The sequence below is a fragment of the Populus alba genome, chromosome 16, assembly GCF_005239225.2.
Source record: "Populus alba chromosome 16, ASM523922v2, whole genome shotgun sequence".
In the NCBI taxonomy this organism is placed as follows: domain Eukaryota; kingdom Viridiplantae; phylum Streptophyta; class Magnoliopsida; order Malpighiales; family Salicaceae; genus Populus; species Populus alba.
Genome location: NC_133299.1, coordinates 13676841 through 13735157, shown reverse-complemented (window position 1 = coordinate 13735157; position 58317 = coordinate 13676841). Strand labels below are relative to the sequence as shown.

The following is a 58317-nucleotide window of genomic DNA, read 5'->3' as shown; positions in this document are numbered from 1 at the left end:
TCGGATTTTTTTTATATATATACATGCATAATATAATATAATAATAAAATATAATAATATATATAAATATATAAATATATATATTAAGTGGGCTGGGCCGACCCAACTAAACTGGGCCGGACCCAACCCTAAAAGGCGTTGGGACCGAACTTGGCCCAACAGGTACTGGGCCGATCTCGGCCCAACCGGTACTGGGCCGATCTCGGCCCAAAAAACTAAATAACCTCGGTCTGGGCCGGACACGGCCGAAGACCGCCGGATCGGGCCAGGTCCCTCTGGCCCGTACCACATAGTTCTGGGCCAGACACCATCTGGCCCAGAGAACTAAAAAAAAAACAAAACGGGGGGGATTATTTCCCCCCCGCCTCCTGCATGCAGCATGATTCTGCATGCAGGAGGCAAAACTGATGCAGGTTTTTTAAAAAAAATGCAGGGGGGGAAAGGAAGCGTACCTGGTGCGGTGGAGACGGTGGCTTGCTGGCGGTGCTGCGGTGGAGGCGGTGGCAGCGTCGTGGCTTACGGACGGCGAGTCAGGCGGCGCTACAGCTTTTTCCCACGGTTCGTCGTCGTTCACCCGGTTTGTTGCTTCTGCTTCGGTTTCCTGAGATTCCTATCGGCTTCAAATTTTCCCAAGCTTCTCAGTTTTGGGTTTTCGGTGGCTGTTTCTTAAGTTCTGTGGTTTCTCTCTCCTTCTCTCTCTCTTCGTTTTTTTCTTGTTCTCTTCGGGTTCCTCTTCTGTTTTTTTTTTTCGTCCCCTCTCTCGGGTTCCTTCGGTTCTCTATTTATAGAACTAAAACAGGCGTGGCTTCACCGTGGAGCCAAGGAGCGGGTCGAGGAGCGGCTGTCGGGGAGCGGCTATCCAGGCGGGCCTCCTTCGGCTTCGGCAGCGCGGCGGGTGGTCGGCCAGCGTCTTCTGTCGGTGGGCCACCGGCGTGGGGCCTCGGTCGGTTGGTGGTAAGAGGGACCTGCAAAACATAAAGAAAAACAAACTTTTCCTTCTTCCCCGCTGTAATGTTCGGGGGAAGAAGAAAGTGAACAGTGCCGTTCAAAACGGCACCGTTCGGTCTCTTTGTTTTTTTTTTTTTTTTTTTTTTTTTTTTAATTATTATGCATGAAACGGCGTCGTTTTGGATAAAACGCGCCGTTTCATTTTAAAAGAAAAGGCGCCAGAACATTTTTTGAATCAGTCCTTAATCATCTTTGTTTAACTCAATTTCGTCCCTGCCAATTTTCGGTCCGTCCCCATAGTTGGCCGCGTTTTCCACTTTGATCCTTGGACTCTGATTTATGCAATTAAACCCCTAATTGACCAATAAACTTCCAAATTCTTCAATTAAGCCCCTGAATCAATTCCAAACAGCCCCCTCTATCTTTGCGCCTTCTCCAAATTGGTCCCTGGTTTCGGATTTTCACAATTAAGCCCCTAATTGGCCATTAAACTTCAATATTTATGCAATTAAGCCCCTGATTTGACCCAATAAATTCCTAAAAAATATATTTTGGCCCCAGAACTTAAATTTCTTCTAATTAAAGCCCAAATTGACTTAAAAATCAATTTTTCTTGCAATCAAATCTTCTATAAATTCAAAAACAAAATCCAATTAAATCCATAAACATCCAAATTTGGGCTTTTCTCCTCAAAATTCAAATTTTCCTTCTCAATAGGGCTTTCATCCTTCAAGAATATACTGTCAAAAATTCAATCCTTGTATTTTTAAATTCCTTGACCAATTTTCTGACTGTTTTCCGAGCGCTTCTACCTCCTGTTATTTTTCTAACCTCTTTTGGCTATTTATTTTATTTTTCAGGGGGACCCAAAAATGGGTTACAACAGAAAGAAAGAAACATAGATGAACAAGATAAGAACATAAATGAGAAAGAAGTTATCTAAGTAAAGGAAAGGAAATGAAGTGCATAAACTTGATATTAATGAAAGCAAAACATAAGCAATACAAAGAGAGAAAGCAAGAGCATGATCTTGATCTGGAAACCAAGATGCCTCAATACATGGTAAGTGCCTCCTTTTATAGGCCAAAATTTGGAACTATTGATTTGTTGACTAATTGATGAGTGGGTGGCCACATCTTGACTAGATAACAATCCTTATCTTCTTGTCTGAACAAGACGTCATTGCTAACATCATAATTTGCCCAGAATCCTCAAGAATGTTTCTAGGAAATTGTCTCAGCTTTCCAAACAAAAAAAAGATGAGGTCATTTGGACTTCTAGAACTCAAGATATGGGTTGAAACACTAAATAGTGTTTGGGCTGCAGGACAGCTTCGACTTCTTCGTTGTTCCTTCAATTTGGACTTCAAAACGACCTTTTCAAATCTTGGGCTCCTCATGAAAGTTGTAGGCTTTTGTCTTACCTTTCCATCCATATAAAGTGGACCTAAATCCGAAATCTAGAGCTCCAGATATGATCCAATTACCGAGCAATGTTCCGGTTTGGACTGCACCGACATCTCTTTTCTAAGTTTGGCCATCTCTTTGTCCTTTAACTTTCAATGCTTAAACTCATCAATCAATCCTTTTATTTATGTGATAGTCCTGCATTTAAAATGATCATTTACCATAAATTAAGGTATCTTATAATATCAAACTTGTTATTATAAAACATGCTTTAGTTAAGGAGTTATTGATACTTCAAGTGCAAAATGATGATATAAAACCTTGATAAACATGCACTTTTAAGTACTAATCATAAGGCCTGGATAACACTTATCTGTTTATATGCAGGCAAATCAAGAATGCGTGTGATGCAACTTAAGGAAGACTTAACCTTGAACACTCATGGATCTCGTCCAGTTACTGAATTTCTTCAAGGAATTAAAGTAATTGATGATGAACTAGTTGTCATCAATCATCCTGTTTCAGATGTTAACCTAACTCTATACATACTCAATGGATTGGGTATTGAATTCAGAGAAATTACAGCACCCATTCGTGCCCGTGAAACGTCTCTGAAATTTAAAGAAATTCATGACCTTCTTGTTAGTCATGAGAATTATCTTCGGCGACTAGAGCAACAATCTGCAAATTCATTTGTTCCCACCGCTAATTATTATAATTGTTGGAGCCCTCAGTTTTCTTTCAATTCTAGACAGTCCAAAAGGCGTCCCCCGGTTTCTTCTACTACTCCACGTGGATATAATAGGGCTCACCGAAACGGGTCTTTCAATTCGGGTCATAGGAGGTTTAAACCAAAATGTCAATGGTGTGATCAACTGGGTCATATAGCAAAACAATGCCCAAAAATGTCTGCTTCTAATTTCTCTGCAAATTGTGCAGGTTCTTCTCAACCAAAAATCACAAGTGGCTAGTTGACTCAGCAGCATCTCATAATATGACCATTGATCTCTCCAATTTGATGATTAATTCTGAATATGATGGTACTGATGAATTGGTAATTGGGGATGGATCAGGTTTGCCTGTGTCTCATATTGGGTCGTTGTCTCTAAAATCGTCCAATCATGTCTTTCATTTACGTGACACTCTTTGCGTTCCAACTATTCATAAAAATCTTATATATGTTGATCATTTTACCAAGCATAACAATGTTTACATTGAATTTCATCCTGTTTATTTTTTGGTGAAGAATCAGATCACGGGGGCGCTCCTACTCAAGGACGAATGTGAAGATGGAGTGTACCCATTTCCAGAGCATCTACCATCCATCAAGACAAATATTATTGCCTATGTTCATGAACGTACAACATCTGATGGATGGCACAAACATCTTGATCATCCATCACCCAAATTGGTTAATCATCTCATTCATGCTTTTTCGTTACCCACCAATAAAACTGGCAGTTCTTCTTTGTGTACTTCATGCTCTCAAAACAAAGCTCATCGTCAAACATTTAGTATTCATGGTCTTACTAGCACTACTCCAATTGAACTGATTTACACGGATGTTTGGGGCCCCTCTCATGATCTTGGAATTAATGGATTTAAATATTATGTTATTTTTATTGATCATTATGCCGCACCCAACATCGCGGTGACCCTAAAAATAATGATCGAATTATGGAAAAAGAACAGATATCTGACATCTTGTTCTTTTAGAAAAAAAATGTCTTATTTAAGGAGTCGCCACTTAGTATTATCATCACTAAGAACCCTAACTGGTCAACAGAGATTTTATGGTATGAGACTGGTTACGTAAAAGGAAGATATTATCACCCTTTAAACGTTCTGCATGAGGCAGACTGCATTGCTTATTTTATCTTAAATTGCTAAACATTTATTCGCTTATGTTATAATTCACTGCTACTGTAGCAGTGAATTAAATTGCAAAGGAAGCGGGGCTTACCTCAGTGCAGGAAATGAAAGGGACGAAGACGGTGGTGATGGCGAAAGCACGCTGCCTGGATAATAACCTTCTGTTTCCTTTTTCGTTTTCTTTCTTTCTGATCGTTCTTTGTTTCTCTATTCTTCACGTTCGTCTTTTGTTCCTTTTGTTCTCTCAGTTCATTATCCGGTTTCCCTCCCTTGGTCTTCCCCTCGATCCTTCTCTCTCCCCTGTTTGCGTCCTCTGATTTTCCTTGTTTCTCGTCGCTCACTCTCTCTGTTTTCTTGCTCTCGTTCTCTTTGTCTCCTGCGTTCGTTTTTTTCTCTGCATCTTCTGGTTTTTTCGCTGGGTTTTTGCTCCAATTCCTCCCTGTTTCTCTCGGTTCTACCCTCAGTTTTGCCCCAGTTTTTCCTCCTCGTGTTCGTGGCTTTTCTTCCCCCCTATTTCTCTACTCAGTCTTCTCCGTTCAAGATGAAGATGATGGTGGTAAAAGCACGAGGTGCTGCTGGTTGATGGACCAAAATCTTCCCTGGTTCTGTTTCCTTCCCCTCAGCCCCTTGGTTCTTTTTTCTTTTCTTTTTTTCCCGTTCTCTCATCTTCTCTGGCATTATAGCCAGAGAATACCAACCATTTAAAACGGCTTCAAAGCCATTACTGCCAGAAACAACTCCTGAGGAAGAAGGCGAAGAAGGCGATGAACAGCTTCTAAAAACGGTGCCGTTTGTGTGATGGGAATGGCCAATTTCAATCTAGTCACTGAAGTTCTGAAATCGTGCAATCAAGCCCTTGTGTAAATTATAATTGGACCCCTTTATTTTGGTCTTTTTTTACAAGCTAATCCTTGGATTTTAATTTTGCAATCTTGACCCCAAACTTTAATTTTTCTTCAATTAAGTCCTTGAATAAGTTAATTCCAAGCTCAATTAAGTCTAAAACTTGTCAATTCTCCAATTAAACCCTAGATTGGAATAATTAAATTAATTCCAAGCTTAATTAAGTCTCAAAACTTATCAATTCTTCAATTAAACTCTTGATTGGATTAATTACATTAATTCCAAGCTCAATTAAGTCTCAAAACTTATCAATTCTTCAATTAAGCCATTGATTGGATTAATTAGATTAATTTCAAAGTTTAATTAGACCAAAAAAACTTCCAATCATGTTGCCCTTAACCCATATCAATTCTTCAATTAAGCCATTGATTGGATTAATTAGATTAATTTCAAAGTTTAATTAGACCCAAAAAAACTTTCAATCATATTGCCCTTAACCCATATCAATTCTTCAATTAAGTCATTGATTGGATTAATTAGATTAATTTCAAAGTATAATTAGACCCAAAAAACTTCCAATCATGTTGCCCTTAACCCAAATTTTAATTCATTCTTCATTTATTTTATTTTACTTGTTTTCATCATTATTATCATTTTTTATCCTTTTCAGTAAATAAAATAATAATAATAATAATAATTAAAATAAAAATGGTCAAAATTTGGGTTATGACAGTTGCCCTCTCTTTATAACATTCACTATGCAATGATATTGGAAAATTTCATTTTCTTTTAGCTTTGTGTAGTAAATTTATAAAGAAAAGTAGATACATAAAGAACCTTTTTTTTTTTGTTTTTTTTTAGTCTTGAAAACTTCAAAAACAGTAGATTGACACACGACCTTTACAGAGAGGTAGAAATCAAGAAACAAGTTATTTGGAAGATGATCCACCTTTTTTTTGTTTTTTTTTTTTTTGAAATGGATCAAACTGTTTTGTGCATCCTGCCCAATGATAAAAGACCGCAAAGAATTTCGTAAGTGGTCTAATTGTTCTAGGCGACCTGCGCGATGTTTAAAAAATACATGGATTTCCAAAAAATGGTCACATTGTAATGGGTTACCTGTCTAGTAGAAAAATACAAGGATTTTATTTTTCAAAAATGGTTACATTGTAATGGGTTACCAGCCCAATGGAAAAAATACGAGGATTTTTCAAAAGTAGTCACATTGTAATGGGTTACCTGCCCAGTGGAAAAATACGAGGATTTTTCAAAAAAGATCACATTGTAATGGGTTACCTACGCAGGGGGAAAAATACGAGGATTTTCTGCCCAAGGGGAAAAATACGGGGATTTTTAAAAAATGATCACATTGTAATGGATTACCTGCCCAGTAAAAAAAGAAAAGAAAATGAGGGCTCAAAGGCGTACTCGAAGGAGGTGAGAGCTCAAAGGCACACTCAAAAGGAGGTAAGGTAGGAAACGCACTACCTTTGATGGTCGAGGGCTCGAAGGCGCACTCGAAAAGAAATGAGGTGAAGGCTTGAAGGCGCACTTAAAAGGAGGTAGGGTTGGAAACGCACTACCTTTGATGGTTAAGGGCTCGAAGGCACACTCGAAAAGAAATGAGGTGAGGGCTTGAAGGCGCACTCAAAAGGAGGTAGGGTAGGAAACGCACTACCTTAGATGGTCAAGGGCTCAAAGGCGCATTCGAAGGAAATGGAAAAACACATAGATTTTTCAGGTGGCCTAATTCTCATGGGTGGCCTACCCAGGTTGAAAAATTCTCAAAAATAAAAATTTTCAAATGCAATTTCAATCTTTGGCCATTTCAAGTTGGCCTTCCATTTGATGGATTCCGCCAGAATTTTCTCTTATGAAATTTGAAAACTCATTGTCCAATGTCTCAAAGTTTAAATGATATGCATGCTTCTTTACCTGATTTGAAATATAGGCCCCCATTTCTTCCTAGTCTTCTTGTTGCTTGACTGAAGAGGACTTACTACCTCTGATTTGAGTCATCCTTGTCATTTAGCTTCTAGCCCACTCGAGTTAGCCCATGTAAGTCTATTTCTAGATTTATTTGCACAACTCAGCCTTTGTGGTGCCCATCGTGACCCACTTGCTTGCTAAAGATTTTCTGACTCGTCAAGTAATTTGAGAAGATCATTTATTACTCCTCGTATCACTACTAAAAAAATTCAGTGTCACTAGCTGAAAGGATCAAATTGTCTTTTGTAAACCAAAATACTCCCTTGTTTGGTTGAAGGAAATTACCATCTCATTTTCTAGAATTTTTCCTTCTAAGCACAATGTTGCCCCTTTATATTGGTTATTGCCCCTAAATGTTCTCTGTCAGCAACTTAGACAAATAATGGTTTTAAGAGGTCATTCTTTCATTTCTCTCATTTTCAGTTTGGTGAAGGAATATAGTTCTAGAATGAATCTTGAAATATTAATCTTGCATTTTGAAAACAAAAATTATTTTGATGTGAGTCTAAAACAATTTGCTTTTGAAATCTTGCAACTACTTAGTTATTTTTTTCTTGGAAAAGAGATTATTTGCTCTTGTGTTTAGCAATGAGGTCTTCGGTGAAAATACTTCATAAGATGACCTTTTGTTTCGAAATGAAGGGCTCGAAAAAAAGCTCGAGGTTTTGTATGAGAAAAATTTGTCTCTTTTTAAACATTCATTTTTATCAACATAAATAATAATAAGTAGTTTGTTCTTGATGTCATGAATTTTATGAAAAAGTATTCTTTGCATTTTGAGATCCTTGTTTATTGTCCTAGGATGCTTGCTTGCTTGATTAGAAAGGACTTTTACAGGCATGAATGTAGGTTGTGGTTCTTGGCTATGAAAGAAAATGATTCATAAGGCTCAAAGAGTGTTTCAGGGTTTCAAAGACTAAGGATCACTATCAACAGTTTGACTATTGACATTATTCATATTTTCTTTTGTCGCTCTTCTTTGATTTGTTGCTTCTTCTTTTTTATTACTTTGCTAGGGCATACTCACTTTATCTTGGATGTCACTTTTTCTAGTGATTCGGGCATGCCCCTAGCATTTGAGTTTTTTGAGCTCTTATGCCTTTTGGCTTTCTCACAGCTTTTCCTCTTTTCTCATTGAAATTTTCTCTTGCCTCTCAGTGTGGGGTGTGATCCTAGTCAGGATTTTTTTCATGAAAGAAAAAATATTGAGGCTCAAAAAGGGATTGCAAGGGATGTACTTATTTCAGAATGTGAAATGAATAACAAAGATGGCCTTTCCTCATTTCAAACGCAAGCAATTAAGATCAATAAACTTTGACCTCATCCAATGTGATGGTTTGGTCTTTGCAAAGATGCATTTCATGGGTCATGAGTAACAAGTTCACTACATACCATTATTCATACATTTAAAAACACATGATTCAAGAGTCATAAAGTAAGAGTGTTTATTCATTTCTTCTTCTTTTTTGGTTTATAATTTAGTCACCTCAATGATGGAGTTGTTTGATTCATTTGTCATTCTACAAGTAGAATGTCAAAAATATAGTTTTTGAATAAACATCAAATTATTTTCGGAATCAAAATGCAAGATCAATTTTTTCAAAACTCTGATAGGGAAACTAATTTTGGTAAAAGAGATGAATTGTGTCTATGAGATCGCGTAAGGCTTTAAAGATGTGTTTGTAAGTCCTTAGAAGAAAACTCTCTTAAAAAATGAATAATGCTTGGTCGTAAACACAATTGAATGACAAACTCATTATTTTCATTGAAACTTTGAAAAAGAAGTTCAAAAACAAAGAACTTATGACAACATCTTGGGCTATGAATACTAGCGTGATAACATATAAAGGGGCTAAACATTTAGCAATCATTGATTGGAATTTCTGGAATCTTTCATTCTCCTCGACAAGGGCATCTTTTCAATAGTTAGTTAAAGTCATATGCAGACCATTCTCGACCAACTATCACCATAGCTTTATCTTCAAAATAATTGATTTCTCGGAGTCGGTGTGAAGCAATCAGCTATAGGAACGATAAGTACCTTGGCAACCACCTTCAGTGAAACCGTTCTTCTCAGTCGAGTTAGCAATCTTACCTAACCCAATGGCTTGTTCAATCCTTTCAGCTATAACAACTAGGTCAATGAAATGTTGTGCAGAGCTTCTAACCAAGTATTCAAAGTACAGAGCTTTAAAGGTGTTGGAAAATAAACTAATCATCTCTTTTTCCAACATGGGAGGGTTAACTTGTGTAGCTACCTTACTCCATCTTCGGGCATATTCCCTTATGGACTCCTTGTTGTCCTTCTCCATAGCTTGCAAGCTTAACCGGTCAGGGCCCACGTCTATATTGAACTTATATTGCCTCATGAAGGCATCAACTAAATCCTTCCATTTTTTAACCTTGGTATTGTCCAACCGCATATACCAAGTGAGGGCAGCGTCACTCAAGCTGTCTTGGAAGAAATGAATCAACAGTTTCTCATCATCAACCACCTCGACTATTTTGTTGCAGTATGCTTTGAGATGAATTATAGGACATTGAGTTCCTGTATATTTGACAAATTCTGGCACTCTAAACTTTTTGGGAATGACAATGTTGGGCACCAAACACATCTCAACAGCCTTTATAGGATCATATAGCCGAATTCCCTCCGATGCTCTCAACCTTTACTCTAAGGCAACTAATTTGTTCATACCATCTTCTTTTACCCTCTTGCCCTTTTGAGATTCCTTCTCCGTAGATTCAATGGTAAATGACATTCTTGTGGGGTATGTTGGTTGAAAACGCATGGCTTGTTGAAAATCAGATGACAACCCATTTGCCCCTAGATTCTGTGGATTGAAGGGATTCACGAGCATAGGTTCAGGCTGAGCTGTCAGTGTTGCTTTTCCAGATTTATCTCTCAAGGCCTGCTCAAGTAGACTAGTAAGCCTTGCAACTTCTTCTTTAAGATTGTCCATCTCTTTTTGATGTTGGGCTTCTAACTGGGCTCTTTCTTCGTTTTCTATTTGTCTTTTTTCTCGAACGAGTGTTATAGATGGGTTTTAATGGGGAACCTATATTTCAACCTACTAAATCATGCAATTTATGCAGAAATGTTGATTAATAAAAAAATACGTATGAAATGCAAACTTGCCCTTCACAGGGTGGCAACCTAGTAGGAAGATCCTAATTGTTGAGTGCATCAAGGGGTTGGTCATTATCTAGTTTCAAAGGGTCTCTCGCATGCTTAGTGATCGTCCTCGAAAGTTCGATATGAGGCTTACAAGTAGTGTGAAGATAAAGACCCTAAGTAATATCAATTTGGCATATCAACCACTTACAAGTAAACAATCAAGCGAAAGTTTAATGGTTTCACGAGTCTTGCCCAGGCTAAAGCCATTGGGGTACCGTTACTCCCCCACTTATCCTAGGATGTAAAGTTTGTGCTTTCAAAGTGATGCATGACAACATAAACAAGGATGCATGCTAAAGCAATAAATACAAGAAAAATAAACAAATAAACACAATAAAGAAAATAGCAATAATAAGACAAAAGACAAAGCTTAATCCTAAGGTCCCCAGTGAAGTCGTCATTCTGTCGTACTCGACATTGCGGTGACCTTAAAAATAATTTTGACGTGGCAAAAAGAACAAGTTTCTAGCATCTTGTTGTTTTAGGAAAAATTTTTTATTTAAGGAGTCACCACGTAGTATTATGATTACTAAGAACCCTAATTGGTTAACAGAGATTCTATAGTACGGGACTGGTTATATAAAAGGGAAGATATTATCACCCCTTAAACGTTCTGCTTGAGGCAGACTGCATTGCTAATTTTGTCTTAAATTGCTAAACATTTATTCGCTTATGCTATGATGATTTGTTTATAATATTCCTGACTCTGGCGCCAGTGAATATTCGATCTCGGATAATTTCAAAAAACTTATAAATTCTTCAATTAAGCCATTGATTGGATTAATTAGATTAATTTCAAAGTTTAATTAGACCCAAAAAACTTTCAATCATGTTACCCTTAACACAAATTTTAATTCATTCATCATTTATTTTATTTTACTTGTTTTTCATCATTATTATCATTTTTTATCCTTTTCAGTAAATAAAATAATAATAATAATTAAAATAAAAAAGGTCAAATTTTGGGTTATGACACATTATACCAAATATATTTGGCTTTATCCATGACTTGTCATAACCCAAATTTTGACCATTTTATTTTAATTATTATTATTATTATTTTATTTACTGAAAAGGATAAAAAAATGATGAAAAAAAATAATAAATGATGAAAAAACAAGTAAAATGAAATAAATGAAGAATGAATTAAAAATTTAGGTTAAGGGCAACATGATTGGAAATTTTGGGGTTTAATTAAACTTTGAAATTAATCTAATTAAGCTTGAAATTAATTTAATTAATCCAATTAAGGGTTTAATTAGAGAATTGATAAATTTTAAGACTTATTTGAGCTTGGAATTAATTTATTCAGGGACTTAATTGAAAACAACATCAAAGTATAGGGCTGATTCTGGTCAAATTTGCAAAAAAACTAAAACCCAAGGACCAATGTGTAAACGACGCTGAGATGCAGGGGTTCGATTACAATTTACCTAAGGACTAGACTGCAAAAATTCAAAATGTCAAGGATCAAAACGCAAATGGCCATTAACATTAGCACTATTCATCTTCTTCACCCGAAAACAAGAAGAAAACGCATGCCTTTATTGCATTAAAATCCATGCAACCGCATGGCATTCTCTGGTTATAAAAACCAGATAAGGAGAACCGGTGTGAGGCTAGAGAGTGGGGAGATGAGAAAATAAACAGACTTTCGTTCCTCTGTTTCTTCTCAAGGAAACAGAGGAGGTTAAAGAAAAAAAGCAACGAACCAGGGGAAAAGAGCAGAACCGGAGGAGAGGAAGAAGAAGACAGGAGAGGAAGAGAAACCGGGGAGAAAAGGGGAGAAGACGCAAGAGACTAAAAAACAGGGCAGAACCGAGGGACCAATGGAGAGCATGAACGACACATAGACGAGGATCAGCCCCACCATCGTCTTTAACCCTTCATCTCAAAACTAAAGGTGACAGAATCTAAAACCAAGAGCAAAGGAGACGCAAACTCAGCCCATCGGATGAAAGCGCAGAGACGAGAACTAACGTTGACCATCGTCTTCACAGTCTTCAGCAACCAGCCTCAAGAACCAGAGGCAGTAGAACAAAGAATTGCAAAAGAAAAGGGACGACACTGAGAATGTGGTAGAACCAGAGACAGAGGATGGAAGACGAAGAAGAAAAAGTAGAGGACAGAGAGAGAAGTGATATAGAGAGGGACAGAAGGAGAAGGAAACCAGAAATTTTTTTAAAAAAAAGGCAGGGAGAAAGAAGACAAGAAAAAGGAACAAAACAAATGCAGGAGGAGAAAGTAGCATTAATCGGCCGGCCCTCCATTACTGTCATCACATCTTCAAGTGCAGTGCCAGGTAAGTTGCTCTTTCCCTCCGTTCATTTTAATTACATGCTCCTGTAGAAAAAATAAAAATCAATGGCCAGCCGGGTCACAGGCACAGGCTAGGCCTGCTGGGTCCAGCCCAGCCATGTGGGCTAAGCTGGGCCTAGCCCAAAAAAAAATAAAAAAAATAAAAATAAAAAATGTGTATGCATGAATAAAAATAATTTAAATTTATTGGTTTATTCACTGACGCCAAAGTCAGGAATAAAAATATCGGTTTAAAGTTATATTATTTTTAGATGACAAAATAAATAGACTTTCGTTCCTCTGTTTCTTCTCAAGGAAACAGAGGAGGTTAAAGAAAAAAAGCAACGAACCAGGGGAAAAGAGTAGAACCGGAGGAGAGGAAGAGAAACCAGGGAGAAAAGGGGAGAAGACACAAGAGACTAAAAAACAGGGCAGAACTGAGGGACCAATGGAGAGCATGAACGACACATAGACAAGGATCAGCCCCACCATCGTCTTTAACCCTTCATCTCAAAACTAAAGGTGACAGAATCTAAAACCAGGAGCAAAGGAGACGCAAACTCAGCCCATCGGATGAAAGCGCAGAGACGAGAACCGACGTTGACCATCGTCCTCACAGTCTTCAGCAACCAGCCTCCAGAACCAGAGGCAGTAGAACAAAGAATCGCAAAAGAAAGGGGACGACACTAAGAACGTGGTAGAACCAGAGACAGAGGATGGAAGACGAAGAAGAAGAAGAAGTGGAGGACAAAGAGAGAAGTGATATAGAGAGGGATAGAAGGAGAAGGAAACCATAAATTAAAAAAAAAAAAAAAAAAAAAAGCAGGGAGAAAGAAGACCAGAAAAAAGAACAAAACAAACGCAAGAGGAGAAAGTAGCATTAATCGGCCGACCCTCCATTACTATCATCACATCTTCAAGTGCAGTGCCAGGTAAGTTGCTCTTTCCCTCCATTCATTTTAATTACATGCTCATGTAGAAAAAATAAAAATCAATGGCCAGCAGGGTCAAGCCTGTGACCCGGTTAGGCCTGCTAGGTCCAGCCCAGCCATGTGGGCTACGCTGGGCCTAGCCCGAAAAAAAAATAAAAAAAATAAAAAAATAAAAAAAGTAGAAAAAATAAAAAAAATAAAAAATGTGTGTGCAGGAATAAAAATAATTTAAATTTATTGGTTTATTCACTGACGCCAAAGTCAGGAATAAAAATACCGGTTTAAATTTATATTATTTTTATTCGTTGTATTTTTTTTTATTTAGCTAGAAAAATAAAAAAATATATGTGCATGCGTAAAAAATAATTTATTTTTATTTATTTATTCACTGGCGCTAGAGTATGGAATAAAAAATATTGATCTAATTTATTTTATAGCTACGTAATATTTACCAACGCCAGAGTTGAGGATATTTGTAGTTGAATATTCACTGACGCCAGAGTCAGGAATATTATAAACAAATTATCATAGCATAAGCGAATAAATGTTTAGCAATCGAAGACAAAACCAACAATGCAGTTTGCCTTACACAGAACATTTAAGGGGTGATAATATCTTTCCTTTTACGTAACCAGTCCCGAACTATAGAATCTTTGTTGACCAGTTAGGGTTTCTAGTGACCATAATACTAGGTGACAACTCCTCAAACAAGATCTTTTCCCCTAAAAGAACAAGATGCCAAAAATCTGTTCTTTTTCCATAACCAAGAATTATTTTTAGAGCCGCTGCGATGTCGAATGCGACATGACTCGTAAATCTAATGTTCAAACTATTTTTCCCCAATTTCGCAATCTTGTGGAAAATCATTTCAGCAAAAAAATAAAAAGTCTCTATTCTAATAATAGTGGGGAATATGTTGGTCTCAAAAATTATCTTTCAATTCATGGCATTAGTCACTACACTACTGCTCCTTACACTTCTCAACAAAATGGTTTGTCTAAAAGGCGACATCGCCATCTAGTTGAAATTGGTCTTACCTTGCTCACCGATGCTCACATGCCTCTAAATTATTGGCCCTACGCATTTCAAACTGCTGCCTATCTTATCAATCGCATGCCCATTGCTACCTTGAATAATCAGTCTCCATTTGAAAAATTATTCAATCAAAGACCCAACTATCTCAAACTCAAACAATTTGGTTATCTCTGTTATCCATTAACCCGACCATACAATAAATACAAACTTGAGCCGAAATCAAAATCATGCATATTCATGGGTTACAGCTTATCCCAAAATGCTTATTTGTGCTTTGAGCAATCTACCAAAAAAATCTTCACATCCTACCACGTCATTTTTCATGAAAGCACTTTTCCCTTTCAACAACCCAGTCACAACAATACTCTTTCTTCTCCATCAGTTGAGCAATGCTCTTCTGTGCCAATCTCATTATCAAAGCTACTGTTTGATTCACCTAGTCCCAGCATTTCTCTGGATATAGGTACTGAAGTCTTGCAATCGTTTGAGCGTGGGTCGTCCTCTGCACCATCTCCTCTCCAGGCAAGTACTTCCACTTCACCTCTGCTTTTAAATCCAAGTCCTTCCCTAGAATTATCTACTTCTATTCTCCCTGGAAATGCTACTGTGAGAATGCATCGTATGATTACTAGGTCCATGAATGACATTTAACTAAAAAAAATAAAAAACTTTCCTGAAAATTAAACTAAATTTTTTATTTACTAGAAAGTGTTTTTTGTTAACCAACTTTTCTAATAATAAACAAACATAGAAAAGTTTGGAAAATATTTTTTAGAAAAAATAAACAGGCCTTAATTACTTACTAAAATCCTAAACTCGTCAAATTAAGAAAATAAATAAATCTTTAACCATGGAAATGCTCATTGAAATTATCTATAGTTAATTGTGAAATATTAGACAATCAAAGGGTGTGCATTTAATATATGCAAAATGCAACAGGACACAGATGGCACTGGTTTACATCCACCTCAAAATATCCCCGCAAATGTTCAATATTGTAGTGTATATTAAATTATTATTTTTGTCTGCTCTCCCCTTAATTTATTGAAGCAGAGGACAAGATGCTAGCTAGCACTTCTAAAATCATTTACACACAAAAAACAAAAATAATAATTACTACGTACATTATTACTTGTATATATTGTATTCAAAATATTGCCACTAAAATCATGTTTTCTAAGGAGCATTTCCTCTTCCTGATCAACTAGCATATCGGCACCATGTTTTTTAAGGTTAACAATATGCCTTGATATATATATATATATATATATATGCGCTCTCATCCATCACATAATTATAACCGAGAAAATATTTTTTTTTTTTTTTTTGTATAATTTATGAGGTATTAATTACAACAGAGTGTTTTAATTAGCTGAAAAAGCTCGAGTCGAATCGGTATAGGACAGGGGGAAGCACCCTCAATATTTGATGCAAAAATCATATAATTATTCTTGTCCCGATACGATTCATTCACGTTCCTACATGGTAGGGTAGAAGTCCATATAATATGCCAAATACAGTTTATGGCTACAGAGAAAAGGATGCCGTACGTATGGCGTCTACTACTTTTTCTCGAGGAGGAAAAAATATATTGCACACATATTTCTCATGAATAACATAACTTATTAAAAACTACATTACATAAACTTAGGTACTTGATGTGGATCAAATCACATGAATCCATCACAACACTAAGAAATATATATTTCAAAAGAAAAAGTTGATGATAATAATCAAGGGGCTCATGCTCTTGATATCTTAAGATTGTGATAAGAAGAAGCAAGCGCGCTCGCGCATATATATATATATATATATATATATATATATATATATATATATATATATATATGGAAATCATTGCAGTAACCTCTGGATGAATTAATTATGAACCTTGATATGGAATCAGGTTGATAGCTCCAAGGCTCCGATCAATGGCAGCAATTCAGGCCAGGCATATTTTAGGAACAGTGCAGATGCTGCAGTGAGCCTATATTTCTATACCGGTTGCTGGGCAGTCTTGTGCTCCAAGGATTGATGCATCAGATACCCGTCTCTAATCTGACGTTTGAAGTCAGGACTAACGGAAACATTGCTCAGCGAGACAAGCTCCGGCTGCCTGACTTTTGAGGCATCCCTCAGTCGCTTTGCACACACAAAGTAGAGAATAAACAGAAGACATAAAGGGAAAAGCAAGAGCAGCACTAGCATCGTAATCTGACCGTGGATAGCAAAGTTCCGGTCACTTGACACTGGAAGCTCATCCTTCTGAGTGTGGACATCAGGGCCCAATGTAAGTACTGATGGTAATGAGCTAGCATTAGCCATGGAAATTATCAGTAGTGACCTTACTTGCTCGCCGACTGTGAGCTGTAGTGGGCTAGCTAGAGAGAAGGTTAAGGGTCTCAATTTGCTGGGATGTTGCCAAGAAAAAAGAGGAATGACTTGTTATGGGTGGGACGGTGACAAGGAAATAGAGGAGGCTGAGCTGCCAATGATTTTTGTAATATTGAAATATGGCCCTTTTTAGACTGTTCATGAGTTGTAGATAAGCATCTTTGCTCTCTATCACATGTAAGAAATCAGTTTGTGATTAATTGATAATTATGGGAAAAAGAAAAGACATTGATCGTGCTATCTATATCGAAGTCTTACGTGTCAAATTGCTGTTCCCTTATTGATAATATTGAGGTCACGATCAATTAGGTTTGCCTAACATTCTTTTTTTATATAAGGATTAATTGATTTATTAATGAAATAGTCCATCAGATAATAAATTAAAAATAAAAAAATTAACCCCAAATCCAATTATAATATATCAGTAACATCAGAATTTAAATTTTATTATTTCTTGCACGCTTCCTATATGTGTTTGTTCGAATGTCTAAATAAGTTTTATATATATATATAAACCAGGGTCTATGGCGGATGCACAGCAACATTTAGCTATTGTGATTTTTCTTTCTAGTACTAGCGGGTCACATCGATCCGGAAAGAAAAAATTCCACTTCTTAATAATTCACCGTATACTTAATGTACATTCAAAGTTTATATCCACTACTTATCATGCATGCTTTCCTGTATTACTTGAAAATGGATAGCACAGCTCATCTTGTGAACACTGCAGAAACTACGAAGCAGTCTCTCTCTCTCTCTCTTTTTTAATTCCCTTTGTATATTCAATGATACCATTCTGCATTTTCCCTTTGTATATTCAATGATACCATTCTGCATTTTGTAGTTTAGTATTGTTTCTGTTTCCAAGACTAATAACAAATTGGCTTTTTAAACAATTGTAGATGTAGTAGAACCTCCAAGACTGAAGAAAGCCATGGATTAGTTTTCTGTTGTCTTTCGCAGATAAATATACTCGTCAGAAATCAAGAAAATGGACGAAGCTGGCAGCTTATCACAAAAATAATAAGTATATTTGTCAGAAAGCAAGAAAATGAATGCAGCTGGCAGCATATCACAAAGATAGTAGTGCTTTAATATATATGGGCATGGATGTGAATTCTTACCTGAATGTAATGTAATGTATCGTCAACTATTTTGTATTGTATTTCTTTCTTAACATTTGAGAATTCAATTTTTATGAAGTTATGTATATTTCAGGGACTAAAATCCTTGTAAGTGTGGATGTCATTTGTTATCTGGGCTTTGCCCTTTCCTAAATCAATGATTTTCGTTACTGTTAAAAAAAAAATAAAAATTAATGGTAGCTTGACATACTTATGGAATCGACTGAACCATATTCACCTAATCCTCAGAAAAAAATGTGTCGAATTGTCAAGAACAGAAGAATGTTCTGCCTTTTGTGATTTGTTTGAAATGACTTTTACATACTTTTGTGATGGTTTAGCATATGTATTAGCTAATATTGTCCATGCTTCCTTTGATGTTTGTGGTTGAGCAATGAACGACATGATTGTGGGTGAAAGAGAACCACGGATGGCATTGAGAAGTAATTGATCCTGTCGGATCCACAGTGTGTGTGCTGGGTTAGGTGTAGCTGTTCCTGGTATAGTTGTTGCTGGACAAGGATGTGATCCATTGAGATCATATCCTATGAAGAGAGTCTGGAATTGAAGTTTCCAGGCTAGATAGTTGTTGGAGGTAAGTTTTACTGGTGTTTGGGCTCTACATTGATGGTGATCAATGTGCTGTGAGATTCATTTTTGTTAAGGATGGTGGTGTTGACAGGCATTGGAAGCTTGGAGGAAAAGAGAAGAAAGAAAGAAAAAAAAAACGGTGAGATGAGAGAAGAATAAGATTGGAGCTCTGATACCATAACGAGTAAGATTGAGAAAAGCTTAATGTTCAACGTATCTCATCATATTCCAAAACACACTTCATTTCGTCTTTAAAATATTTCACAACTAATTTTGTAAAAGTTTAAATAGTAAAAAAAACAGTAGAAGAGAAGAGTTATAGAAGAAAGAAGAGTTAATCTTAGTGCTTCTTTAGACACAGTTTATTTTAAAACCAAATACCATGCCGACAGAGGCTTCTGTGGAATTTTCTTAGCCTTGGCATGACAAATTGACAGTAGTGGTTCGTGGAAGATGCAGCCAGCTACCGTCGATCAACTAGTGTTTGGATAGCTGGAAAAGAATTCACACTTGCTAGGGTGCGCTTTCTATCTCCAAGTTAGCTATGGCTTCCTGTGTATCTTCTACAAATGGTTGTGTAACAATGTTATGCATGCAGGAATAATATTATTTGGTTTGTAATGGTTTTATCTCTTAAATAAATCAAAGAATTGAAGTTAATCTCTTTTCTTTTTAATTTATAAAAAATCGATTGGACAATATCCGTACCAGAGTATTTGAGCAACCAAAACAGAAGTACTGGAACTTTGAATACTGGGAAATCTGGCATTTCTTCCATTCCAAGCAAGCTAATGACCAAAGGAAAGCATCTCTCTGCAATTTATTTTTAGCAAAATTAATTTCAGTGGACCAGATTGATCGAACTTGTATCCATGCTCTCCTGACTACTTGGAACACCTTGCTTTAATACATCGCGAGATCCAGATATTTATCACAAGCTGATGAGTCCACTTCTTTGCCAAAAGCAGAGAGTAAAAGCATAGTCAGGGTCTGTTAAACCAACTAGCTAGAATTCATGTGGTGAAATACAAAAAACTACAAGGAAAACGAGAGATCACACAGAGACTACATCTTCCAGTATCAATTGATTTCCTAATTTCCCTCACCAAACTTCTTAAACCTATAGCATGTCTTTAAACGGATCATACTGTTCTGATTCCACAAACTCGCGGATAGAACCTGAGGAGGCCAGCCGTCTTCTGAGAGTTGTTCAGTAAAATCTAATTAGTAAATGTCGTTTCATATATAGAACCATGAAAAAATATTGTTCATCTGAAGCAACTAAATTCAATGAATACAGGAACAAGCAACCAGGGGCCTGATCGCCTCCATGTACTTCCAGCATTCTTACACGAGGTTGAGAATCTAGCAGATTCAATATCCCAATTCTTGCATCTCCGGTTACAACATATACTTTATCCTTGAAAACAGCTGCGTGTTCAATCCAGGTGCACAATTTCCACTCAATAGCATAGTCAATGAAAATCCAATCGCCCTCATGATCTCCTCCATGTCTATAGAATTGTAAATAAGGGAATATAGTGGAAAAAGCTATGATAAATTGTTGATCGCCTGAAGAAACTGCTAGAATGAACGTACAATGACGATTGCATGGACTATGAATATAAAACTGATGTCCTGTATAAGGAACATTTGCAATGTCTTCCTGGATCTTTCAGGAACAAATATCACAAGACCATCCAATGCAGGTCTTGCTAACAACGAAACAGTAGCAACTGAGCATTAGTCCTGCCCTCTTATAAAAGGCCTGCTTTATAGCATATCAACTAGTATAGTCTAGTTGATTCTTGGAAGGAACATAAATTTATTTGACTTGATTTGCCCATCCAACAATTCTGATTTGCCAAAGTTTTGAATTATATAAATACCTCCCTGTTTTCAAAGTTTCATCAACAATGTGTTCCAAACGTTAACATTATTGAGATCAAGTATCAAATCTGATTTTATATTTGCCATTTTCTTGTATTATAACAATAACTAAAAGAAATCAGTGTTTTACTGTGGACTGCACTAGTTTTACTGCAGTCCACAGTAAAACATTGACTCCTTTAACACTAATTCTTTAGGTGGTTTGGTTTTTTTTTTTTTAAGTTGTATTATTTTTTTTAGCTATTTTTTTATGTCTTTGGGATTTTTTTTGCTTCTTTCTTTCTTTTTTTTTTCTTTTAACAAAATTTTTTTGTTTAATTTAGTTTATTAATGTTAAATTTTTTTATTTAGTTATCAGACTTTCATAATATGTTTTCCGGATTTAACAGGTTAACCTGGTTTGACAAGTTAACCGAGAATTTTTTTTTTTTTGCTTTTTATTCTTTTTTAATTAATTTTGTTTGTTTAGTTTAGTTTTTTAATGCTAAATTTTTTTCTATTTAGTTATTAGACTTTCATGATACGTATCTCGAGTTTCACGGGTTAACCTGGTTTCACGGGTGAACTCAGTTAATTCTGGGTTGACCAGTCAATTTTTTTTATTTTTATTTTCATAAATTTTTTTGTTTAATTTAGTTTGTTAATGTTAAATTTTTTTTTATTTAATTATCAGACTTTCATGACACAGATCTTGGGTTTAACGGGTTAACATGGTTTGACGAGTTAGCCCGGAATTTTATTTTTTTTTTCTTTTTAATTAATTTTTTTTTGTTTAGTTCAATTTGTTAATGTTCACTTTTTTTTTATTTAGTTATCAGAAATTCATGACACAGATCCCGGGTTTAAGGGGTTAACTTGGTTTGACGAGTTAACCTGAAATTTTTTTTTGTTTGCTTTTTTTTCTTTTTAATTATTTTTTTCGTTTAGTTTGGTTTGTTAATGTAAAATTTCTTTCTATTTAGTTTTTTTATTTTATTTTTTATTTTTAATTAATTTTATTTAATTAATTTAGTTTATTAATATGATTTTTTTTTCTAAATAGTTCTCTGCTGATACCTTTAGTTTTTCCTTTTGTTTTTATGTCTTTGACTGTGGACTGCATAGTGCAGTCCACATTGAAAAGGCTGATGGCTTTTGTTTTTTTTTTTTAATTAATTTTTTTATTTAATTTAAATTATTAATGTTAAATTTTTTTCTATTTAGTTATTAAACTTTCATGACATGGATTTCGGGTTTGACAGGTTAACCTGGTTTGACGAGTTAGCCCAGTTAATTCTGGGTTAACCAATTAATTTGTTTTTTTCTTTTTAATTATCAAACTTTCACGATGTGAATTCAAGGTATGTCAGGTTAATTTGGTTTGAAGGGTTAACCCAATTAAGTCATATTTTTTTTCTTTTTCTTCATTAGTTTTTTTTTTTCTTTTTAACTAATTTATTTAATTATCACACTTTATGATACGACCTTGCAGCCAGACCCACGTCCAATGCTATTGGGTCTGGTATTGCAGTCCAGATATTTTTATGCTAAGGGTTAACCAAGTTTAATGTTATTATTAATATTATAAATATTACTCTTGGGTCAGGTGTTGCAATCAAACATAAGATTCTTGGGTATAATTTTGTAAAAAAACCTAGTACTTTTAGATCTTGATTTTTTTTTTAAATGTAAAAAATAATTGACCCGCGGCATTATGCATCTTGTGTACGTAACTAGTAAACACTCTAAATTTAATTTGAAGTTAGGAGTTGTCAACTTTTTGGGCCAGTGGGGCTTTCAGGGAGCTCACCTTCCATAATCTAGTGGAGTGATGGGTCACATAATACATCTGAATCCACGATCTTGGTTTAAGCTCCAAATTCCAGAGTGAGCTTCATTGTTCATCATGGAATAACTTATGTTAGGATATTTTGTGACATGAATTCTGTGATCAAGGGTGTATAGACTCCCGAACCCATCAACATTGATTTTGAACTAATCATGAATTTTATCAATTGTAACTATTTCTTTAATAAAATTAGATTGATAATTTGGAAATTAATTTGAAATTTATTTAAAAAAATATTAGAGATTCTTTTATTAAAAAAAAAACAAAGAGTTACAACAAGTTCGTTTGCTTTAAAAATTTTTTTTTAAACAATCTCAAGCATGTGGGTCTAAGTTCGAAGACTCACCCACACACCTAGGCTTTCCTTGTAGTGGCCAGGGCATTAGGCATAGGCCCTTGGGTTTTTATTTTTCTTGATTATATATATATATATATATATAAAAGAGAAAAAGTTTATTTAATAAGGCTGAGTTTATTATTCAAATTATATGTTTAATAAGTTAAGCCACGACACTTATACTATTTTTTTTTAAATTGATATATTTTTTTAAATTTATGTTTTAATTAATATACTTGTGAATAATTTTTTTTATTTTGTTTTATTAATCTTTTTTTAATATAAACTTTTTTTAATTAATTTGTGTGTATTTAATTTTTGAAGAATTTTTTTTTATTAATTTGTGTGTGTTTTTTTTATCTTTTGCATGGATGAATTTTATTTTTGAAAACAAAAAATGTTTTATTTTTTAAATGTTATTTTTAACATGTGAAACTTTACTTAATATCTTTTTTATATTTTATTAAATTAATTTAATATGCGTGTTTATTTTTATTATTATTTGATCGAATAAAAAATTATTTTAATAAATAAAATTTAGCAAACACGATTAGGTAATTTTATTTTTTTTGTAATATTAAATATCTAGATCTATACTTGTTTCTTTATTTTTTAATTTTTATTTTTAGTTGTCGTTAATAAATATTTTTTTTTATTTATTAATACACATGATTTTTCTATTTATTTTATTATATGCATGGATAAACATTTTGATTTGTACTTAGAAAATTTTAACTACAAAAATGCATTAAGAAAAGCATGCATTTACAATTTCTTTATAATGTATAAAAATGTTTGACTTGTGACAGAGCGTGGATCACAATTATGAAATGCAATCACAAGTTTGGTTAGAAAAATTAAAAGAAAAATGATTGGAATTAACAAGAAAAAAAACCATATTTTTGTTTGAATCGTTGAAGTGATATTTCTTTATACATTTTGGTCCTTATTTGTTAAAAAAAAGTTAACATTTCAATCACAAAATATCCTTTTTTTACATTCAAGTCCTTGTAAACTGAGAAAGAAGAGAGAACCATTGAGAAATGAAGAGGGGGGGGAACCAATTAAAACTATATATTTTTTATTTGATGTTGAGTTTTCAAGCTAATTAAAACATGTGTTGTTGTTGGGAATAAGACTTTAGAAATTATTAAGATTATTATTATTATTATTATTATTATTTTGCTTTTTTTTTTTATATAGTAAAAACATGTTGAAGCTAAGGTTTACGAGGCTGTAAAGCTTGGATCCTGATTTCTTGGACACTAAAGGTGCTCAAAAACTATTGCAGCAGGCGAGATGCAATTTATTTTATTAGTGCATAATTAAGTAAACAACATTATATTTATTTTTATACTTGATATTAGTGTTTTTTATTATTATAAAATTAAATCAAAATATTTTAAAAAAAACAAAGTTCTTAATACCAACAAAGTTCATTATTCAGATCATGAATTTGATATGTTATGTCGTTTAAACCAAGTCGATTCAATATTTTAACATTTCAATGTTAAAAAAAAACCACCTTGAATTATTTTTTTAAAAGTCAATCCATTTTTTTTTAGCAGTTGTTTAAACTATTTTTAAACTTGTTAAATCAATTGAATCATGTCGTGATAATCATATATAATTTAATTTTAAATTCAAATTGAATATATAATTGGGTTGAAAATTTTTAATAGTTATTTTCAGGTAAAATTTAATAACAATTTCAAATAATATTCACTTGATAATTTTTTTACTTTTTTATAATCGATTATTAGAGACTAAGAGCAACCTTGTAAACTAATGCATAACTATTTAATTTGATAATGTCAACATCACAAGCATTAATGGAGTATAATCTGAGATTCCGAGACCAATGGCTTCCTGGATTTGGTTCCTAATCCTTGATCTGGCAAAGGAACACAGTCTCCACACAAATGGTAAAGCACTGCAACAAAATCCATAAAAAAGGCAGTCACATGCTTGGACTGAAAGCATGCTATAACTAGAGAATTACTTTCACTGACGCCATGTGAGCGAGGCATGTGAGGTGTTTCTTGCGACAAAAAGAACAAAGGAGGGCGGTGGCGGGGGGGGGGGGGGGCTCAGGCTAGCCTTCTGATACAAGAAATTGGACCACGTGATAGGTCATCCACTGCTCCCTGTGGTATTTTTTCAGGCAGGACAGATCGATGTTTCGAAGGCAGCTGCTAAAAACGGACCACCTGATGCTTCTAATTGTCTGTTGAGATATTTTTCCTTGACTTCTAACTGGCTGCTGTTTTTAGACCGTGTGTGCCGCTCGACGGTGATCTGCAATGTGCCCTCATGGTGTTTAATACACAGGCACTGCTTGGTTAGTCCCCGGCAAAATCTGAAGGAACAAGAAAAGAAGGAAGATTAATGTTCAAGACAGCAAGGCCTAGCTATGAATCTTGAAAGACAGATAGATTCCACGTGAAAATCATTTCTTTCCTGCTGAATTGTCAGCAATTCATGTAGCCATGTAACTTGGATCAAGAAGTGACAGGGAATCATACCCACACAGCTTGCATTAAAAAAGCAGAAGCTCCACCTGATTTTTATCCTCTAATGTCAAATGTAACAGGAGAGGCAAAGCATGTCTGCAGCCAAGTGGAATCCTGTCACATGATCAAAATAGCTTTCGCTTGATTATATTGGCTACTGGCGTAATCAACCTCTCCTTCCACACCAAAATACGACAGCGATGAGGCTACGATCTTAGTTTGTTCCGGAGGTTTTTTTTTTAACTGTTCGAGAAGATGAAATGAACTCCGTGTTCGAGTTGAGCATGCGTCGCAAAAGAGTTTATGTATAAAAATAAACATTTTTTCCGACCCCAGAGCATAGATTATTGGATATTATAACGGGTAGATTTTATGTATAAACACCTATTCTTGAAATAAATGGTGTTCTTGAAATAATTCATACGGTAATCAAGATTAAGTTTTACCTTGAACATTTTTAAAATATCAACATGATGTGTTCAAGTGAACTTAATAATTTTTTAAAAATATTAATCTTATATTTTAAATAAAAAAAAATAAGCACAGTTCTTTAACCATAAAATTAACTCAACATAGTTTATCTAGATACATATATTTAACCATGAAGCGACTGTAATATTATTGAATTAGGACAACGAGATGCGATGGGCGTGATTGACATGTCACATGGCCACATCGCCAACTCATGTGCCCTTGCCAGCAAAGCTCCTTCTAACTTTTTTCCAGGCTGTCCTTTTCCCCCCAATCCGAGGCCAATGCACCAAACAAATCTCCCGTTTCTTTGCTAAAACATAGTTTTTTTTAAAAAAAAAGTAAATTTCAGAAAAATAAATTCTGAAAAAAATATTTTTAATATTTTGTAGTATAATAAAAAATAAGTTAGAAAACACTTTCCAACATTTGGTTATATCATGGAAAATGAGCTGAAAAATAACTTATTAATATTTTATTTTTCTCAAGTTTATTAAAATAATGAGAAACAAATCTTACAAATTAATAAGTTGAATGAGAATGAAATTGAAAAAAAATAATATAATTTCATAAATTATCTCAAATAAAATAAATAATAATCAAAATAATAGAGATCAAATCTAAAAAATTAAAAAAAAAATAAAAGAAGAAGAAATTAAAATAATAATAATCAACATTTCATAAATTATTTCAAATAAAATAAGTAACAATCAAAAAAATGAGAATCAAATCTGATAGATAAAAAAATTTAATAAAAAAATGATAAGGAAAAAACAAATAGCAACTATAAAAATAAGAACCAAAGTTAATATAAAAATAAAATTTTAAGAGATGAAATTGAAAAATAAATATTCAAAACAAAATATATATAACAATAAAAAATTTAAGGATCAAATTTGATATAATCAGCAAATAATAACATTTCTAAATTTTTCACAACTTCCGGAAAGTGTTTTCTCCTCAAAATTTTCAGGAAAATATTTTCCTGAAAACCAAACCAAATTTTCCTTTTACTGGAAAATGTTTTCCATTGACCAACTTTTCTAATGGCAAACAAACACAAGAAAGTTTGGAAAGTGATTTCCCGAAAACCAATTTCCGGAAAACAAACACAACTAAAGGAAAAACACTTTCCTGAAAACCAAGCTAAATTTTTTTTGACTGAAATTGACCGGAAAGTATTTTTCGTTAACCGGAAAGTATTTTTCGTTGACAGGAAAGTATTTTTTGTTGATCAATTTTTTTAATGACAAACAAATACAGAAAAGTTTGAAAAATAATTTTTCAAAAACTACTTTTCAAAAAAGAAAATTATCTTAGTCACTTTTTCAATACTTTTTAATCAGAGAGGTTAGTCAATAACCATGATGCTTAATAATTAAGTTGACAATTATACTTGCATCTGTTAACAGAAATAGATCCAACTGATATCAACATACTCTGTTAACTGACGGCTGATGATCTTGTAGGCGAGAAGGCCATCATGCACCCATGTGGGCCATGCCCCGTGGGTTGAAAAATGGACAGAGTCACCAATACCGAGTCAACGTGCATTTGAATCGTTGAGATCCAAATCTTGCAATTCATGATCTGTGGCTTTTTCAAGATCCACGACACGCAGTAATGTTACTATTACGCATGGATTCGTAATCATAATATTTCTCTATGAAATATATCATATTTTTCTTGTCGGGTAATTTTTTATTGTTACTGTGACAAAATTAGTCAAGTTATGAAATGGCAAATAATCTTTTATTGTGTGATGAGTAAATATATTTAAATTATTGCAATGTCAGGACTTGAATATTACATGTTTTTTTCAACATCACAGTACACATGAAATTATAAGAGTATGTATTACTTTATTTTTTATTTAAAAATATATTAAAATAATATATTTTTTATTTTTTAAAAATTATATTTGATATCAGCATATTAAAATATCTAAAAACATTAAAAAAAACATTACTTTAAAATAAAAAAATTAAATTTTTTAAAATATTTTTAAAACTAAAAAACAATTATAGTGTTCACTTAAGTAATTAATTAACTCATGAAGTGATGAAATAATCTTTTACAGCATAATAAGTGAAAGCGAGCCTCGTAACATTATTAAGACAAATTCGAAAGTGAATGGAATGACTATATTGACCCCTTTAATGGATAAGAATTGCATTCAATGTGAATGACTTGAGAAATTCAAAAGTGAAAGCAAACGGCAGCACTTGCATATAATTAAAGGTTAAAAGCAACCTGCTATATCTTATAATATAATATTTGGTAGGAAAGCTGCTGCTTCCTTCTTATTAAAAGATACAATAATTAATTATTATTGAGCTGGCCATACTACTATCATGGTAGCCAGCTACTGCAAAAATGACATTGTCTTCTGCTTGATCTCTCTCAGTATACCATTGACTTCCTAATTTCCCTCACCAAATTTCTTAAACCATTCTCATGATCTGTGCTTCCTTTTTCTGATTGAATCGAATCATCTCATATTGTGTTCTTGATCTGTATCTTTCTTGCTTGCAAGGTAAATCCTACTTTCTTTTCTTGTTTTTGTACCACTAACTTTGTTTCAAATAAGATTTGCCCATTTGGTTGTAGAAATAATAAGTAGGATTGTCGATTGATCAATCTGGTAGAACTTAAATATTATATATGTGTTGCTTAATCTATTTTAGAACTCAAAACTCATATTATAGCTTTGTTCTTACATGTTCATTTTGCCATCAAACTCAACTATTTATCTTCAAAACAAGCAGAATTTCTTCCAAAGTTTTATTTTAGATTGCTTTTCTGACAATTATTTAAATTATTCAATATTTGTTATAATTTTTTATCTGCTTAAAGTACATCTCTATAGGAAAATATACAGTTAAGTGCCTGCCTATTTAATTTCAGAATTTGTAATGATTGATTTGATTTTACATGCTTTGTTTTACAGCTTCAGTTTATTTATATATATGGGATGTTTGCTGGTTGTTGACAAACTGTAGCATTTGTACTCGCTGCCTTTGCTTCTGGGCTTCTTTCTTTGAAGGGCACTGCTTTGTAAGATTGAGGTATGCACTCTTTTCCTTTGCTTTCTTATTTTAAAAAAATAATGATTTCCTCTAAATTTTCATTTTAAGATTGAGTTCTTATTTTCCAATTAATTCAACATCCATTTTTATGCGTTACTTTTGACAATTTTTCATTTGATGTTTGAAGGGCCAAAGAAGTTCGCGGTGAAAATGGCTAAACGGAAGGATCGATTTTGGGATCATGTTGAGAAGCTGGATGATGGTCGTTTCATCTGTACATTTTGTGGCTTTAAATTTGCTGCTGCTACTTCCATTTCAAGGATCAAATGGCATTTGTCAGGAGAGGAAGGGCATGGTGTTGCAGTTTGTGGACAAGTTCCTCAACAAGTTCAAGAAGCAGCTTTTCTAGATATGCGTCATTGCAACAAAAGACATAAAGGCATAGCAAGTTCAAGCAATTTTAATGATAATGCCATTCCAACCACTCCACAAGAACAAAACAATGAAGTCGACAATGTGGCAGGAGATGCAGGAACGACACAAGCAGCGGATAGAATGGGTCACCCACTTGGAAGAAGTGTGGAAGAGTTCAGTAGATGGTTAATGGAGGATGATACAGAGAATGGGACTGGAGGAGTAGTGCAGCCTGGTGCAGGAGGTAGCTCTTCTGGAGGGCTTACAGGCAACACAAATGAGACTCCAGGAGATACATTACCTACTAGCTTACATGTTGAAGTCGACAATGTGGCACCACAAGGGCAACATCTGGTGAGAGTAACTGGGCAGCCTGTTGTAAGAGGTAGTTCTCGTGGGAGGCCACTTGTTAATCATGATGAGCCTCAAGAAGATTATCATGATCAACTCTGTCCTCCACTAGTGAACATGGTTGGAGACCCTGGGCAGCCTGTTGTGAGAGATAGCTCTCATGAAGTTCTTCAACGTAATGGCGATGAGAGCGGACGAGATGTGTTTCTAACTGAAGAACTAATAGGTGGAGAGTTTGAAAATAATAAGAATGCTATCTGGTCGTGGATAATGAATGATGAAGCCTCATCAAGTATTGGCATTTACGGGATGGGGGGTGTGGGCAAAACAACATTGCTCACACATATCTACAATCAGCTTCTACAAGAACCTGGCACTTTTCCTCATGTTCACTGGATCACGGTATCGCAGGATTTTAGTGTTTGTAAATTGCAGAATCTTATTGCAAACGACATTCATTTAGATCTTTCAAATGAAGACAACGAGAGGAAAAGGGCTGCAAAACTGTCAAAAGCATTAATTGAGAAACAGCGGTGGGTTCTCATCTTAGATGATTTGTGGGACTGTTTTGATTATAATAAGGTGGGAATTCCTATCAAAGTGAAGGGATGCAAACTAATTCTTACAACTCGATCATTTGGAGTTTGTCAGCGGATGTTCTGCCAGAAGACAATCAAAGTGGAGCCTCTTTCAATGGAAGAAGCTTGGGCTCTGTTCATGAAGGTACTTGGATGTATTCCTCCAGAAGTGGAAGAAATTGCAAGATCTATTGCAAGTGAATGTGCTGGTTTGCCTCTTGGAATTATAACAATGGCCGGAACCATGAGGGGAGTGGATGACAGATGTGAGTGGAGGAATGCTTCAGAGGACCTGAAACAATCAAGAATTAGGAAATATGATATGGAGCCTGAGGTATTCCACATACTGAGATTTAGTTTTATGCACTTAAAGGAGTCAGAACTGCAACAATGCTTCTTGTGCTGTGCATTATTCCCGGAAGACTTAAAGATCCGTAGAGAGGATTTGATAGCTTATTTGATTGACGAGGGAGTGATAAAAGGGCTGAAGAGTAGGGAGGCAGAATTTAACAAAGGCCACACGATGCTTAATAGACTTGAAAGTGTCTGCCTATTGGAAGGTGCTATGACAACGTATGATGATTATAGATATGTCAAGATGCATGACTTGATTAGGGATATGGCCATCCAAATACTGGAAGATAACTGTCAATGCATGGTTAAAGCAGGTGCACGGTTAAGAGAAGTGCCGGGTGCAGAGGAGTGGACAGAGAATCTTACTAGAGTTTCACTGATGCATAACCAGATTGAAGAAATTCCTTCCAGCCATTCACCATGCTGTCCCAGTCTTTCAACTCTATTGTTATGTGGAAATTCAGAGTTGCAATTTATAGCAGATTCATTTTTTGAGCAGTTGCGTGGGCTCAAGGTTCTTGATCTGTCTCGTACAAATATCACAAAATTGCCTGATTCTGTCTCCGAATTGGTGAGTCTTACTGCATTACTGCTCGGTGGTTGTAAGATGTTAAGGCATGTACCGTCATTAGAAAAGCTCAGGGCACTGAAGAGGTTAGATCTCTCTGGTACTCGGGCACTTGAAAAGATGCCTCAAGGCATGGAATGTCTATGCAACCTGAGGTATCTTAGAATGAATGGATGTGGTGAAAAGGAGTTTCCTAGTGGGTTGTTACCTAAGCTCTCTCACCTGCAAGTCTTTGTATTGGAGGATTGGATTCCTTTTGGTACCAAAGATAATAGAAGAGAACAACCTGTTCTGATAATAGTTAAAGGTAAGGAAGTGGGATGCTTGAGGAAGTTGGAAAGGTTGGAATGCCATTTTGAAGGTTACTCAGACTACGTGGAGTATCTCAAATCTCGGGATGAAACCAAATCACTAAGCAGATACGAAATTCGTGTAGGACTACTACTGTATAAGTCTTATTATGGTTATAATAAATGCAGAAGGAAAACAATTGTTTGGGGTAACTTGAGTATCGACAGAGATGGAGATTTTCAGGTCATGTTCCCTAAGGACATTCAACAACTGACCATTCATAATAATGATGATGCAACAAGTTTATGCGATTTTTGGTCTCTAATAAAGAATGCAACAGAACTGGAGGCTATCAACATTAGTGATTGCAATAGCATGGAGAGCTTGGTTTCATCTTCTTGGTTCTGCTCTGCTCCACCACCATCTCCATCTTATAGTGGAATATTTTTTAGTCTTAAAGAGTTTAGTTGTTATGATTGTAAGAACATGAAGAAGTTGTTCCCTCTTGTCTTGCTGCCAAGCCTCGTAAACCTGGAATACATTCAAGTTGGTAACTGTGAGAAAATGGAGGAGATAATAGGTGGAACAAGATCAGATGAAGAAGGGGTTATGGGTGAAGAAAGCAGCACCGATCTCAAACTCCCCAAGTTAAGATCTCTGCTATTGATTAGATTACCAGAACTGAAAAGCATTTGCAGTGTAAACCTGATTTGCGATTCTCTCCAATCAATAATAGTAAAGAATTGTGAGAAGCTGAAGAGGATGGGAATTTGTCTTCCATTGCTTGAAAATGGCGAGCCATCTCCTCCCCCTTCTCTCAGAGACATCTATCCAAGTTCAAAAAAATGGTGGGAGTCAGTAGTGGAGTGGGAGCATCCTAACGCGGAGGATGTCCTTCGTCCCTTTGTAAGGTTTGATCAGGTATGATATGAGTCTGCCCTTAATATAATAAAATATTGAATTAAGTTCAGGTGCTTACTGGTTTTATACTTTGATTATATAAATATAATAAAATATCGAATTAAGTTTAGGTGTTTGGAAATGGTTATGCAGGATGATTTGCTACTTCGGAAATTGACTATGGCGATTTTGCATCGGCATAACATGAAGAAGATTAATAAAGTATCGAATTAATTTTGCTGCTGCTACTTCCGTTTCGAGGATCAAATGGCATTTGTCTCAAGTCAGGGGGCGTGGTGTTGCAATTTGTAGTAAAGTGCCTGAAGACGTTCAAGAAGCAGCTTTACAAGTCCTTTTTATATGAAGCTGTGTGTGTAGGTTAGCAAAATTACTACCCAGTCCTTTTTTATATGAAGGTTGTTGGTGTTTTTAGAAGGGTGAAATAATTATTTTATTGTTATAATCTACAATAAATTGTGTCTTTGTATACGTTATGAGCTTCTTCTTTTTCTTTCTTTTTTTGTAATTCTGTTAATTGTGTCTTGGTGTACTTTAGGCTCAAAATTAGGTGTGAATCAAATGAATCATCATATTTTGAAAGTCACCGTGGAGCCCCTTCCCTATTTTCTTTATTAATAAATGGCTCATATGATCCCAAGCAACGACTGTCCATAAACAAAATGCAAAACGACACCATGCAATTACACAAAAAGCGACGAGCTGGTACTACCTAAAATAAAAATAAAAATAAAATATCATGGCAGAGTCTTTTTCTTTCTTTTGTTAGACGCGATTTCGAAACAATTCATTAGACAATTACTACCAATTAGTCCCTTTTTTTTCCATTGTGATTACAACAAAATTTTAGTAGAGTTTTGTTTGTATTTACAATATTTCAAGCTATCATAGTTCAAAATAAATATAATCCAATCTAAATTCTAACAATTCAATGCAGAACATTTGTTAACACCTTTACCCGTGGATTCATATATATATATATATAGAATTGCATTCATTAGACAATTACTACCAAGACCCTCTTTTTGGTTGTGACATTATATATATAGAACTCATTCCCAAGATGAATAAAATTTCAAAGTTTGATAATGAGCTAAAAAATAATACATTATCTTTTCCTTGCATTACTTGTAATCAGTCCAAAAAACTCAAATTAGAACCCTAAAGCGTAAAGCATGGTGGTAATTGGGCTGAGAGAGCGGTGTCTGAGAGTCAGTAGTGGAGTGGGAGCATCCTAACGCTAAGGATGTCCTTCGTCCGTTTGTACTTTTTAAATAGAGGATAAGTGACGCCGTGCCCTTAATATAATATTAAATTAAGAGCAAGCATTGTTGTTTTAATTGGATTAAGCTTAAGCTATGTGTCAACAATCTTATGAATAGTAATTGTGTTTCAATTTTATTAAATTACTACCCATTTTATCCACTTCTTTTAATTTAATCTTTTTTCTTTCAATCTTATATGGGCTCATCAAATTTAAAGTAATTGTGTTTTAATTTAGTGAGTCTACATTAAAATGCAAGCGCATAAATAGTGTTTTGGTTCTGCCACAAGCGTATTGAATTTCCTAAAATAATTAGAATATAATATATAGTTTTAGAGAAACTGAAACAATCAAGAGTTTGGCAGGAGGACATGGATGAGAAGGTATTCCAAATATTAAGATTTAGTTATATGCACTTAAAGGAGTCAGCACTGCAACAATGTTTCTTGTACTGCGCATTATTCAAGGAAGACTTCATGATCCCTGGAGAGGATTTGATAGCTTATTTGATTGACGAAGGAGTGATAAAAGGGCTGAAGAGTAGGGAGGCAGAATTTAACAAAGGCCACTCGATGCTTAATAAACTCGAAAGAGTCTGCCTATTGGAAAGTACTAAGAAATGGATTGGTGGTGGTAGATGTGTTAAGATGCATGACTTGATTAGGGATATGGCCATCCAAATACTACAAGCGAACTCTCAAAGCATGGTCAAAGCAGGTGCACAGTTAAGAGAATTGTCGGGAGCAGAGGAGTGGACAGAGCATCTTATAAGAGTTTCACTGATGCATAACCAAATTGAAGAAATTCCTTCCAGCCATTCACCGAGGTGTCCCTGTCTTTCAACTCTATTGCTATGCAGAAACTCAGAGATGCAATTTATTGCAGATTCATTTTTTGAGCAGTTGCATGAGCTCAAGGTTCTTGATCTGTCTCATACAAATATCACAAAACTACCTGATTCTGTCTCTGAATTGGTGAGTCTCACTGCTTTAGTGCTCATTGGTTGTGATATGTTAAGGCATGTACCGTCATTAGAAAAGCTCTGGGCACTGAAGAGGTTAGATCTCTCTTGTACTTGGGCACTTGAAAAGATGCCTCAAGGCATGAAATGTCTATGCAACCTGAGGTATCTTAGAATGAATGGATGTGGTGAAAAGAAGTTTCCTAGTGGGTTGTTACCTAAGCTCTCTCACCTGCAAGTCTTTGTATTGGTGGAGTGGATTCCTGAAACTAGTAATAGAATAGAAGAATATGTTCCGATAATAGTTAAAGGTAAGGAAGTGGGATGCTTGAGGAAGTTGGAAAGTTTGGAATGCCATTTTGAAGGTTACTCAGACTACGTGGAGTATCTCAAATCTCGGGATGAAACCAAATCACTAACCACATACCAAATTCGTCTAGGACCACTAGATAAGTATCGTTATGGTTATGGTTATTATTATGTTGGTTGCAAAGGGAAAACAATTGTTTGCGGTAACTTGAATATCGATAGAGATGGAGATTTTCAGGTCATGTTCCCAAAGGACATTCAACAACTGACCATTGATAATAATGATGATGCAACAAGTTTATGCGATTTTTGGTCTCTAATAAAGAATGCAACTGAACTGGAGGCTATCAAGATTGTTAGTTGCAATAGCATGGAGAGCTTGGTTTCATCTTCTTGGTTCCGCTCTGCTCCACTACCATCTCCATCTTTGTCACAACCCGAATCCCGGATCCATGACCGGCACATAGGCAAGGTTCCCCTCCAAGGTTCCATACCTATGTGAACCCAAACTTACATACAAACATATCCTTCAAAACTCAATCAGAGTTGTTCAACGCAGCAATAACAACAAAACTAACTTTATAACATAATTCGATTTTCTTAATACAGGAGTTCATATAAATTTATAGTTTTGGAGGACTAACTTGACACAAAAGGAAAGTACAAATTACAACCAAAAAGCAGGTTTGGAAGATTCAACAAAAGTGACCTACTATCAAGCTATAAGCCTGAAAAGGATAAATAATGAGAGGGTGAGTTCAACAACTCAGTGAGTAGATAACGTTCAATATACACACACGAGGTAATATAACAATGAGAATTATATACAAGTATGGCTCTAGGTTCTTATAGAAAGGTTTTTCAAATAGGCCATATCAAGAATATCATATGGTAGAACTCGTCAGAAAATCAAAATGCAATGAGCATGAGGCTCCGTACTGTGGATGATCAGTCCACACAGGTTGGTGACTCCCCCGACCAACTAGGGTTCAGATACGATGTGCACAAAGACTAACACTACCCTGTTAGCATGGGTATTCTGACTAACATACCATAGGTTCATAATCATAATCAAACAAACATATTCATATCTCAAAGCTCAACTCATGACATCAATCAAATGAGGAGCTATCAATTCAGAAGTCAATTCAAAATATATGTTGGTTCATATCAAGAATTCAGATTCAATAATTGATCATGCTTTATCATAACAAGGATAATAATCAACATATATATTATCAAGAAGCATGATTCAATTCATATTAACAAATCAAATATTTATACTATTTCTCATGCATATGGAAAATTATCCACTCACCTGACTCAAAAGCAAACAGCACTCACAAGCTGAAACCGAAGGAAATCCTCCTGATGTCCTGCCGATAGAATATCAGGATTATCTGAATACAAAGGAGACATATTCAAAAACGACTCGAAAGGATATTTAACCTATTTAATACACTTAACTAAGGGTGTATACCGTAACCCTATATGTTTTTGAACTAACTAGTCAATTTTCTCAAAAACTCAAAATCTAACGGTTTTCCTGAAATCTAATCCATAATAAAAACAACTAATAAAATTGGTAATAATTCACTAAATAACTCTTAATTGTTCATCAAACTAATCTGAAAAGGCTAATATTACAGCTAAGGACTAATATGGAATTTTTCCATATTTTTAAGGGCCAAATTGTAATTTTCATCTAATGGAGGACCAAACTAAAATTTGTCATAAATCCATGAATATACTGAAATTCTGACCTTAATTAATCCTCAATTCTGTCCAGGATGTATCATTATGCTCCAGGGACCATTCTGGAATTTTACTAAATTTTTAGGGTCAAATTGTAATTTTTTGTCAAATTGGACCAAATTGAAAGTGTTAAATTATCTTATCTATACAGTAATTCTGCCCATAATTCATATGTCATTCTGTTCATAATCTCGGAATATGCTCCAAGGACCAATTTGTAATTTTCCAAAGTTCGGGGACTAAACTGTAATTTAATTACATGAAATGAGAAATTTATTTAGTTGTATTTATTGAACTTGTTTATTTAAATTAGAAAAAAATAATAAAAATAGCAACACAAATAAAACTGATCAAATAAATCGATGCTCTAAAAAACATTACGCAAGGTCGAACATATTGGGAATATTATTTAAAAATAATTACTTTTTATTTTGAAAAATAATGTTCATTTGTTTAAAACAAGAAAAATATTTAGATGAATTAGAATAATAACTTCAAAAATTAAATACAAACAAAAAAATTTAAAAATATATATATATATATATATATATATATATATATATATTAAAAAACTCGTGACCTAAGTCATAAGACCAAGATAAACTCATAGAAAAGAAATTGAAGATAATCAGAAAAATTAATATTTCAAAAAAAAAAACTAATGTATAATAATAATATCTTTAAAGAAAATGGAAAAAAAAAAACAAATGAGATTAACTTTTCAAATTCGTGATCGAAATCATTAGATCAGAAGTACTATAAATGAAAAAAAAAAAATGTGAAGCCCAATCTCCAACAAATCAAATGTCGAAAGATGAAATCGGGGAAAAAATCAATTACACAAAAGGATCTAAAAAAATTGTAATGAAAAGAATGAGGGTGAGAATCAAAATAAAAAATAAGTTAGAGGACAAGCTAAAATTTTCAGTTGGAGGGTTAAATTGAAACAAAAAAATAACTTTGACAAAAAGAGAAAAAAAATAAAAAGAAAGAACCTCGAATGGGAAAAAAAAAAAAACAATATAAACTTTGATTTAATGATGAAATTCAAAACCAGTAAAACTTTAACAAAAGGGTTAAGGAAAAAAATCAAAAATCAAAAGAATAATGACCAAAATAAAAATATATACATATGAGAAATTATAATTGAATGATTAAATTAAAAAAAAAACTTTTATAAAATGGATAAGAATGAAAATAAAAATTCAAAAGAATGAGGATTGAAATTGAAATACCAAAAACAAAGAGAATAAATGTGTATTTTTCCTAGCATCAAAGAGAAAAAGAAAAGGGGAAAAAGAAATAGTTACCGGCAACAAATCATCTATTATCCGCCGTTACGTGCCACACCAAAAAAATAGGACATGTCAGAGCATCATTTCAGAATAAATAAATAAAACTCAATATAAAAATACTAAAATACCCCTCATTATACTGAAATTACAAATAAACTCGTATGAAATGACAAAAAAAAAAAACCTCTAAATACATACCTAATTGTTTTTGTCTTTTCTAAAAGCAAAGTCATATTTTAATTGTAATCTTAGAAGAGAAAAACCAAAAAAATCATTGGTAAATAACTCTATTTTTTTTTCTTATTTGAAGTAAAGAAATATTTTTATTATTTTAAAGTTTTTGAAAAGATTAAAAAAACTTTTGATCAACATTTTAAATTTTCTTAAATTCAAGGGTAAAATTATATTTTTATTGTACAAATTTTTTTAAAAAAAACTAATATAACCCCAAACAATTTTTTAATAATTAATGAGCCTCTAGGGAGAAGGAAGGAAGGAAGGAAAAAAAAAAAAAAAACCAAACAACCATTATCACAAAGACTTCTATTATTTCCACTTAAGGATAAAATAATAATTTAACTTTAGCAATCCACACGGTAAAATGGTCAAGCCATATATTTCTTGTTAATTAGAGTGTAATTATCCTCCTACAATTTGTCAGATTGATTCAAAATTGCATTAATCAAATTTTAATTTTTGAATCCATCGGATAAAAATAATATCACAAAATTAAAATAATTCAAAAATATTAAAATAAAACAATTTAAAATAAAAAAAAATTAATTTTTTTTAAAACTAATGTTAAACAACCTTAAGAGATTGAGTGGTGGCACAACCCCTAAAATCCTTTCATGGTGGCAATTAGATCCTTGTTTCTATCATTGTTGACAACCTTAAGAGATCTGAAATCTTAAGCCACCCAGCTCTTCGCCTGAGAAAAGTTTCAAAAAAATATAATTGACTAAATTCTTTAACATGATTTAATATAATCCTTCGAAAACTCGGTTTAATTTTTTAAAAATACAATTCTTTAAAATAATATTACTTTAATTTTTTCACAAATAATAACCCACGACATCATTGCAAAAGAAAAAAAACGCCACCCGTTAGACAATCATGGAATTCGAAGAGACCAGTCAGTAAAAACAGGCATTCGTAAGCAATACCTTATTCTCCCCGAGGGTACCTCAGAATATGGTACATGACAGTCTAACAGCTTGTAATAAGAAAAGTGATCAAAGAAAAGCTCAAAATGAGAAGATGCTTCTAAGGCAAACAAGTTTCTTGAAATCACTGCTGTAAGAACAATCCCAAACCATTGGAGAACAGCCAAGAGCATTAAAAGACATCATCAAGAGCAGCTGACACTGCAGCAGAAGGCTTCTTTAACGCTTCCTGTGTCTTTCATCCCTTTCACTACTCCTGTGTCGCTTCCTGTGTCTTTCATCCCTTTCACTGCTCCTGTGTCGCTTCCTACGGTGTCTTTCATCCTCATCAGAACTTGGTGAATCTGACTCCGATTCGGAACTGCTGGAATCTGAATCAGATGAACCAGAACTTTCAGATTCGCCATCTGATCCAGATTCTGATTCTGGCAATTGTTCTTGTTGTTGCATGATCATCCGTGGCATATTCTTCAAGTACTCGCGCAAATTTTCTGTTATACCACCAAGCCCAATTGATGTGAAGAAGTTGATGGCAAACCTAGTGTTCTTGGGGTTATCTTTTGGAAAAATTGAATCAAATGAGTCTCGCATGGTTGGATCTGTGAGGCGCTCATTCAGTGTTCGTATACCAAGATGCTCTGACAATTCCTGCACCAGACATGACAACACTGAAATCAATAACTTAATCAAAAGGAAAAGTTCCGTACATATACCATAATGTTCAATTAAAGAATATTTCCTTTAGCCTTTATTTATCCGTTAAATGCTTTCTGAACAAAAAAAAAATAACTTGCAAGGTAGAACATTTGCATTGCCAACTGACATTTCCTCGATGGTTGGTTATATCACCAGGGTCATCAGTTATTTGAAGGCAGTTCACAGAAAACAAGGTTCTTGATCAAATTTACGCAGCAGCTTGTGAGAGGAGCTAACATTTAACATTATGCAAACCAACACACCACATTGTCCCATCTTGTAGATGGAAACCCAGATGCATAATATTGCAAAACTTAAAACTAAGGAAACAGAAACAACTAAGAATGATATAAAAGTAGGTCTCTCTAATTACCTGGAAGAGAATCTTGATAAAAATACGGGAAGAAGAAGTTGTATCCTCCTCAGTCAATCGTATGTAGGCTAAAACATGCCAAGGCAATGCATCAGTGCCAAGTAAATGGGCAAAAAACTTGGCCACATTGCGCAGCTTATTTGTTTCAAGACGATGAATCATCGAGTACTGTTGAACAAAGGACTTCTCAAAATTTTCCTGGTGCACTTTGTTGATCATACAGAATCGCTGCCCCAAAAGACCGTAATAACGAAGATATGTCCTCTCTTGACTGCAGCATTCCAAGAGCATAATGCAAAGCTCCATCTACACAAACCAAATGAAGAAAATGACTAAAGTAAAAGCCCATGAGACAGATCTCAGCAGTGGATGATGGAGTGAAAAGTGACTTATTCCAGCCAAATTATGAATAGTCAAAGACTGCTTTGTTGATTTTACATGGATTATAATTAACAACATTGAAACTCAGGGACTTGGAGATAAATAATAAAAAATATGAAGCAAAAGCTCAAGCAGGAAATCTAGCACACATGCAGGAAATGAAAAATAAAAACATACTTTAAGACAGAAAATCAATCAACTCGCCAGCATAATACAATGCATTAAGCTAGAAATACTCAAATAGTGCCCAAGCAACCAGAAAAAAGAAAAATGTACCCTACTAATTTACCCATAGATAATCACAGAACTCAGCTTCAGCAAACATCAAATTGCAGCATCAGCTACAGTAACTTGAAAATGCTGTCCTAAAAAACTATTGGATCCACCAAATATATAACAACTCTCACGATTATTGTACTAAGGGGACCAAATCACAAAAATTGACAGTTACCAAAATAGTTCTAAATTAGTGGAAAGCCAGTAACACAAGGAAATGAATTGAAAATATGCCATTGAGTCAAGAGTTTTTATGGCTTACCTCTTGTCCCGGCTCTAGTTTAATTTTCAATAGTTTGTGGCCAGCCTCCTCAAAATCTACACTGGACATGATTGTCAGATAGATTGTTCTCCGAAGGTTTATAAGGTTTGTTTCTGTCTGATCATCTATTCGCATCTGCTCTTCATCTTCTTCCTCGGATTCATCTTCTTCATCGTCATCGTCATCCTCCTCATCACCAGAAGCTGCATCAGAACCATCTTCGTCCTCAGACTCCTCACCAAGAAGGCTTTTCTTCAATTCTTCATAGCGCTTCTCATTCTCCAGGAAATTAGGATCTGGTTTGAAGACATCTGAAGAAGAACAAACAACAAAGATTCACAACCATATATACAGGAATAGATAATCAATCAATCAATCTGTGAAAGACAACTCAGTGTCCTGGACATACCAAGAGTGATCTCTGCAACTATGTCCTCTGAGAGAGATATCTCATGAGTTAACTGGTCTTCCTGGTCTACAAGGTCCAATTCTGGACGAACAGCAGGGTACCCCTGCAAATGAAATTCACCGAAAGGTTGTTTAGCCCACACTTGCCTTGTTGAACAATGAACATATATTCTGGTGAATAATATATCACATAAAAATATAAGACACAAGAATGCACCTGAAATTTGGCTTTTCTTATAGCAAAAAGGCCTTCAATTAAAAATTGAACCCTCTTGTCTATCTCTCCTTCATGAAGAATTCCACGAAATCGCTCAAAAGCTCCTGTAAAATCACAACACCCATAAATAAAAGACTGTAAAAGAGATAGAGGAATGTCATACAACCAGATGCATTTCCTCCCACAAAAAATGTTTAAAGCAAACCATTAATGGCAAACCCATCAAACAATAAGAACCAAAATTCCAAGGCATTGAATACCCAACACAAAATAAGCCACTAAAGCTCCAAACCATATGTTTTCTTAAATAGAACAACAAACTTCAACATGTAATTTTCAGCTGAAAGAAACAACTTTGCACTATTACCCAATTCATTATCAATCCAGTTCACATGCCATTGGTAAAGCTACTGGCCACTATGAATGTGGAATGGCAATGTCTCTTTCAAAAAGTACATGATGCAGCCATAGGTTGGTATGATCATGCTGTTATCTAACCTAGGTCAGTATAAAATGAAAACAATGTATAGTTCTAATACAGATGTGCCAGAAACCTTACGTCTAACTAAGATATCTAAGGGAGAAGGGAAAGATTCCTTCAAAAAATGTTCATTCTGTAAACAAGAAGAGAATTAGTTTTAAACATATTGATATCTTGGTTGTGTCTAAAAAGAGTTATATTAGGAAAGGAGGTCCATGGAACCTATAGAAATGATAAGCAAGCATGATGTCCCCTTTATATAACTTTACATTTCAAAACCTAAAAATAAATGGAACATCATTCCAAATACAGTGAAAATATTAGTCAAATCCTCTGATGGATTGGTGAATGAAAACAAACCACTGCCAAATGCAGACAGGGATCCCTGAGGTCCACTAGCATACCAACTAAGAGACAGGGTAACCTAATTACAAATATAAGCACAAGATGAAGACTAAAAAATCCTAAGAAGAGAGCTATATAGTCCCTAGTCAAATAAGCATATTAAAAGAATTCTGAACAAATGCATATATAAGCAGAGCAGTATTTTTACCATCTAAGCCTTTTGGTGACACATCCTGAAGCATTGATCCACATTCTGTGACAAACCCCACAGCCACCTCAACACTGTCGTCAGTGGGATTTTCCAGCAAAACAGCAAGGAGTTCTAGAGCAATAATCTCATGAGCTACTTGCTGGTTTACAAGATGTGCTATAAATTTAACAGCAGCTAACAATTGTGGCTGTAAATATAATAAACAGGTGAAGACAATCAAAAGCAACTCAAAGTATTAACAAATGTTCACAAAAGCAAAAATCCTCCCAGTGAAGTGAGTAGGTGCAGACACATACCTTGTCATTCCGTTTGAAGGCTCTCTTTAGCTGCAGAACTATCCTTCTCAACAGAAGATCACCCACCTCAGGGAACTTGGTGTTGACAACAGCAACCAGTGCAGCAAAAACATCAGTGAATCTTGAAGATGCCATCTGTGACTTCATACACGACCGGCAAAAAAGTCCCCTTCCCCGTATCAAATTCTCAGAAAACAGTTCTGGGATGATATTCTTTATATTAGAAGCATTAACCTTGTTCACAAGTCCATTAATACTCTTACGCAGTGCATCCCAAGTCAGCCTTTGGTACTCAGTACTACTTTTGTCTTCAACCTCTTTCATCATCCTCGCCAACCTAAATGGAGGAATATAAACCCCACCGGTCTTACCCAAAATCGAAGCATCGGCACCCCCATTTCCTTCTTCCGCTGCCATTCCTCTCTTAGGTTTCGACTCTTCAGCAGTCCTGCTACGACCCTCCTCTTTCTCCTTCAAATTCTCTGCTTCGTTTCCCGTCTTATTCCTCTCCTTACGTCTCCCGTTTCTTCTATCACCACCATCATCATAGTCTCTATCTATACGCCTCCTATCCCTATTCCTATCTTGCTCCGATTTTGTTCTCACCCCACTATCATCCTCATCATCTAAAGCCCGATGCCTTTCATGCCTGTCCCTCCTTCTATAACTATCCTCAATTTCTCTCCTTCTATGCCCATTCTCAAACCGATCATTTCTCTCTCTTTCTCTCCTCTCCCTCTTCCTCCTCCTATCATCCTCTTCATCAGAACTCCTTCTAACCCTTTCCTTTTCCTTTTCCTTCTCCTTCTCTCCTTCTCTCGCCGCCCCTCATGACTTCTATTTTTCTCCACCAACTCTCCTTCTTCCTCAGAACTCTCCCTAACTTCCTTCCTCTCTCGACTAAATCTCTCCTCATCTCTAGCCTTATCGATAAGCTTACTCCTTTCACCGAGCTTATCTTGTTTTTTCTCTAATGATTCATCACTTTCAGCCCTATCGCGACGCCTACTACGTTCGTCGCGCTTATCCTGTCTCTTATTATCTAACGATTCATCACTCTCATCTCCATGGACGCCCCGAATACGATGACTGTCTGATTTTGAATCTCTTTTACTATCACGAAGACGACGTCTGTCTATCTCTTCATCACTAGATTCACGGCTGCTGCTGCTGTATCTTCTCGGCATAATTGAAATTCAAACCCTAACTGAATCTTAAAACTATACTAATCCTTTAGCAAATTAATAAAAACCTAAAGCTGTTGAGATTAACTTACTTTAGCGTACCTTAAATCACAAATTGCGGGAAGAGGGAGACGGTGGTGAGATGCGAAGGAGATCGACGAGGAGAGACTTGGCTTTTTTAAAAAAAAAAAGAGAGAGAGGGATCGAGTGGCTTATGGTATTTTTATTGAGATGTCCAAACAAACCCTTGAGGGGGAATGGCTGTGGGCCTGTGGCATTCCTGATGAAATCGTCCCTAGACTCCTAGTAAACGATTGGCCGCCCTAGGATGAGAGCGAAATTTTCATAAACGTAAAACAACATTATGCAAGTGGCTAGATTTTTTTTAACATGATCATTAATTAAACCTAATCCAACAATTCAAATTTAAAAACCCACGACTCATTGTAAAATCATGTAAAAATTATATGAATATAAATATTTGATTTAATGAGTTTTAAAAAATTAACTAAAAACATTTGACAAACATGCAAAAAATTAATTTAAATGATCAATAAACTATGATCTGATTTTTAAAAAGTATTTTTTAAATATTAAAATATTAGATTGATTTAAATTAACTTAAGTTTATCCACCAAAACTGTAATCTTAGTTATGAATTTCTCTAGGTTCAATAATATTTTTTTAATTTAATTATTTGATAACAAAATACAAATATCAATTCAAAATCAACTAAATATTAAAAAGATAAAATTAAAAAATATTTTAAAAATCTAATTTTAAGAATAAAATTATAAATAATATATATATATAATAAAAAAAAAAACAAGGTTTGTCATGCAAGCTTAGATGACCCAACATTTTATGCCATGAAAACAATTCTAGATACTTAGAGCGTGTTTGGGAGTATGGTTGTTGTTGCTTTTCAAAATGTTTTTCACTTAGAAAAGAATGTCAATAATATTTTTTTTATTTTTTAAAAATTATTTTTGAGATCAGCACATCAAAATGATTTGAAAATATCAAAAACATATTAATTCAAAGCAAAAAAAAAAAATTCAAATTTTTTCGGAAATGCTTTTAAAAAGCACTCCCAAACACCCTCTTAGATTTGAGGCATGCACGCGCACCTAGACCATAATTTTTTTTTGAGTGAATGATCTTTTATTATTATTTTTTAAAATCTAATTACATCTAATTAAATTATAAAATGATTCAATTAAAAGAAATAAAAGTTTAAAAACAAAACAAAACAAAAAAAATAAGTGATTCATTATAATAAAGCATCTAGGGTTATATCCCATAATTTTTTAGTTTATAGGTAATATGTTTTAATTTAATTTTTTAATTGAGGAAATTATTTTACTTTAGACAATAAATTTTTTTTTTTTTTGTATTTTGGTATTTGTTTTTATTTTATTGTTGATTATTAATTAATTATTTTTCAAAAATTGGGGTCAAATTAATTGCAATGTGCCTTTAGATTTTAGATCAAATATGTATTTAAAATTATGCTATTATTTCTAAAATAAAATTAAGAATCTATTCTTAAAGTATATTGATTTAATTTTTTTAAAAAAAAAAGAGACATTAATCATTTTTCTTTAAAAAATATTCCATAAATTAAAAATTGCCTATCTTTTAACAAAAAGTAAATTCCTAAAGAAGGAAAAGGAAAACATTGATTGAATAAGAAATTCCCAAAAAGGGATAAATTTTAAATAGTAGGGGTAAAATAATTGGAAATATATGTTTAGTTTAAATCCTAAAGCACATGATAAATATTTATTTCCCGTAAGAATGTATGGAAAACAAAAAAAAATGATTAGTTTTCCATATTCTCAACACAACCGAATAACGAAAACTTACATATTAAATTATTATTTAAAAAAAAAAAAAAAAAACAATTGTGTCTATAAGATCCGGGCTTGCACTCATGGGTCTGAGAACTAGCCCGTATGCACATGGGCTATTTCCTTCTCCTCCTGTTTCTGCATCTAGGGATTAAACCTTGATATTAATTAGTGAGGCTGGAAACTGAAATAAGGGTGCGTTTGTTTAATCTTAATTTTTTTATTTGTAGTGTAAAAAATTACAGTTAGGTGTTTAGTAATATACCAAACTATGTTTTATACTGTGAGATCTATCAAAAAATTGAGTTTGAAATACAGTTTTTGTGAAGCAGTTGTTACATGCTTTTTTAACTGAATTTCATAAAATTCTGTTTGTTTTTATATTTTAAAAATATTTTTTAAAAAATTTAATTTTTTTTATTTTTTCTTTACTTCAATTTTTGTTTATATTTTCAGATTATTTTGATGCCCTGATATTAAAATTAATTTTTAAAAAATAATAATAAAAAAAATTTAACCACAATCACAAAAACAACCTCAAAAACAAATATTTTTTAAGTGCCGAATTGTGAAATATATTAAAAAGTTTCTTCAAAAAAATACCATAAAAAACTTATTAATGGCGCAAATACTATATGAATTGAGAAATGATGGACAAGGAAAATGAATTCTGGTGAATAATAAATTGTGTGCGAGTTCCATGGTGAAGATTTTTTTGGGTCTTGAGTCGAAAAAATTAATTTCCATTTTAGTTATTCATCTTTTTATTCTTTTATTTAGTTTTTATTCTCTCTTTTTTTGTACCATTTTCAAAGGGGTAAAATAAATTCATAGCCCCTTAAGCTTTTCAAATTGGTCCATGGCCCCTCGTTGTAATTCTAGTCATTCGAAAAATTGAGTTAGGTTTTTTATCAATTTTGTTTTTTTCAAAAACATCTAATAAATATTTTTATTATATCAATCAACTAATTTTTTAATTCAAAATATTCAAAATAAGTCCAAAAACACAAAATCAATATGGAAAAAAAATCCCTCAACCCCAATCTCTATTTTTATAAGTAAAATAAAGATTTAAAAACACTTTAATAAAACTTTTATCGTCGAATGAAATACCTTAATGATAACTTTTTTTTTTCTAGTAATTTTTTTTTAAAACTCAAATAATAAAAAATAAATAAAATAATTTTTTAACTTAATCAAAATTTTTCAAAAAACTTCGAGATTTGTCACATATTTTTATTATGTTTTACATTATGGTTATCTTTTTATTTTATTTTATCTTTTTATTATAATTTAAAACTAACATCAAGATTTGCCACATATTTTTTTTATGTTTTACATTATGGTTATATTTTTTAAAATTTTATCTTTTATTATAATTTAAAACTTCATCAGATAGAATTATATCATAAAAGAATTTAATAAAAAAAAAATTTGACGAACTATTTCCGACCATAAATTCATAAATTATTGATGAGATTTTTTTTAACAGGTTATTTCTATCCGTAGATTTATATCCGTAGATTTACCGGTAAGATCCTGAAGAAAAGGATACAAGAAGATATATTGCTCTACTTCATACATTTCAAGGTCTTGATCAAGAAAGGAAAAGAAACGACTAGCCTGTAGAGAGGAACTGCTGCATTAGACGACCCAAGAAAGGAATCTTGAAAGACTTTGGACAGAAAAATGTCTCTGAGCTTCTTTTCACCATTAAAACCTGTAGCCAGCTTGACCAAATCAGTCTCTAGAGATGTTACCCTCATCACCAACCTTGATGCCTTCTCTGAAGAAGCTAAAATTGGGAGCCTTCTTCAATATGATGCTTCCCCTCTTCAACTTTTATCATAGAATCCTTGTGGAACAGCTGGGAATGAACAAGAATGAAGTTCTGGTAGATTCCAATGTTCAGTCCTGTTATTAAATCTGGACCCCGACAGGTCTAATTGGCAATCAATTCAAAACCTGACACGAGTTGAATTTCATTTCAAATCATTTGGAATATTAATTCAACTAAACTCGAGTGACCTGAGAGAATCAACTCTGCAGAGAAAAAAAAAACTAGAACATATCATTTTGGACTCGGATTTACCCAACAATCTTGTGACCTATGCCCTAAACAGGGTTAAACTGCAGACTGGTCTAACAATTATGTTTTCTAGAGGAATATTAAATGCAAAAATATGGATGATTCTAATAGTATTCAACATACTAGCATTTGCTGCTGCGCACTCCATTGCAATGTCCACTGCCAATTTCTGGAACCCAGTAACAGTAACTCGCTTGCCTCTTACAAAATCATGAGCACTTTCATTATCCATGTTGGCATAGTCCACATCATGGATCACCTTGCCATCAAATACTTCCGGTCCCTTGTCAGGAGGAGATTCAGGAATCTTTGGAACATCACTGAATCGACCGATGCAAAGGATCACAAAGGCCACTTTGTATACCTGTTTTTTCAATAACCTTGAGTAGGACAGCAGGATTTCAGAGACCATGTATTTCTATCAGACTAATGCCAAGGGGATCTGAAACATTTTAACATTTTTTGCACATCCGATGTCCAGAAATCTAAGTTTTGTTGAAACGTGCTGGTTAAATCACAAAATTGAATCCCATAGAGCTGTTTTCATGGAATTTTCCAGCCATTAACCCCTTCTTTGATCAAAGCATATTCACCGCCAAACTCTTCTTCTTTTCCAGAGAAACCTTCAGGAAGACGCTTCACATGAGGTGGTATGTTAACCACTACCCAATGTGGCCAAGGCACATTAGGGCCATCAGGGTCTGATATATCCAAGTCCTGCACCACAAGAGCTGGGCTCTTGGTTCCTTCTGGCACGTTGTACCATTCAACTGGTGGAGATAAGTTCTTTTTTGCACCTTGACCTTCTCCTGTGTACTTCCTTGGTAACCTTCCTTCATTATCTATCTCAGGTGATACCAGCCTGAATTCATCAGCCATCACTAATTACTACCACAAGCTTAGCTTTGATAGGTTCTCCACCCTCATTTGAAACTGGTCTGTGAAGATGATTCATATAGAGTTCTGGCTTTTAAGGTTGTATGGGTGCAGGACACGCGGTGGAAGAAATTTCGAGGTATCAAGAGAAGGTGCACGAAGAATAGATGGGTGCAGACACATGGAAGCACGCGTGGAGAAAGAAGGGTTTTAGACGATCTATACTAAAATGTTGTATGATTAGTTGAAGTAATTTGCTTAAGCTAAAGAAATTGATTACATTATGGAGATGGGTTATACGATGCACAATCAGATAGAAGACCATACAAACCCTTGTTAGAAATGAAACCAGCAAGGTATTAGCCTGACCTCCTAGAAGAACTGGAAGAAGGATAGATAAAAGTAGAGAGATTGCATGGAAGAGATTGAGTTTATTCTCTCTTTGACAATAAAGACAAGGACCCGAAGAAGAACCCGAAAAATCCCACGAATGCTTCCTTAATTGTATACCTCATGGTTTCAATTTAGATGGATCTTCCATTTTACACGTTCCATCATTCCCTTTGTCCGTCCCTCTTGACAAGCATAGCCCTGGTTAGTAATAGAACTTCAAGATTAGTCATTTGAGGCCAGTTAAAAGCCTAGAAAGGGATAAAAGAAACATAATCATGTTTCATGGACCCGAGTATGCTCTAATTGGGGAAGAAATACAACGAAAATTGACCAGAGTTAGAAGTGGAGAGACAGAAAACACATGCAGAGCATCATAATGGCGATGGATCATTAGACGAGCAAAACACAGATAGAACATTGCAGCTCAAACACGATGTTGAATATTAATGTGAAATGGTATCCAGGAAATAAGTCCATAACACAGTGATTTCACATAAACAGGGTCAGGGACAGCTCTCGTCTCAAAGCATAACAGCCACTGAAATAGTTTGCCATGGACCTTCAGAATGAGGATCAACCGGGGGATTATATATCTTCAGGCCCCTTAAGCTGCTGGTACAATTGGCTTCTTCTTTGTGATGAAACACTCTAGCTATAAAACTTAACTTCGAATGACTCGATACCAGTTAGTGAGACACAGGGAAACACAAACGTTATTGTAGCAGTTTTAGGATTAATGACTAGTGTTTATGCGAAGTTTCAGGTAAGAGAATAAATCAATCTTCATTCTAAGAGATATCGTAGGGGTACTGATCCATCAAACACCATTTCAGCTGGGCCAGTCATGTACACATGGTTGTCTTCCTCCCTCCACTCAATCTCCAGTGGACCTCCAGGTAGATCAACCGTGCAATTCTGTTTAACAAGAACATTGGCAACTCGTGTGTGAGGAGAAAAAAAAAATACTGATCAGATATCTAATACAGAAAAAATAATCAAAATAGCTAGCATCCAGCAATAACTCTAGGAAAGCTCTGAGCTTGAAATAAATGAATCTTGTTTGGAAATAGAAGATGTTCAAAGACTAGCTAGATAATCTGAAGGCAAGTTTAAACTTTTAATCTGAAACTTACCCTCCCAGCACGTCCCTCTAGAACTGCCGCAACAACCGTTGCGCAGGCCCCAGTTCCACAGGCTAGTGTTGCTCCTACAATCCCAGGGCCATAATGTGAGTATTCCAGTCAAATAATCATAAAGGATTAGTAGATACAAAACAACATGGTAGCAACACGTGATTTATGAAATAGATGCAAAACCACTTGGTAGCAACACGTGATTTATGAACTATGACTGTAGAATACATGAATATATCCATTAATGTCCATGGCAAACTAACCTGCACCACGCTCCCATACACGCATTTTGAGATGTGAAGGGGAATAGACTTGCACAAACTCTGCAAATCATGTAAAAAATTAGATAAAAAGATGATAGAAATAAATTTTAGCAATAAGATCCAACAGCGAATGGTCAAAAGACAGCAGAGAAGTACTGATCACCAGATTTATGAAATGTTACTGCTTGAGAATGCAGGCACAAATATATCAATGCAGGCAAATTCACATGCTCACTCATGCATGCGATGGCAGAGAGCAGTATATGCATGCTAGAGCGGGTTTGAGATTATCAAAGTCCTCAAAGACAACTTTCAGAAACAACACAACTTCTGATTTGTTTTTATGTGTATTTTCACCTGTAAATCTTTTTCAAGTTGCAAATTGCAAAATATAAGAATTTAATAGATAAAAAAGGGATAGCTATCCTCACCATCCTATAGTTTCCTCAATTTTACACTTGGCGAAATTTATTGAAAACATGCTCGGTCAACAAAAAATCTCAAATCAATTGAAATGACCAAAATAACCCCATATATATTATATCTAAAAGAAAAACCTAAATGACACCCTAACCTTCTCTCTCTTAGATTTACGAATTCTTTCTCTTCATAATCAAAATTCTCTTTCTAAACCTAAATCGATTACAAAATCACAAATTATGTCATTTGTAGCCGACTATCTTGGAAAATTTCTTTTCTTTTGGAAACAAGTAGTCTCTTCTCATCACCAACTGCTGGAATATCTCTCTCTAGTGTTGGTCGTCTGGAACTCAGCAACAAAAAGGTATGTCTCAATTGTTTTTTTGAATCAAGACTTCGATAATCATTGTCAGCAGGTTTAGTTGTTAAATATTGTTATTTCATTAGAATATAGGTTTTATGACTCGATTTAACCATAAAAACCTAAATTTGTAACTGTTGAACTGTAGATCCCATTTCTAAAAAATCCTAAAAATTCAATTGTTATTGTTCAAACTTTGATATTCAGAATCCCAAATGGTAGCATTGTTTCCATTATGAGCTTGTCAATAAGTGGCTTGTCACTTAGTCAATTTGCCTACTCTGCAGAGCTTTTACTGGAGCTGACTCAGTTGTTTTATCTATCACAACAGAGTAAACAAAGAAACCCCAGTTTATATTTCTGTAGATTATGTCTGTAAATGAATTAGATTATAGCAATTAAATCACGAATGTTCTTGCAAAGCATTGCTCTGTTTGTCTCTAGAGTTATGAATATTTTTATGAGCACAAGAACCTTGTTGCAGATATGTAACAAGAAGGTGGATATAATTGATAAAAGAGAATGAGCCTTCTATAATCATTTTTCTCATAACCCAGCTATGAATTTCTCAATTTTATCCCTCTGAGGATTACAAGGGTTGTTGCAATGTGTATTGATTGCCATTTATTCTATGAATTCTCTCAAAGACTTAAATCTCTCCTTATAGGATTTAGGGCCAGGAATTCAATAACACTTTCTCAACATTTTTTAACAAATCAGAGCTGAAAATGAAATGCTAAATCAATTTCTACATCCTTTTCAGTTTTAAAAAAAAAAAAAAGATAAGAAAAAAATGTATACATCATTTTCAGCATTTCTAGCCAACATTAATGCTTTGCAAAAATTCTACAAATAACTGGTGTGCTACTGAACATAATTCCAGGACATGCCAACATTAATGTGGTTGATGTATTTTGGCAGCTGGGTTGAAGAATTTTTGATAGTTGAATTGAAGAATTATATCAGTGTTTTTATGGCTTGTGCTTATGTGTGTTTTGACGTAAGAATATTTGAATTTTTGGCAGTGGAATTGGTGGAGAAGAAATGAGTTTCTGTTGTGTGTTTTTTATGGAGAAGAAATGTGTGTATTTTTTGAAGAAGAAAAATGGGAGTTGAAATGTGGTCCAGCAAAAAAAAATTGCAACGATAACTTTCTTCGTTAATTTGATTAATTTGATGCACCGGGGTTCTTAAGTCTTCAAATGATATATAATGGAAAATTTGATACTTGGATTTTTTTATTGATTTTTTTTGGCGCCATGTAAAGTATTAAAAACATATAAAGTTCAGGATGTTTTCTGTAATTTTCGAACAAAGGGTAGAATTAAGTAAACTACAATATGATCAGGTAATTTTCCACACACAAAAAATCCCTAAAATTGCAGAACTTTAATCGATTTAAAATACACCAGACAGGAGATCATTCATAAATCATAAGAGGATACCAATTCAATGAAAGTGCCAAGATTTTAATCATTCAAAGGATGTATGAGATCAAAAACTTCAAACTTCAAATCAATATCCTATCAGGCACTCATTCCATAATCCAAAATTTAAGCAACATGAAAAAAAATTCAACATAATCAAGCTTTGGAAACTGTTATAATCCAAGACTTTTCACCACGAGTACTAACCAGTGTTTGTTCGTGCTGGGAACACCTCATGATGTTCGAACTTGGGACCAATTTGAGCCAAATTTAATGCATCAACCTGCAAATCCTGTCGTCACAAACAGAGGAACAAAAAGCATCAATAACTAACCAGCAAAGAACACCAATCATACCTTCCCAGTTAAGCCGTAACACTCAAATGCCAAAGTTCTAACCAGAAGTACATACCTGCCCTCCTTTGATACCGAAAGTGACACAATGAGGATTCCCCATACTAACACAAGTCACATTCCAAGTCACTCCATCCACAACCAATTCCGACTTAACAACAGCATCATTCTTATTCGCGGCCAATTTCGTCGGTACATCAGCTGCTTTAAGCACCGGCTCTCCCATATCAACCTTAACTTGCCCATCTTCTTGAATCTCAGGAACAATCAAGCCAGCACCAGTATGCACAGAAAAACTCAGCTTCTTAACATGTAAATTCTCTAGCTCAGCAATAAACCTTGCAAAACACCGCACCCCATTTCCACACATCTCCGGCTCACTCCCATCAGAATTAAATATCCTCATTGTATAATCAGTCCCATTAATCCCTGGCAATGCAAAAATCACCCCATCTGCCCCAATCCCAAAATTCCTATCACATAACTTCGCTGCTTGCTCTGGAGTTATCTTGGGTTCGCTAGAGTCCCTGTTATCAACCTGGCTCAAACAAACCAAGAAGCTTAAGAAACGCATAAAAAAGAAAAGAGAAGTTTCAATCTTTGGTTATGTTATGGAAAAGGGGATTACCAAAATGAAATCATTGCCGAGGCCGTGGTATTTGACAAAGTGAAGGTATCTGCTGCCTTCTCTTTGATCAAGAAAGGAGGTTTTTGATGAAGTTTTCTGGGTGGCTGCTGAATCGATGCTCGTTGAGGAAACTACCAGTGGCCGAAAGTTTGGGTTTTTGAGAGAGTTCAATCGAATAATAGGGAAAGAAGTGGAAGAGAGGAAGAGTTGGGAATGACGATTTGAGGGTTTTACAGAGAGGGATGTGGCGGCGGCGGCTGCAATGGCTTCGGCCATGGCTGCTGTGGTTTTGGAGGTTTTGGGTCGTTGGGGACAGAAGAGAAAAGAAGCGGTCACGACTCACGACTCTACGTGTGTCTGACGTTTCAATGTCTTTTTTAATTCTTTGATACGGAGGGAGGGCTCGAGAATTTTCTGCTTAATTAATTTGTTTGAAAAGGTGTTTTTAAAAAATTAATTTTTTTATTTTTTCGTTTTATATTAGAATTTTTGGGGCGTTTTTTAGATTATATTTTTATGTAAAAAATAATTTTTTAAAAAAATATATTATTTTGATGTATTTTCGAGTAAAAAATATTTAAAAAGAAATCACAACTATATCCTTAAATATTTTTTAAAAAAAATTATATTTTTACCTTTTAATAAAAAAAAATCAATAAACTGGTCTATGGTAAAAAAAAGTTTTTATACAAGACTCATGTTCATTTTATTCCATGATTGTGAGTGTCTTTGCAAATTTTTACAATTAGTTATCTTTAAAAACAAAACAAAAATAATTTTGGTCTAGGGGATTTTTCTGAAATTTTCTTTTATCATGCATGGTATAATTAATTCATTGTCTTTGCAACCAAAAGTTCTTAGGCTTAGTTTCATGGACATATTATTCATTTCACTTTTTTTTTTTTTTGCAATATTATGCAGTTTAAGTGGCAATTTGATAATTTAATTGATAAAAATATGAAAAAATTAAAAAGTTGATGGCCATTTAGTGGAGTGCGCCAACGAATAAGCAACCCAGTTATCTCCGAGCAGCATATATGGTGGCTCACTACGGATAAAAATAGGCTTCGTTGGTCTTTTCCGGTTCATCACAACAAGGCCTCCCTTCTTGGGTAGCCCCTGTACCTGAATTCCATCTAGTTTGGTGGCAGTTGGCTTCTTCTTTTTCTTTTTTTTTTCTTACTTGGTTTCCATGCCTTGTCATGATTTATTTACAGTAACCTTTTAATTTGTTTGTTTTAGGAATTTGTTTTATATTTTTTTAAATTATTATTATTATTTAATTAATTCATAGAATTGAAAAAAAAATGATTTCATCCTCCATCAATTTTTTTTATTTTATATTCATTTTTTTATGATTTCATCTTTATTTTTTATATTTACCTATTAGATTTTATTTTTATTTTTTTATTGTTATTTTTTTTACACTAACGAGTTTTTAAAATTAATATTTTATATTTCATTTTTCAACATTAAACAAAGCTTCTTGATTGGCAAAGATTTAAGACGTTATAAATTTTAGAAATTAACCCGGGTTTAGGAGATTTGTTTAGATTCACTTGTTTTTTTAACTCAAGTTTTTTCAATTTTCATCTTTTAATATTTGATTTAATTGGATATTGACTCTGTAATTTTATTTATCTTGCTTTATATAAGATTTTTTTTATTATTTAAAAAATGACCCAAGGTTTTTTTATTTGTCATTTTTGTTTGTTAGATTTAACTTCTTTAAAGAATTATTTTAAGTAATTGCTCAATATTTAAAAAAAAAACATATCATCCAGTAAGTCACCTAGTTATTTTACATTTTCTAAAAAGTCAGGAAAAAATATCCACCCTGCAGCTGAGGCAAAAATTAATTTTTTTTATTTTTTTTTTTAATATTTTTTTTTTTAGTTTCATACTTTAGCATGGGGGGGATTGGGTCAATTATTTTTATTTTTTTTATTATTTATATAGGATTTTTTATTAATTTAAAAATAATATCGGTATTTTAAGTCTTTTAATTTATCTTTTTGTGTTAAATTTTAATCATATTATTAAATCAACCTAACTTAATAGATTCAGTCAAATCAATAACCAGAGTCTCAAATTTTCCTTTCTTCTTTAAAAACATTGGCATTAAATGAGATTCAAATCATGAGTTTTGCGGATTAAACATGGTTGGCCCAAGTCGATTGAGTGTGTCCTTATCTTAATATTTTTTTTAAGAAAATATGTCATCTAATATATCATCAGCTTAATAATGTAATAGTGTTTCATCTATTATACATCAAATTTTTTACTTGCTGATATTTTTATATTTTTTCTAGGTTTTTAAAAAAATGATCTAACTTGCTGCTTAACACGAGTAAAAAAACTAAAAAAGATTCATAGAATTATTATAGATATAATAGACTTGTTACACTATGGATTGCAACAATGTAATTATGAATTTACTTTTCCCCAAATAAACTAGTTATTAAGAGTAATACGGTCTTTTAGTAAGGTTCATTAGTCATTATCACATATCGATCTTTTTGAAATTTTTAAAGCATAGTAAAATAATTAAATTACTTTTAAAAGTAAAACTTATTTAATTGATATCTATAGACTTTTTCATCTTTTCATTCTCGTTTTTTAGTTATAATCAAGTTAATTATAAAATAAACAAACATTTAAAAAAAAAAAAAACTAAAAGAGATGGGGATTCATTTGTAGACATTACTCATCATAGTGGATTGTAACAGTGTAATTATGAATTTAGCTTTCAAAAAATATCAATGGATTGGCTATTGGGGTGGTAACAAGGTTTTTTAACAAGGTGTATTAGTTATTGTCAGATTGATTGGGGACAACTTGGTTTTTTTAAAAATTTTAAAGTACAATAAAATGATAATATTACCTTTAAAAAAATGTTATTTTATTGGCATCCAAGTGTTTTTTTTTTTCTTTTCATGCTGATTTTGTAGTTATAATGAAGTTGATTGAGAGACAATTTTTTATTTCAATAAATATAAAATATAATTTAAAAAAAAAAAATAACACGTGTGACAACTTATAGCAACAAAAGATGACCTCCCTTTATGTTTTTGAATCGTCTCGGCAAACCCTCCTTTCCTAAGTAGCGTGTGTAGCTTACTAATCTCTGATTTGATGATAGCATCCTTCTTTTTTCTTTTTTTTCCCCTTTTTTTCTCTCACCTCCTTATATTTCATGCTTGACCCTTCAATTTTTCAAAGCAACCTTTTAATTTATATTTTTCTTCAAATTTGATGTATATTCTTTTGATTACCATTTATTTTATTTTGAAGTAATAAATAAAATTGGGATTTGTTTTAATTTCATCTTCCAGTTTTTTCGTCTTTGAAATTTGGTTTTCTTTTTTTTATTGTATTTTTTTATTTGAGCTAATTTTTAAAATAATATATATATTTTTTATTTTTTAAAATTTTTTTTAACATCCAACACATTAAGACAATTAAAAATTATAAAAAAATATTTTTAATAAAAAAAATAAAAAATTTTACACAGAGATTCCGAAACAACCTCTTAGTCTGCAATAATTTGAGAACAATATTGTTCCTATTCCTAGAGTCCAAACACTTACTCTGAAAGAAATAGATAGAGTGGAAAACTTCTCTGTGGAACGATCATCTATGATTATAGGGTTTAAAATCACCACTTCCTTACTTTTGAAGTTGTTATAAGTAATCTAAGAATTATTAGGTATTATAATAAAAGAGAGACCTGCCATAAGAATTATTTACGTATCTCAATTATTTTTTTTTTTTTTTATTTACGTATCTCAATTTTGTATGTGTGGACTGTGGAGTATTTTCATAAAAGGACCGAATAATTCTTTACCCGATTTGGACCATTCTTGACCACAAACTGTAACTCTGAGATGCAGTCGACAAACTATAACACTAAAATGGACTTTTAAATTGATGGGCTAACCCATCTTGTTGAGCTGGTGTAGAAAGTTAGTTAGGTGAGTATGGATTAGTTTTCAGCCTGGTCAGGTGGGTTCGGTCGATCATGGGCTTTGCCAATTTAAAGTTTCATAATGAAGATATTGTTTGAGATTATAAAAATAATTAATTTTTAAAATATTTTTTATTTTAAAATATATTAAAATAATGTGTGTGTGTTTTTTTTAAATCATAAAATAAATTAGTTTGAAATAAAATAAATTTCAAAAACGTTTTCTGAACTAAAAAAACACCTTAAAAACTAAACTTAAGGTGTAAGGTGACTTCTTTGTCTTCTTCTTCATTTCTCCTATTTTTTTCTTTTTTTTTAAAAAAAAAATTTCTTAATTTTTAATTTATCTTTATAAATTATTTTATTTTTTTTATATAAAATTATCATAATTTAAAATAAACATCCCGTAATAGTAAAAAAACCCAAAATTAATTTAAAGTTTTCATGACTTCATCAAACTAGATGTATTTTTTTATTAACTGCTCGGTTATTTATATGCTATCAATGGAAGACGGATAGTTT

General features: G+C 33.7%; 5 protein-coding genes across 5 annotated transcripts; 2 read left to right on the top strand and 3 right to left on the bottom strand.

Annotated features, from left to right (window-relative positions):
• The first annotated feature begins 27951 nt into the window (after nt 1-27951).
• On the top strand, nt 27952-32734 carry LOC118037528 (probable disease resistance protein At4g27220). Its single transcript, XM_035043517.2, has 4 exons — nt 27952-28185; nt 28600-28717; nt 28866-32155; nt 32288-32734. Exons 3-4 carry the CDS (start codon nt 28889-28891, stop codon nt 32366-32368), a joined length of 3348 nt encoding a protein of 1115 aa, XP_034899408.1. The 5' UTR covers nt 27952-28185; nt 28600-28717; nt 28866-28888; the 3' UTR covers nt 32369-32734.
• Nucleotides 32735-33787: 1053 nt separating this feature from the next.
• On the top strand, nt 33788-35307 carry LOC118037494 (putative disease resistance protein At4g10780). The gene is made up of 2 exons (XM_035043485.1): nt 33788-35041; nt 35296-35307. Exons 1-2 carry the CDS (start codon nt 33788-33790, stop codon nt 35305-35307), a joined length of 1266 nt encoding a protein of 421 aa, XP_034899376.1.
• Nucleotides 35308-38855: 3548 nt separating this feature from the next.
• On the bottom strand, nt 38856-44296 carry LOC118037529 (uncharacterized). Its single transcript, XM_035043518.2, is given in 8 exon segments — nt 38856-39550; nt 39972-40277; nt 40891-41201; nt 41300-41402; nt 41516-41619; nt 42550-42739; nt 42849-43661; nt 43664-44296. Coding segments are annotated over 8 exon segments (2628 nt in total). The 5' UTR covers nt 44036-44296; the 3' UTR covers nt 38856-39121.
• A 4221-nt stretch (nt 44297-48517) lies between these two features.
• Nucleotides 48518-49530, bottom strand: LOC118037527 (uncharacterized). Its single transcript, XM_035043516.2, has one exon. It carries the CDS (start codon nt 48851-48853, stop codon nt 48518-48520), a length of 336 nt encoding a protein of 111 aa, XP_034899407.1. The 5' UTR covers nt 48854-49530.
• Nucleotides 49531-49660: 130 nt separating this feature from the next.
• On the bottom strand, nt 49661-54196 carry LOC118037526 (diaminopimelate epimerase, chloroplastic). The gene is made up of 6 exons (XM_035043515.2): nt 53829-54196; nt 53259-53738; nt 53055-53139; nt 50640-50699; nt 50377-50450; nt 49661-50158 (listed from the first exon to the last, which is right to left on the bottom strand). The coding sequence occupies exons 1-6, from the start codon at nt 54102-54104 to the stop codon at nt 50027-50029; spliced, it is 1107 nt and encodes a 368-aa protein (XP_034899406.1). The 5' UTR covers nt 54105-54196; the 3' UTR covers nt 49661-50026.
• Nucleotides 54197-58317: the final 4121 nt, after the last annotated feature.

Bases quoted from the DNA above. Each gene is read 5' to 3' on its own strand.
- LOC118037528 (XM_035043517.2), top strand. From the start codon at position 28,889: ATGGCTAAACGGAAGGATCGATTTTGGGATCATGTTGAGAAGCTGGAT. The intron at 32,156-32,287 runs GTATGATATGAG...ATGGTTATGCAG, and splicing joins CCTTTGTAAGGTTTGATCAG to GATGATTTGCTACTTCGGAA.
- LOC118037494 (XM_035043485.1), top strand. From the start codon at position 33,788: ATGGATGAGAAGGTATTCCAAATATTAAGATTTAGTTATATGCACTTA.
- LOC118037527 (XM_035043516.2), bottom strand. From the start codon at position 48,853: ATGGCTGATGAATTCAGGCTGGTATCACCTGAGATAGATAATGAAGGA.
- LOC118037526 (XM_035043515.2), bottom strand. From the start codon at position 54,104: ATGGCCGAAGCCATTGCAGCCGCCGCCGCCACATCCCTCTCTGTAAAA. The intron at 50,451-50,639 runs GTTAGTTTGCCA...CTGGGATTGTAG, and splicing joins TGTATGGGAGCGTGGTGCAG to GAGCAACACTAGCCTGTGGA. The intron at 50,159-50,376 runs GTAAGTTTCAGA...CTTGTTAAACAG, and splicing joins TAGAGGGACGTGCTGGGAGG to AATTGCACGGTTGATCTACC.